We start from the raw sequence: 70,174 nt of genomic DNA on the forward strand, positions 1-70,174 counted from the left end.
AGGGGGAGGTTGCAGTGAGCCAAGATTGTGCCATTGCAGTCCAGCCTGGGTGCTAGAGTGAGACTCCATCTCCAAAAAATAAAAATAAAAGAACAAATAAAAAGGGTACAGAGGGTGCCTAGAAATGCTTTTACCTTATTGTTCAGAGAACGTTGCTCTGTGGTCTTAGAAAAATAAGCTCAGGAGTACTCGGTTGCTTTCCTCTGCTGTCTCTACCAGCTCTGAGCAGGCAGCATGGCCAGCCACCTTGATTATATGACCTCCAAGCTTCACAGACCTTCAAGGTAGGTGATATTATTGAAATCTTTCATTTAGTAAGCTCACCTAACCTGCTCAAAGCAAGGGTGACTAAGTTATTGTCAAATTGAATCACTTGTGAGAATAAAAGGCCGTGCTATTCTACTTATGCCAGCACAAACAGCATAAACCAGGACTGTTCTAGACCCAGCAAGCAGGAAGTATAAGCAGCTTTCCTCTGGTCAAAGAGTTGGCAGGTGGTGCTGAACGACTCCGGAACATGAACTGCCCTACAGCAGGCATCTTCTACAGTCAAGCTGAGGTCTCCTGGAGGTTACAAGCACCTGCAAAAGTGATTCCCCAACATCTTGTCCAAATAACTTCTCTTATCTTTTTATTAAAAAAAAATAAAACAGTCACCACCAACCACATGACAACTTGCCAGGCAAGGCCTCACTTCCCTCCCTCCTTCGTGTCCCATGTGCCTAGTCAGCAGGGTCAGGGAGGCAGTCAGCACTGAGGTTAGCTTCGCCCAAAGGGAGTATTACAGAGAGAGGCTTGGGAAAGTGAAGGAAACCTGGACAGGCTTTTCAGCATTGAGAAGTCACTTAAAACTGATTTGTTTTCAGTAACTGGTATGTCTAAAATGCAGGGAGGGAAGACCATGCGGTCAACAATCATAACCCACTTTTTACAGGTTGGCTCCAGGGAGAGGTTGGTTGGAACGGTGTTTAAAGGAAGGAGAATGGTTTCACGAGCTTGCTCAGCTCTCCTGGAACGAAGACTAAGGTGCTACATGTTGCTTGTTAGGCTTATACTACGGCGAGTCTGGGGCTGCAGGTCAGGAGTCCTTGTTAGTGCATTTAGTGCTGGTGAGAAGGGTAGGCCCCAGTCTTGGACGCTGAAGTCCTCTAAAGACAAGGCAGAGACACAGCCTCAGATCCCCCGTCACCTTCCACTGAATAAGGGGGATGGAGAGGAGGTCTCAGCAGTTGGCCTCCTGCAAGCCCAGATGCCTGCCAGCCTGGGCCTGCTTCCTTAGCGCTGTGAGAGCTTGTGTCTGATGGGCAGAGAGGAGCAAGTGCAGTCGCTGTCAGGTTGACTCCGCGCAGGGCTCCCCAGCTTCGGGCTTGCAGGGTGACCCTGCTCTGTGACCCAGCGGCGGCTTCAGCCCCAGAGAGGGCCGTGGCACAGGTGGTTTAGGCATAGCCGCCAGCCATTTGACTGGTGGCTGCATTGCTGCCTACTCCTCGCCAGGCCTGGTAGCTGAAGAAGGCACTCACTCCATAGGCGATCATCACCAAACATGCAAAGAACTGAAAGAGAGGCGAGAAGGGTGTAAGGACCAAGAGGGTAACAGTGACACAAGCTCCAACCAGATCTCAGGCCAGGCAGGAGGGGTTTTGGCAGCTGCACCATCTCACACTCAGCCAGATGCATTTCACAGCTGTTTATCATGGAGCTGATGAGCACCAGGGTCCTGGGATGCCAACATTACCTTCTAAGCACGGGAAACAGCTAAGAACCACAGGCGGGGCCTATCAGATTGTGATAAGGACAATGAAGGACAAGATAAGAGTGACAGAGGGGACATCTAGCAAGGATTTAGTTCTAAAAAGACAACATTCAAAGGCCAGCCTAGGAATTTTTCTAGAACCAGTTCACGCCTCTATACTAACACCTGCAGCCACATTCAGAAGCTCCCCGTCTCTGTCTCCATCACTGAATTTGCTGATTTCAAAACTGCCCTCATCAGGAAGAGTAAGGAACCAAATGAGTGCCCATCGAGGCCCTGCCCTCCCCTGGGCTTGGCCGTGGCTCCAGGCCCGGAGTCCAACCTCTCTGAGCGGGAGCCTCCTGTCTGTCAAAAAGGACTGGTAGTCCCTTCCTCTCCCTCACTGTGGGTGTCACAGGATCCTGGGAGGAGATGGTGTGCAGGGCCTGGTGGTGTGAAGGGTGACAGGCGTGGAGGGGACTGCAGCCACTTCACTGGCCACCTGACGTGGGCCTGGAGTCTGGGTTTCACGGGAGAGCCTATGAATCTCCCAGAATGGTTTAAACCACAAGGTTTCTGCACGTGCACTTGTCAGTGGGAGAGCATCCAGTTTTTCACATTCTCCAAGGGGGCACATGACCCTAAGTGAGTGTGGCAACAGTTGATTTACAAGGTTCCATAGTTAACCCAGGCGGGGTGTGGTAGCTCACACCTGTAATCCCAGCACTTTAAGAGGCCGAGGCGAGTGGATCACCTGAGGTCAGGAGTTCGAAAGACCAGCCTGGCCAACATGGTGAAACCCCATCTCTACTACAAATACAAAAATAAGCCGGGCGTGAGACTCCATCTCCATCTCAAAAAAAAAAAAAAATAGCTGGTGTGGCAGCACACACCTGTAGTCCCAGCTACTTGGGAGGCTGAGTCAGGAGAATCACTTAAACCCAAGAGGCAGAGGTTGCAATGAGCCAAGATTGCGTCACTGCACTCCAGCCTGGGCAACAGAGCGAGACTCCATCTCAAAAAAAAAAAATAGTTAACCCAAAACTTCCATTGCCCACCACACACCACTCCCCACTGTTAATTATGGAAGCCTGGAGGCAGCCCGGCTCCCCTCTGAGACCCACTGAGCATTCAGGTGACAACTCCTCAGGAGGTGGCAGGTGCCTGGCCTCAGACCAAGCAAGCAGCGTGAGTCCTGGGGCCGAGACCCTGCAGACCACCGAGGGAGCCTGGGAAGCAGACTCACCGAGGCAGCCGCACGCTGGTTATACGGCCGGGTGCCCCTCAGGGATGTCAGGTCAACTGCTGCAGAGCAGGCGATGAAGGCGGTGATGTAGAGAACGGTGGCGCTGATGTTAAAGATCATTAACTGCAGGACATGGGGGTAGGGAGTGGGGAGAGAAAAGGCTTAAGACACAAAGAGAGGCTGGGCATGGTGGAATCATACCTGTCATTCCAGCACTTTGGGGGGCTGAGCCCAGGAGTTAGAGACCAGCCTGGGGAACATAGGTAGGCCCCGTCTCTACAAAAAATAAAAAAGTTAGCCAGGCATGGTGGCGCATGCGTGTGATCTCAGCTACTTGGGAGGCTGAGATGGGAGGGTCACCTGGTGCCAGGATTTGGAGGCAGCAGTGAGCCATGATCACACCACTGCGCTCCAGCCTGAGCGACAGAGTGAGATCCTGTCTCAAAAAAAAGACACACAAGGAGACTAACAGTTGGGGCGTCTTTGTTCCCACTGGCACACCCCTTGAGTAGCCACTGGAAGGGGACGCAAACACCTGGGTTTTTCCCACCAACAGGGCCTCAAGAGGCCGTGGTTTCCAGGGGTCAGCCCATCAAGCCCTGGTCCCCAGGAGGCCTGCTGAGCAGGGAGCATGAACACACCTGAGGCTGGGGGAGGGGAATGACAGTGATGGGGTAGGGGCAGTGCCAAACCCATTCCTCACAGAAAGAGGCCAGTCCATGACCCATCTCTCTGTACCAGCTAAGGAAACACAGGCCACTCCTCCAAGTGTGGCCCAGGACCAAGCCCAGGCTATCCCTGGTACCACTGCAAGGTTTGGCTCTGTGGCCAGTCCTGGGGCTGGGCCTCACATCCCTCTCTGCCTCCAGCGGGGAAGAATCTTTGTCTCCCTTTTGGCCACATCCTAAGCTCGAGGCTCTAAGCAAATGCCAGGGTCAGGACCAGGAGGACCAGATATTCCCAGCTGGATACAGAACCAGACTGGCAGGAAGGGGCCCTCTGCTGACAACCAGGCCCCAATCCCTCATCTCAAACGCTTGGCCCCAGGAGCCCACTTACAGTCTTCAAACGCATGGCCCTCAAACATTCATTCGGTTTGTCCAATATATCTTTTAAAAATTACCAACATTATAAAATTAGATTTCATGAAAACCTGAAAACTTCATGTAAAAATTTCATATTAAAAAAAATCTTTGGCTCAAGCCTGTAATCCCAGCACTTAGGGAGGCCGAGACGGGCGGATCACGAGGTCAGGAGATCGAGACCATCCTGGCTAACACAGTGAAACCCCGTCTCTACTAAAAAAATACAAAAAACTAGCCGGGCGAGATGGCGGGCGCCTGTAGTCCCAGCTACTCGGGAGGCTGAGGCAGGAGAATGGCGTAACCCGGGAGGCAGAGCTTGCAGTGAGCCGAGATCCGGCCACTGCACTCCAGCCTGGACGACAGAGCGAGATTCCGTCTCAAAAAAATAAAAAATAATAAATAAATAAATAAATAAATAAATCTTGGCCAGGTGCAGTGCCTCATGCCCGTAATCCCAGCACTTTGGGAGGCAGGCAGATCACTTGAGGTCAGGAGTTAAGAGACCAGCCTGGCCAACATGGTGAAACCTCGTCTCCAATAAAAACACAAAAATTAGCCAAGAGTGGTGGTGAATGCCTGTAATCCCAGCAACACAGGAGGCTGAGGCGGGAGAATCACTTGAACCCAGGAGGCAGCGGTTGCAGTGAGCTAAGATTACGCCACTGTACTCCAGCCTGAGCGACAGAGTGAGGGAGACTCTGTCTAAAAAAGAAAAAGAAATCTTAAGATATCAAAAGATTCTGCGCCAAGGGGTTTGCACTCCCACTAGCAACAGATGAAGTGAGTATAGGCAGCTTACGATGGGCAGATGGATGCTGGCTTCTCCAGGGTCCCTCCTGACCCAATTCACTCACACATCTTGCCTGGATCCTGTAGGGGTCTGTAGCCCCCATGCCAGAAAATCCCAAGTTGGCCATGCTAATTCAGCCTTCTCTAGATGCAGTTAAGCCCTCTCTGCCCCATTCATTGAGGGTCCAGAAGCATAAGAAGCAATGCCCTGCCATTGTGGCAGAAGGGAGCCTCCTTCCATTAACAGCCACGGCTGGAGCCCCAGATCTGCACCTAAGAGACACACAGGCTTTTATCTCCAGAGATTTTTGTTAGAGGCTCCTGGGACATGAGGGAGGGGTGGACCCTGAGCCCGGAAATCAGGGTGCCGCCTCCTTGCCCCAAAATCTTCCCTGCAAGCCCAGCGACCCCTGCAAACGCTGCCTGTTTCTGCCAGGGATGTCAAGATCTAACAAACCCATTCTGTCTTGAGGATGACTCACGTTTCCTCGGTTTAAAAAGTCATTGAATTCCAAACAATGCTGCCTAGTCCCAGCCTTGCTTGTCTTACAATCATGTGCCTTTCTCGCCTCTCTTCTCACTGAAAGCCTCAGACCCCAGCTGCAGGGGTTTTCCGGGTCAGAGGAAAAAAAAAAACCAGCAGCTTTCTGTGTGTCTGGCCAGGGTACTTCCCATGTCCGCTCTCAGCCCTGTGTCCTGGGAAGACTGTCCTGGGGCAAACCTGGGGAGACCAGCCTCTCCCAGGCCTCAGAGCCTCACCTGCAAGCAGCCGGGTGCCCGAGCTTGTCCTGCACACTTGAGGCCCTGGCCTAGGCAACTTCTGACAGCTTGCCCCCAGCCTCCAGCCACAGGGCTGCCTGCCTGGGCCTGCTAGAATCTCACAAACCCACACAACACAGGCACAAATTCTGACCACCCAGAGAAGGAAAAAAAATTTTTTTTTTTTTTGGAGGTGGAGTCTCGCTCTGTCACCCAGGCACGATCTCAGCTCACTGCAACCTCTGCCTCCCAGGTTCAAGCAATTCTCCTGTCTCAGCCTCCCGAGTAGCTGGGACTAGAGGTGTGCACCACCACAGCTGGCTAATTTTTGTATTTTTTGTAGAGATGGGGTTTCACCATATTGGTCAGGCTGGTCTTAAACTCCTGACCTCAGGTGATCCACCCGCCTCAGCCTCCTAAAGTACTAGGATTACAGGTGTGAGCCACCACACCCAGCCGGGAAAAATACTTTTAAGATTCCAAATGGCCTCTTGTAAATCCACTCAACAGCCCCTCACTTCTACTCTCCTCCTGGGACAAAGTCAAGCCTGTGTCCTTCCTGGCTCATAGTTCCCCAAAAAACCGTACACCTAGGCTGGGCGTGGTGGCTCACTCCTGTACTCCCAGAACTTTGGGAGGCCAAAGTGGGAGACCTGCTTGAGCCCAGGAGTTCAAGACCAGCCTGGGCAATATAGTGAGACCCCCTCCTCTACAAAAAAAAAAAAAAAAAAAATGAGCAGGGCATGGTGGCACGTGCCTGTAGTCCTAGCTACTGGGGAGGGTGACATGGGAGGATCACCTGAGTTCAGGGCTTCAAGACTGCAGTGAGTCATTATCGAGCCACTGCACTCCAGTCTGTACATAGTGAGACACTGTTTTAAAGGAAAAATAGAACAACTGGACCCCTGAACCATCAGTCCTTACCTCCACCCCTGGCTCTGCAGACCAGCTTAGGTCAGCGAGGATGTCAGGAGACCCCCCATACCCTGCCACTTCTTTTAGGGAAAGTCACAGTGGTCCTGTCATAGCCACTTCCGGTACCCCCACCCAGACTCACCACCAGTGGCCAGGGCACCATGTACAACTTCATGTGCAGCTGAAACAGGTAGAGAATGAAGAGGATGATTGTCACCAGCCAGAGGAAGACAGCGACGAACATCACCCAGCCATAGGCCGGGTACAGGTGGTACGGGGTGTCCGCAATCAGCGCCCACACCAGCAGCCCCAGCACCTAGGAGGGTCAGACAGGGCAGGGTCGGCCAGAGATGCGGTTTCATTTCTCATCTAGCTAAGAAATATTGGCCAGGCACAGTGGCTCATGCCTGTAATGTCAGCACTTTGGGAGCCCAAGGTGTGATAATCGCTGGAGGCCAGGAGTTCAAGACCAGCCTGGGCAACAGAACAAGTCCCCATCTCTACAGAAAAATTAAGGCCGGGTGCAGTGGCTCATACCTGTAATCCCAGCATTTTGGGAGGCTGAGGTGGCCGGATCACCTGAGGTCAGGAGTTTGAGACCAGCCTGGCCAACATGGTGAAAGCCTGTCTCTACTAAAAATACAAAAATGAGCCGGGCGTGGTGGCGTGTGCCTGTTATCCCAGCTACTTGGGAGGCTGAGACAGGAGAATTGCTTGAACCTGGGAGGCAGAGGTTGCAGTGAGCTGAGATCACGCCACTGCACTCCAGCCTGGGTGACAAAAGCGAAAATCCATCTCAAATAAATAAATAAATAAATAATAATAGTTCGCCAGGTATGGTGGTGTGTACCTGTGCTCCCAACTGCTCAGGAGGCTGAAGCAGAGGATCACATGGGCCCAGGAGTTAGAAGCTGCAGTGAGCCATGATCGTGCCACCACAAGCCAACCTCAGAGACAGAGTGAAATTATCTCAAAAAACAGGAAAAATGTAAAAAAGGAATGCTGATTTGGCTCATGCGGTACACCACTGTACTGGGGCCCTGACCTGTACTCACACTCCTCTTCCAGGTCTCAGCTGAGATGTCAGGTGCTCCAGGACACCCCCACACCTCCAGCCTGCATCCCAGAGCCCTCGTCAGCGCTCACAGGGCCCCCCAGGCACCCGCCATCCAGGGTCATCATCGTTCCCTGCCCCAGACTGCGAGCTCCACGAGGGCACGGCCGTGGCTGTCTCACAGCTGCATCCCCACACCCAGCACAGGACCTAGGCCCTGCCAGGGGCTCAGTAAAAGCTGCTGAAAGAAAGTTCAAGTCACCACAGTCCCAGAGGCGGGAAGACAACAGCCCTGTGTCCTCCCTCCCAGCTGGGCCCAGCAGAGAACATCACCAGGGCCTCTGCCTGACACCCCACGTCTCTGGCTCTCCCAGATGCCCTTCTGTACTGGTGTTGCCACCTCACAGGTGAAACTGGGCCTCCAGGAAGCCAAGGGGCCTACTTGTCATGCCGTTCCCAAGTGGCAGGATGGGCCCGACCATCCCAGCAGAGCATGGGTAGTGGCTAACAGCATGGACTCTGGAGCCCAGCTGCCTGGCTTCGATCCCGGCTCTCCTTACCAGTTGTGTGGCCTTGGGCAAGTGTATAATCACCCTTGCTTATCAAATGAGTATAATGATCATTCCTACCTCGTAGAGCTACTGTGAGGACCCACAAGTTCATGCACATAAATGACTGCAACAGAAGTGTTTTTTTTTTTCATTGTTCCACAAGTCCAAGGTAGACTACACAGGCCCAGTCCTCATAGCCACAGAAAATTCTCTGTAGGCAGGTTTGTCGACTCACCATGCAGACTGTCTCGGGTGTGGGCCAGCAAAGGGCCTGCAGAGGCAGGGCCCAGGAAGCTCCTGGAGGCACCTCGGATGTGGCCATCCTGGGCCTCCCCAGTCCCTCCTACCCACCCCCACTTCTCCATGAGGGCACTCTCTGGAATCCCTGGCCACAGAGAGGACACAAGGGTCTAGCTTTGGAGAAAGGCTCCATTGCCAATCAAGACACACAGAAGCGCCCTCTTTTTCCCCTAGTCAGCACCCAGGTACATGGCACCAAGGCTGCGTAGTGACCTTGCCACCAGCCCAAGGACAAGTCAGTGGGATCAGAGAAGCGGTTCCGGAGCAGATCCCTCCTCTGGCTGCTAGGCTTTGGAGACAGAAAGTCGTGGCTGCTTCCAGCAGCTGAGGGCTGCCGCCAGCCCCTAGAGCACCTGAGGGCCCCGGGCCCAGAGCACAGCCAGAGCTGGGGTGCCTACCAGGCACCCCACCCAAAAGCACCCTCGCCGAGGACCAGAAGGGAAGCTCCTGTGTGGATCCCTACAGAAGCCAGGGACCAGACTGGGGGGCCTGTAGCTGAGCTGGCCCAGGGAGCCCTCAGCCCTCACAACCCTCCTTCCTCCACCTCCTCCCCATCCCCCAAGGGTCTGGCTCGGGAAGGGTGTGGCCCACTGGGGAAGTGGCAGGTGGGGTCTGGAGCTTGGAAGTCAAAAGCTGTGTGGCTGTGTGACGCTGACCAAGCACCTTCCCTGCTCTCCGAGGAAGACTCTGGGTTTTGTTCATTGCTATATCTTCAGTGCCCAACAGTGCCCGACACATAATATACGCTAAAAACACAACATGCTTAGGAGCTAACAATCCTATTTCTTCATCCGTGACAGAGATCAGAACCCTGCCCTGCACACGTGCTGTGTATTAAAAGAGGAAGCGGGATGGCCGGGTGCAGTGGCTCACGCCTGTAATCCCAGCACTTTGGGAGGCTGAGACAGGCGGATCACGAGGTCAGGAGATCGAGACCACCCTGGCTAACACGGTGAAACCCCGTCTCTACTAAAAATACAAAAAATTAGCCGGGCGTGGTGGTGGGCGCCTGTAGTCCCAGCTACTCAGGAGGCTGAACCAGGAGAATGGCGTGAACCCGGGAAGCGGAGCTTGCAGTGAGCCGAGATCGCACCACTGCACTCCAGCACTCCAGCCTGGGCGTCAAGCGAGACTCCATCTCAAAAAAAAAAAAAAAAAAAAAAAGAGGAAGCGGGGGCTGGGTGTGGTGGCTCATGCCTATAATCCCAGCATGTGGGGAGGCCAAGGTGGGAGGACTGCTTGAGCCCAGGTGTTCAAGACCCCATCCTGGGCAATATACAGGGAGCCCATCTCTACCAAATAATTTAAAAATTAGCCGGGTGTGGTGGTGGTGTGCCTGTGGTCTCGGCTACTCGGGAGGCTGAGGGGGGAGGACTGCTTGAACCTGGGAGGTTGAGGCTACAGTGAGCCAAGACTGTGCCACTGTACTCCAGCCTGAGCAACAGCAAGACCCTCAAAATAAACTAAAATAAAATTAAAATTAAGTAAAATTAAAATTAAAATAACAAAATAATAAGAAGCAAGTGTCTGCCGGGCGCGGTGGCTCACGCCTGTAATCCCAGCACTTTGGGAGGCCGAGGCGGGTGGATCACGAGGTCAGGAGATCGAGACCATCCTGGCTAACACGGTGAAACCCCGTCTCTACTACAAAATACAAAACATTTGCCGGGCGCAGTGGCGGGCGCCTGTAGTCCCAGCTACTCTGGAGGCTGAGGCAGGAGAATGGCGTGAACCCGGGAGGCGGAGCTTGCAGTGAGCGGAGATCGCGCCACTGCACTCCAGAATGGGCGACAGAGCCAGACTCCGTCTCAAAAAAAAAAAAAAAAAAAAAAAAAAAAAAAAAATGTTAGCCTAAAAAGGAACTAATAAATGCAAAATATCCTTCCTTTGTCGGCCGGGCGCGGTGGCTCAAGCCTGTAATCCCAGCACTTTGGGAGGCCGAGGCGGGCGGATCACAAGGTCAGGAGATCGAGACCACAGTGAAACCCCGTCTCTACTAAAAATACAAAAAATTAGCCGGGCGCGGTGGCGGGCGCCTGTAGTCCCAGCTACTCGGGAGGCTGAGGCAGGAGAATGGCGGGAACCCGGGAGGCGGAGCTTGCCGTGAGCCGAGATCGCGCCACTGCACTCCAGCCTGGGCAACAGCGTGAGACTCCGTCTCAAAAAAAAAAAAAAAAAAAAAAAGAAGCAAGTGTCCATCTGTGAATTGCCCCTGGCCTTGCCCCGCCCCCCAACCCAAGTAAGGGGCTCAGCCCAAAGGGGCCCAGGGAAAGTGTCCCTCTCTCCAGGGCTCAGCAACTGCTCCTCCCCACCCTGGGGTGAAGCTCCAGGGACCCATCCCCCCGACACACAGCACCCTGCCAGCCTCTGTTGCCCGTCAGCACCCTCCTTTCACCGCCACAAGCAGGCCAGGTAAGGGTAGGCAGGTGAGGAAGCCAGGGCGGAGCCGCACACCGCTGTCACACACCAAGCTGGGGGCAGAGCCCTTACGAGTGTGGACCCAGGGCAAGATGTCTCACAACAGCCACACCTGGAGAGGCCACGAACCCCCAGAGCCGGGGAGGAGGCCAGTGTTCTGAAGGAGAACAAACACTTCAGGCAGCACGCCTCTGTCCCTTCTCCAGGTGAGAACTGGGCGTGTCCTGGATAAACAATTATTTTTTCATTGAAAGCCAATTCTTTATGGGCCTCTGCTGCCACTGTGTTGCCTGCTTCCAACTAACTAAAGAAAAGTCAGAAAATGCAATGGACCAAAAATCAAGAAAAGACCAATTCAGGTTTCCACTGTCATACGCCTATCAATCACCTGTCCCATGACTCACAGCCTAGACCACAACAGCCCCTCACTGCCCTCCCACTCTGTGCCAGACACGTCTCATTGATTCCTCCATCACCAGACCCTCCTCAAATGTTCTGTTTGTTATCCCCATCTTCCAAAGGGAATCTCAGGAGGCGATGTGCCTGTGGTGACTGTGGGTAAAGGACAGGGCAGGAGGCCGGGTGCAGTGGCTCACACCTGGAATCCCAGCACTTTGGGAGGCTGAGGTGGGTGGATCACTTGAGCTCAGGAGTTCGAGACCAGCCTGGGCAACATGGGAAAACCCCATATCTACCAAAAATACAACATTTAGCTGGGCATAGTGGCATGTGCCTATGGTCCTAGATACGTGGGAGGATCAATGGAGCCCGGGAAGTCAAGGCTGCAGTGAGCCATGATCGCACCACTGCACTCCAGCCTGGGTGACAGAGACCCTATCTCAAAAAATAAATAAAAATTTTTAAAGGATAGGGAAGGGCGGGAACCCAGATCTTTGCGTCCTTGGAACCTGTGCTACTATGAGTTATTTAGTGAAGTGTAAAAAGTGAGGACACTTCAGCTGGCTCCAAGAGCCAGGCTGGGCTGGGCACCTAGGCTCCCCCCATCCCTGCCCTGCCCTGCCCTGCCCTGTGCTCCAGCCCCACCCCTGGTTTCCAGATCAGCGAACGCAGCGTCCAGATGAAGCTGGAGGATAAGCAGTGGGAATTGCTGGCGTTCTTCTGGCTGTGCTGCCTGGCTCTGTGCCTGGGGAGCCGCCTCGGTTTCTGCCCTAGAACAAGGAAGGTTCGTTCCTGTATTTGAACCAGACAGACTGGTTTCTCCTGGTCCCTGAGCCCCCAGCCCAGTCCCCCCAGAGAGACCCTGCTCAGGACAGGGCACCCAACACAGGCCTCACTGTGGGCATCTCTCTGGGTTCATACATTTAACCAATGTCTATGGAGAAGGGGAATGGGGGTAGCAACGGGGTCATGGTTGCAATTCTGGATAAGGGGCCAAGAAAGATCTCACTGGCAAGGTGATGATAGGCAAAAACCCAGGGAGGTGACGGAGGGGCAGGGAGGGTGCCATGTGAGTATCTGGGAACAGAACTCTATGCCTTCACCCCTGGGCCCTGTAGGTCTCTCTTGCTTACGTGTTCATCTGTCCCCGAGTTTCTCCCGAGGTGTCCACATCAACATCTAAGTGTCTCTCTCCTACACACACAGGCAAACCACATCCTCCCCTCCTTCCTAGCTCTCTGAGGTCCCTGCCATGCCTCCCCAGACAGGTCCTGCAGATAAACAAAGGGAACTGTCTGGAAATCTCAAGGGCACAGGGCCTTTTTTTTGCTTTTCTGAAAACCTGAAGAATTTGGATTAGGAACTTTTTTTCCTATATAAAGACTACAGTGTCAAAAAGGACCTTTGCATCTTCGAAGAATTTCCAAACAACTGGGTAACAAAGACATGTTTTTGTGAAAACCACCTGCAGGATCAGAGAGATGATTCATCACAAATGCCCGACCAAGAGGCACTCCTCGTTCCAGCGAAACCCTGTTATTACAGTGTCCCCAGAAGCTGCCAACACTGACAGCCAGACAGGCCAGGTTCCTGCAGGGCGCGTGCCCTTCAATGACTCTGAGGGAAGTTTTTCCTCATCTCTTGTTGTAGTTTGCAATGTGTTCCCCAAAATATGTTCAAGTTCTAACCCCTAGTACCTGGGAATGTGGCCTTATTTGAAAACAGGGTCTGGCCAGGCGCGGTGGCTCAAACTTGTAATCCCTGCACTTTGGGAGCCTGAGGCGCGTGGATCAGTTAAGGACAGGAGTTCGAAACCAGCTTGGCCAATATGGAGTAACCCAATTCTAGTAAAAATACAAAAATTAGCTGGGCCCATCCTGGCTAACATGGTGAAACCCCGTCTCTACTAAAAATACAAAAAAAAAAAAAAAAACTAGCCGGGCGAGGTGGCGGGCGCCTGTAGTCCCAGCTACTTGCGAGGCTGAGGCAGGAGAATGGCGTAAACCCGGGAAGCGGAGCTTGCAGTGAGCTGAGATCCAGCCACTGCACTCCAGCCTGGGCGACAGAGCGAGACTCCGTCTCAAAAAAAAAAAAAAAAAAAAATTAGCTGGGCATGGTGGCGGGTGTCTGTAGTCCCAGCTACTCAGGAGGCTGAGGCAGGAGAATCACTTGAACCCAGGAGGCAGAAGTTGCAGTGAACTGAGATCACACCACTGCACTCCAGCCTGGGGGACGGAGCGGGACTCTGTCTCAAAAACAAAACAAAACAAGGCCTGGCACAGTGGCTCACGCCTGTAATCTCAGCACTTTGGGAGGTTGACGCAGGCGGATCACCGGAGGTCAGGAGTTCAAGACCAGCCTGGCCAACATGGTGAAACCCCGCCTCTACCAAAAATACAAAAAATTAGCCAGGCATGGTGGCACGCACCTGTAATCCCAGCTACTTGAGAGGCTGAGGCAGAATTGCTTCAACCCAGGAGACAGAGGTTGCAGTGAGCCGAGATCGTGCCACTGCACTCCAGCCTGGGCGACAAGAGCAAAACTCCGTCTCAAAAAAAAAAAAAGAAAGAAAGAAAAGAAAACAGTGTTTGCAGACATGCTCAAATTAGGGGGGGTTATACTGGATTGGGGGCATCTCTAATCCAATGACCGGTGTCCTTATAAGAGAAATGTGGACACAGAGGCCACAGGGGTAGACCGCCATGTGAAGACAGAGGCAGAGATGAGAGTGATGCATTTGTAAGCCAAGGCACACCAAGGCTTGCCGGTCACCACCAGAAGCCAGGAGGGGGACATGGGACAGACTCTCCCTCAGAGCCCCAGAAGAAAGCAACCCTGCCAACACCTTGATTTCAGTAACTGAGACAATACATTTCTGCCTCCCTGTTTGTGGAACTTTGTTATGGCAGCCCCAGAAAATGAATAGGTTTTTCTCAGCTGCTCTCTGAATCTGTGGATGGGTGTCATAACCTTGTTCACCTGAGTGACACTGGCATCAGTTCACTGATGGAGGGGTAATGTATAGACTCCTTGAGTTCACGCTCTGACCCTGCCAACTTTACTAGCTGTGTGACCTCAGGCAAGTGGCTTAGCCTCTCTGTGCCTTAGTCTTCATCTTCCTTCATCTTCAAAATGTGTCTACCGCCTAGGGTGGTTTGGTTTGGTTTGGTTTTTGAGACAGGGTCTCACTTCGTCACCCAGGCTGGAGTGCAGTGGCACTACTGTAGCTCACTGCAGCCTCGACCTCCTGGGCTCAAGCGATCCTCCCACCTCATCCTCCCGAGTAGCTGGGACTACAGACATGCATCACCACACCTAGCTATTTTTAATTTTTGTAGAGGTGGGGTCTCCCTGTGTTGCCCAGGCTAGCCTAGAACTCCTAGGCTTAACCAATCCTCCTGCCTGGGCACTAGGGTAGTTTTGAGCAAGGTACTTAGACCGGCAACCAGCATAGGCTTAATATTCAACATGGCCAGGTGTCATGATCACCCTGAGGGGTTAAGAACATGGCTTTTCAAGTCAGCACCCTGGGCCTACTTTCCTGCATTCGCCATGGTGTGTGCGGCTCCTCAGGAGTGTGAGGCCTCGCTGAGAGAATGACGGTATCCACATTCAAGTACCAGGCACAGCCCGGGCACAGATAAGGACCCACGCCCGTGCCAGCCCCACCCACCTGACAGATAAGGCAGTGGTGCTCCCACAGGAGGCCTCAGAAATCCAACCCATCCTCAGATCTCCCTTGGAGCTGCACTCTCTCCGCTCCTCAGAGGCTGAGGGGCCTTGGGCAGATGCCTTTACCCCTTGGCACAGTGGAAGCAGGGAGGTTTGGCTCACTGATCTCTGAGATTCCCCACGGCCTGAGGTTAACACTCCTGAACACAGGCCTCCTCCAGGGGCCCCAAAGGGAGGGGTTCGACCAACCCTATGGGCACTGAGCTAACTGTCATGCAAAGACAGTCACCCCAACTCTTTTCACTCTCTTCACTTCCGGGGTAGCGTCAGACCTTTGTGGGCTCACTGTGTGGCCTTGGGGGAGTCACCTAACCTTTCTGGTCTGTTTCCTCATCTGACAAGTGAGGGAATTAGGGTATGGGGGCCCTAGGGGGACACCTGGTCACCTCACAGGTGTGTCATACATATGAAACTAGGTGAAAGAAAACGTTAAAAGCCATAGCAGTCGTGAGCAGTAGTGAAGGCTGTGAGACAGTCCGGGGCTGGGGGAGGGAAATCCCAGAGAGGGCAGCCATGAGGCAGGAAGGCAGCCGGGGCCTGGAGGACACCAGGGCTTAAGCTCAGCAGCTGCCAGGGCTGGCAGGTCACAGGAATGACCACAGTGGGCTGGGGAGTCCCTGGAGTGGCTGCTAGGAATGCAGGCCTGGGGTGACCAAAGTTTCTAATTTTTCAAGAGACACTAAAAGTCTGGATTTTATGTGCAAATCAGCTATTTATTTATTTATTTATTTATTTATTTATTTATTTGATGGAGTCTCACTTTGTTGCCCAGCCTGGAGTGCAGTGACGCAATCTTGGCTCACTGGAACCTCTGCCTCCTCGGTTCAAGTCATTCTCCTGCCTCAACCTCCTAAGTAGCGGGGACTACAGGTGCGTGCCACCACCATGCCCGGTTAATTTTTGTATTTTTGGTAGAGACAGGGTTTCACCATATTGGCCAGGCTGGTCTCAAACTCCTGACCTCAGGTGATCCACCTGCCTTGGCCTCCCAAAGTGCTGGGATTACAGGTGTGAGCCACTGCACCTGGCAAAAGTCAGCTTTTTAAATATGGGTGACTGAACCAAAGGTTTTAGAAACAATGTGACGGCCAAAGGGGCCAAGGCAGCGAATCTTTCCATGGCCCCCGAGTCCATCCACAGTCCCCAAGTCTATCCACAACCCCCTTTTCTAGCCCCCGAGTCCTTTACTGGCCCCTGAGTCCTTGCCTGGCCCCTGAGTCCTTCCCCGGCCCCCGAGTCCATCCCCAGCCCCTGAGTCCATCTCCAACCCCCGAGTCCATCCCCAGCCCAAGTCCTTCCACAGCCCCCGAGTCCTTCCACAGCCCCCGAGTCCTTCCCCCGCCCCCAAGTCCATCTATGGACCCCGAGTGCTTTCCAGACCCCCGAGTCCTTCTCCAGCTCCAGCCTCTCTCTCCCCACTGCTCCATCCAGGAAACGCACACCCAGGGTGGCAAAGTAAACCCTTTCTGGGGTCCCCCTCACTGGGGACACATCTGGGCAAGCCAAGAACACTCAGAACTCAGCCTGGCCAGGCTCAGCCCCCACCCCCGCTCTGGCCCTTCTCTCTACAGTGAAAGGGACTTTATGGGGACAAAAAGCCACCCATTGTATCACATGAGACAAAGGGGCAGGGGACAGAGGCTCCGGGCGCCTGAGCTGGCCACAACACAGCCACACACCACCCCCTGCCTGTGCGAAAGGGAGGGCACCTTGGAATTCCCGTGCCATGCACTCCAGCATTCGAGGATCCTGGAGTCATCCCTGCTCTCCAGGAAGGCGACAGCAGACTCGGAACCCAGCCCCAGATCCACTAGACCTGGGCAGTACCAAACAGCCCTGAGCTCTCTTTTGTCATAGGAAAAATGGGCATGTAAGTCACCAAACAGAGTCATTCAGTCATTAAACAAACTGTGCCAGGCGCTGTTCTAGGCCCTGGGAACACAGTGGGGAGCCCGGCAGCCAGGGCCCCCACCCCAGGCCACAACCACCCCACCCCCACCTCCCACAGGGGCCCTGCTTCCTGGGGCTATGGCAGGAGGACGATGCTGGAGGTGGGGGCTCAGACCTGGTCCTCCTCCAAGGCATTCATCATATCACCTGTTATTTCTGAGTCCTGGGTCTCAGAGCAGAGAGCATTTCAATGCCAAAGGCAGAAGAGGTTGCAGCACACCTACCCCAGTGGCTGAGCCACCCCTAGAACCCCAGCAAGGTCCTACAGCCCCCACGTGTACTTGTAGCCAAGGAGCCACTACCACTGCATCCTTGCTGTGAGGTCTCCCCTTAGGGCTTTAGAAAAGTCTTCCCAGCTGGGCATGGTGGCTCACACCTGTAATTCCAGCACTTTGGGAGGTCGAGGCAGGTGGATCACCTGAGGTCGGGAGTTCTAGACCAGCCTGGCTAACATGGTGAAACCCCATCTCTACTAAAAATACAAAAAAACATTAGATGGGCATGGTGGCGGGCACCTGTAATCCCAGCTACTTGGGAGGCTGAGGCAGGAGAATTGCTTGAACCTGGAAGGCAGAGGTTGCAGTGAGCCAAGATCGCGCCATTGCACTCTAGCCTGGGCAACAAGAACAAAACTCCGTCTCAAAAAAAAGAAAAGAAAAAGAGTCTTCCCAACTTGAACTCAAACTGCTCCCTACTTAATCCTACCCCATTCCCATTCTGCCCTCTGGTCAGACCAAGCAGGTCCTCCCTCCACAGGCAGCCCCCAGGTGTGTGAAGGCAGGTGGGGGCCTCTTGAGTGACACTCCAAGGCCCTCTCTGGCTCCCAGAGCAGGTGGCAGCACTCGCAGGTGGGATCTCAGAAACTCAGAGCTCCCTGCCTGCTGGTCCCCTTCTCTGTTTCCTCCCTCCTTCCCAGGGTCTCCTAGGCCTACCCCACAAAGCCTACCCGAGCCTCCCCAGCACCCAGGCCCCTCCAGCCACACAAAGCGTTCCCAGGAAGGCCTTACCCTCCTTGTAAAGTCCCAGGTGGAGCCCTGCATTCATTCCCTCCAATCCCCACCCCCGCAACTACCTTGCCAGGCCCCTGATGTTCATGTCACCCAGAACATCAGTGCCAGCATTGGGTGTAGAACCAGCATCGCAGGAAGTCCAGGGAGAGAGGAAGACCCTCACTTTAGCACCCCCCATTCCTCCAGCAGGCCAAGACCAGGGTACACGGGGCTGGTGAAGCTCTATATGCTCCCAACAGCAGCTGGTTCTTTCTCTGGAGGGGCTGATGGAAGGATGAGGTGGCCTTGGGGTGCTGAGACTATAAACTTCTTGTTATCCCAGTTGCCCTGGGTTCGAGTTCTGCCACTGCCCCCTCTCAGCTCTGGCCTCAAGAGCAGTAATGCTCTCTTCAAATAAAGTAGTCTCCAGGGGAGTGTCCCCACATCCTGGGTGACAGGGGAAGGGGAGCTCATACCTGCAAACCGAGCACTTTAGGAGGCTGAGGTAGGAGGAATGCTTGAGCCCAGGAATTTGAGACCAGCCTGAGCAACATAAGCAAGATCCCCATCTCTAAAACACAACAAAACAAAACAAAACAAAAAGTAGCCAATTAGCCAGGCATTGTGGCGCATGCCTGTGGTCCCAGCTACTTGGGAGGCAGGAGGATCATGTGAGCCCGGGAGGTCGAGGCTGCAGTGAGCCATGATCACACTACTGCACTCCAGCCTGGATGACAAAGTGAGACCCTGTCTCAAAAAAAAGTTGGGGGGTGGGCGCTGGACACGGTGGCTCACGCCTATAATCCCAGCACTTTGGGAGGCTGAGGCGGGTGGATCATGAGATCAGGAGATCAAGACCATCCTGGCTAACATGGTGAAACTCCATCTCTACTAAAAAATACAAAAAATTAGCAGGGCGTGGTGGCAGGCACCTGTAGTCCCAGCTACTCAGGAAGCTGAGAATTGCATGAACTCAGGAGGCGGAGCTTGCAGTGAGCTGAGATCGCACCACTGCACTCCAGCCTGGGGGACAGAGCGAGACTCCGTCTCAAAAAAAAAAAAAAAAAAAAAAAAGTTAGGGGTACAGTGCTCGCATCCTGCCACCCTCACACAGAGTGGCAGATGTGAAAAAGCTCATCTAGTATCTGACCCCAGCCCCAAATAAAAGCTGGAATATCCCAGAACAGGCCTGGGTCTGTTCCCTAGCAGCTCAGGCTTTGGGCCCTGCCTCACCTTTGACCTGTCTCCCTGCCCACAACTCCCTGTGAGACCCTGGGGTACCACCCTGGCCTCTCCCCATTGGACAAACAGGAGGGACCAACCCAGCACTTTGGAAGGCTGAGGCAGGCAGATCACCTGAGGTCAGGAGTTTGAGGCCAGTCTGGCCAACATGGCGAAACCCTGTCTCTACTAAAAATATGAAAATTAGCTGGGCATCGTGGCTCATGCCTGTAATCCCAGCACTTTGGAAGGCTGAGGCAGCAGGTCACCTGAGGTCAGGAGTTCAAGACCAGCTTGGCCAACATGGCAAAACCCCGTCTCTACTAAAATTACAAAAATTAGCCGGGCTTGGTGGTGGGCACCTGTAATCCAGCTACTCGGGAGCCTGAGGCCAGAGAATTGCTTGAACCCAGGAGGCAGAGGTTGTAGTGAGTCAAGATCATGCCACTACACTCCAGGCTGGGTGACAGAGTGAGACTCTGTCTCAAAAAAAAAAAAAAGAAAGAGAAATGAAAATGATACTACATTGACCTATCATTTTGGTCTATTAGATTGGGGCACACCCAGAAGTGTGTTAAATCACCATGTTGGGAGGCTGTGGGAACAGGAACCTTCCAGGAGGCATGCTGTTGCAGGCAGGAAGGGTGTGACCTCTCCGGAAGGCATTTGGCAATCTACATCACAATCCCAAATGCACATACCCTCCCACCCAGCAGTCCCACTTCTGGAAACGTATCATACAGATGCACTTGGTGGCATTTCTTGCAGCAGGGTGTGCAACAGCAAAGGAATGGAAAACCCAAAGTGTCAGTCAACAAAGGGACTGACCACCCAGTCACACCACAGCTGCATGATGGAACACTACAGAAGCCATAAAGGAAGAAGCAATTGCACTCCACACACTGAGACAAAAGGACCCCCAAGATTCATTTTTTAAGTGTAAAAGAAAAAGTGCAGAAGGATGTGGCTAGACTATATATCTTGGGGAGAGTATATAACTGAGGACAGACAGGAATCTAGAGCCACATTTGCATAGATCTCCTTAAAGAAAGTCTTAAAATGGGATATAGGAAACTGAGAGTGGGCCTGAAGGAGTCAACTTTAACCAAAAAGGAACAGAGATTTTTCACTGTACTCTTTCCCAGTTTATTTTATTCTTGAGCATTGTAAATACATTACCCATTAAAAAAATTAGGGGCTGGGTGCGGTGGCTCACGCCTATAATCCCAGTACTTTGGGAGGCCGAGGCGGGCGGATCACATGAGGTCAGGAGTTTGAGACCAGCCTGGCCAACATGGTGAAACCCCATCTCCACTAAAGATACAAAAATTAGCCAGGCCATGGTGGCATGTGCCTGTAATCCCAGCTCCTTAAGAGGCTGAGACAGGAGAATCACCTGAACCCGGGAGGCAGAGCCCTTGCAGTGAGCCGAGATCACATCACTGCACTCCAGGCTGGGTGACAGAGCAAGACCTTGTCTCAAACAAAAAAATGAAGAAAAAGAAAAAGAAAATTAGGTAAATAAAGGTATGAAAAAAATGGATACAGCTTGCTGTGCGCTCATACAATATCCCTAGGTGTATTGCCGTGGGGGAAAAGCATGGCTTGGCGCATGCACAGAGAGCACCCATCTGTGGTTAAGTGAGGATATGGGTTTTATGTAGAAATATGCATCCACTCATCCTGGAATGAGACACATGGCATGTGGTTGCCTGGGGTGAGGGCAGCTGTGGGGCGTGGTCAGTCAGGGATGAGAGAAATTGCATTTTCATGATTACCCTTTCTACCATTGGAGTGCTTTGTATTATGTCTCTGTAATTTTTTTCAAAGAATAAAACAATTCCATCAGTAGAGAAACAGCTAAGTGAGCAGAGGCTACCGGGACACTATGGGTTACTCCACAACAGTTTACAGGGAAGGAAGACAAGTCTCAGAACATGAAGAGTGGCGGGGCGCAGTGGCTCATGCCTGTAATCCCAGCACTTTGAGAGGCCAAGACAGGCAGATCACCTGAGGTCAGGAGTTCAAGACCAGCCTGGCCAACATGATGAAACCCCGTCTCTACTAAAAATACAAAAATTAGTTGGGTGTGGTGGCAGGGACCTGTAGTCCCAGCTACTCGGGAGGCTGAGGCAGGAGAATCTCTTGAACCCGGGAGGCAGAGGTTGCAGTGAGCGGAGATTACACCACTGCACTCCAGCCTGGACGACAGAGCGCATGAAGAGCTCTCAGATGCACTGAATATGAGAAAAGCAATTTGCTGAACAAAGGATACAGAATAAAACCATCAATGTTTTCAAAAATGCACAGGAAAAAAGACTAGAAACACCCCAAATAGTTGTCCCCTTAGGGACAGAGGTGGGTAACCCAACTACAGCTTTGGCGTAATCTGTACAGGTTTTTATTTTGTGAGGAGAATGTATTCATATATTCAAAATGTAATTACAAATTAATTCCCAAACACTCAATACTTCCCCAGTGGCAGTAAGTGGGGAGTGTCGGGGGAATTAACAATACAAGGCATTTATTGCTCTGTGCAGCGGAGCGGGGTTGGATGAAGATACTGGGCATGCGGAGCCTGGAATGCTGTACTAAAAAGACTGAACCACCCACAAATCTCAGTGCTAAGGGAGGCCCCGCGAGTCTCCAACATTGCAATCCCAGTGTGACCAAGCCCTGCTCACACCTCTCTCAGACTCCAACAATCTCATCTAGGCAGCCCCTTCCTGGAGACCAGAGCTGACTTTCAGTCCCTGCCCTGCCCTCCATCTGCAGAGGAGCTGGTCTGCCTCCTGGGGCTGGAGACAGAGCCGGTATCACCATAAGGAAGAACTTTCCAACACTCTCAAGTGCCCAAGGATGGAGCAGGGAGCCTTAAGAAGAACTGAGCTCTCTGCCTCTGGAAGCATGCAAGTTCATGTTGGAGATGCTGCAAAGGGACCTCTTATGCTTGCATAAGAACCCACGGATCCTGTAACCCTGTGAATCCAAACTGTCCTTCATTCCCACATACAGTGCTAGGCTAGCTCTTCGCAGGCATGATCTAGATCCTGCCACCACCATCTGACAGACAAGGAAGTGAGGCTCAGGGAAATTCGGAATTTCCCCCACGATCACGCAGCCAGAAAGGAACGGAGTCCGTTGAACCCAAGGCTCTCAGCATCCAGGCCTGTGTTCCCATCAACACTCTCCATGCCACCCCATAGATCATGGAGATCTAGGGAGATCTAGGGAGATGGAAGATCAGGGAGATCTAGGGAGATGGAATTGTTTTATTCTTTGAAAAAAATTACAGAGACATGATACAAAGCACTCCAATGGTAGAAAGGGTAATCATGAAAATACAATCTCTCTCATCCCTGACTGACCACGCCCCACAGCTGCCCTCACCCCCAGGCAACCACATGCCGTGTGTCTCATTCCAGGGTGAGTGGATGCATATTTCTACATAAAACCCATATCCTCACTTAACCACAGATGGGTGCTCTCTGTGCATGCGCCAAGCCATGCTTTTCCCCCACGGCAATACACCTAGGGATATTCTGTATGAGCGCACGGCAAGCTGTGTCCATTTTTTTCATACCTTTATTTACCTAATTTCTTTTTCTTTATTTTTATTTTTTTGTTTGAGACAAGGTCTTGCTCTGTCACCCAGCCTGGAGTGCAGTGATGTGATCTCGGCTCACTGCAAGGGCTCTGCCTCCCGAGTTCAAGCGATTCTCCTGCCTCAGCCTTCTCTTCTGTTTTTTGTTGTTGTTAAGAGTAGAGAGCTGGGTGCAGTGGCTCACACCTGTGAGCACTTTGGGAGGCCAAGGCAGATGGATTGCTGGAGCCCAGGAGTTATAGACCAGTCTGGGCACCATGATGAAATCCCGTATTTACAAAAAATATAAAAACTTAGCCAAGCATTGTGGCATGTACCTGTAGTCCCAGATACTCAGGAGGCCTGAGGTGGCAGGATCGCCTGAGGCTGGGAGGTTGAGGTTGCAGTGAGCTGTGATCACACTACTACACTCCAGCCTGGGTGACAGAGCAAGACCTTGTCTTGAGGAAAAAAAAAAAGTAGGGGTCTTACTCTGTCACCCAGGCTAGAGTGCAGTGACGTGATCAAGTCTTACTGCAGCCTCAAACTCCGAGGCTCAAGCAATCTTCCTGCCTCAGCCTCCCAAGTAACTGGAACTACAGGCATGTGCCACCCTGCCACCTGCCCAGCTAGGTGAAGTTTTGATCTGTTATTCACCTAAGTGGGAATTGTGTGGCCACCCCCAATCCCAGGAGGTGGGGCAAAATGGAAGGACAGAAGGTACCAAACCAAATGGCCTTACTGCCATAGGGCATTCACACAGCTTCCACGTCCTGGGCCTCAAGGGCGCCTACTGACTGACAGGTCTCTGTACAAGCTCTGGTCTGTCCTGATCCTCCTTCTCCCTTCCTATGGCAGGAAGCCGTCTCTGATGGCCTTGGCCCCTGATGAGTCTCCCTTCCTGAAGTCCCCCTTTTACCCCTCCAAAGCACTCTAGAACTTCATACCCCCAAAATAAACAAGATGAGGAAGCATAGCTAGAGTCAGGTTTTGGATTTCCAGATCAAAGTGCAAAGCCAAGCTGTCACTCTATCCTGTGTGACCTTGGACAAGTTCCTCACCCTCTCTGAGCCTATTTACTTATTAATAAATCCAGATAAGATCATCCTTCTCCCCACGGCTTGGGGAGGCTTGAAAAAATAAGAGATGGGCACCTAATAGCACTACTTTATACTTATTGTAAAAAGGCTTTGGGGCCGGGCGCGGTGGCTCACGCCTGTAATCCCTGCACTTTGGGAGGCCGAGGCGGGCGGATCACGAGGTCAGGAGATCGAGACCATCCTGGCTAACACGGTGAAACCCCGTCTCTACTAAAATACAAAAAATTAGCTGGGCGCGGTAGCGGGCGCCTGTAGTCCCAGCTACTCGGGAGGCTGAGGCAGGAGAATGGCGCGAACCTGGGAGGCGGAGCTTGCAGTGAGCCGAGATGGTGCCACTGCACTCCAGCCTGGGCGACAGAGTGAAGACTCCGCCTCAAAAAAAAAAAAAAAAAAAAAAAAAAAGGCTTTGGGAGCTCCCCTTAAACAAATAACCACGTCTTCTGCATTGTGTGACCTGAGTCACACAAAAATGTATAGCACTGAGGCCTTTTTTTTTTTAACCAAAAGAGTTGTCTGTAAATCAAACTTGCATGCCTTTGTGACATGAATCCACTGGTCAGAAAAAATAAATTAAAAAAAACAAAGACCTGCCTTCTTTTTTAGAGGCTATCTGCATAGATTCTTCGTTTCCCTTTTTGCCTAGGCTGCTAGGAAGTTCAACAAAGAATCAACAGCCTCAAACTTGCTGCAAGTCAATTCTCCCCTCCACACTACCAGCTTTTAAAGACACATTGCTTTAACTCTTCTGTCTTATGTGATTTAATATCATATTCCATTTGGTGTTCTTTCTGAATCTACAAGGAATAAGGATAGTGATAAATCAATGACCACCACCAGACATCTGTGAAGAATACTGAGGCTGGTTCTTCAGGACACATTCTGATGCTGAATGAAAAGTGTATCTCCTTCTCCAGGAGCTGGAGGCTTTTCTACCCACTTCTCCTTCCTCCCAGCACACCAGGAACATTCATCAAATCCTGGGAAACAGAGGGGTCTGATGGGGAATTAGCTTTCATCTTCTCATTTATTTCCTGCTCCATGCAGCCTTCTCCGATCCCTCTGGGAGAAGCACATCCTCTGGGCACCTCTCTCACTGACCAAGAGCTCCTGGAAAGTGGGCACTGGGCCCGGGGTCCCCACCACTCCCTCTATGACAAACCCTGGGAAGGTAGCAGCAAAGCCACATGTGGTCATTAAGACCATGGGCCAGAAAAGTCAGAAAAATCACTCCTGTGAGGAGGGCTGTGAGATCTTGGGCAAAGAACTGACCTCTGAGCCTTAGTTTCCTCATCTGTAAAATGGGGCCGACTAAGAGGATCTAAAGCCCTTGGCAAAGGGCCTGAGCCTAGTGCTGGCCTGATAGATGGGAGCTACGATGGCTTCCCAGCAGATGGCGGTGCCTGTTGGATGAACGCCCACATACCCCATTTCAGACCCAGTAGAACTATCTGTTGCCAGAGAAACAGCTCAGGATGCAGCTTCTCCAACAAGCAGATTTCTCCTTTTTTATTGAGACAGTCTCACTCTGTCGCCCAGGCTGGAGTGCAGTAGCGTGATCTCAGCTCACTGCAAGCTCCACCTCCCGGGTTCACACCATTCTCCTGCCTCAGCCTCCCCAGTAGCTGGGACTACAAGTGCCCGCCACCACACCCGGCTAATTTTTTGTATTTTTAGTAGAGATGGGGTTTCACCGTGTTAGCCAGGATGGTTTCGATCTCCTGCATTGTGATCCGCCCGCCTCGGCCTCCCAAAGTGCTGGGATTACAGGCGTGAGCCACCACACCTGGCCCCAACAAGCAGATTTCTAAGGCACTAAAATGTGCAGGTCATTTTCAGAACTCTAATGGGAGACCCTCATCCTCCCAAAGGCACTGCAGGTAGGGAGCAAAAGGAGCCCACTTCCCCTCACACCCAGTCCCTGAGAGTCAAGAGACCCAAGTGCCAAGCTCTATTACAGGACTCCTGGTGAGTCCTTCTACCTAGACCTCAATGTCTACATTTATGTAATGGGACCCAGATGCTCAGGGCTGGATTGCTGAGCCCACAAGGGATGCGCCCCCACCCCCCAATCAGGAACACAAGCCTTCTCTAGAAGAAGCTACCAAGACCCTTGCAGCCCACAGCAACATCCTCCTCTTACTCCAATGTCTTCCATTCTCCCTATTGTTAGTCTCTTTCTTTCTTTTCTTTTTTTTTGAGACAAAGTCTCATCCACCTAGGCTGGAGTGCAGTGGTGCGATCAAAGTCACGGTAGCCTCGAACTCCCAGGCACAAGCCTCCCAAGTAGCTGAGACCACAGGTACATGCCACCATGCCTGGCTTTTTTTTTTTTTTTTCCTTTTTTTGTAAAGACAGGGTCTCAATATGTTGCCCAGGCTGGTCTTGAACTTCTGGCCACAAGCAATCCTCCTGTCCGTCAGGGGCCAGCCTCAGGATCCCCCTCACCAGGCATGCTGAGGGATCCCTCACAGGGATCTTGCTGGTCATCATCCTCCACCCAGCAAGATCCCTCTTCTGTTCCAAAACCTCTTAAGGTCACCAACAGACCCTAGACCCTGTGGCTTGCAGAGATTACACAAGGCCCTTGGCTTCTGTCCACATCAGAAACAAGTGCTTCAACTCCAGCACCACCAACCTGTTGGTTACTCCCTGCAAATTAATTCAACTTTCTCATCACTACATCTTCGCTCACACTGTTCCCTGCCCTTGGAACACCCTTTCCCTGCCTCTGCCTCAGATTTCAGTGAAGTCTCTGCTCAAAAAACACCTCCTCCAAGAAGCCTTCCTGGTCGTGGAATTGCTCTCCTCCTCCTCTGCCCTTTTGCACCACTTCTCACACCCACCTGGCTCTCCCCTGGGCAGCCTGGCAGCTGCTCATGGCTGTGCCCCTCACCACCATCTCAGAGCCCAGCACTCCAGCAGTGGCGGGGTCAGTGGCTCTCCCCATCTGCAGAATTAAATCATTCCAGGAACTAGACCTCTTCCCTCAGAAGATAGAATCTTCTCCCCCACCCAACAAAAGAGAAACAAACAAAACTCTGGGAGAAGTGTTAAAAATGTAGATTTCTGGCTATACTTCCTGAGATTCAAATTCCAATTGCACATTTTTTCCGGGGGTGGAGTCCAATAATCTAAATTTTAAACAAACCCGCCAGGATGATTAAGAGGCTGCGGAGGGGGCCCACAGAGACCTGAGAAATCCTGAAATGAGATAGCACTGACCCAGGTGGAGGTGGGCCCGCACCTGGAGAGGTCAGCGGAGGGAGACTGGACCTCAGCCCAGCGTCTGGCACCAAAGCGACCACCCTGCCCTCCAGCTCGGGCCTGGCAGCCCTGCTAGCACCCAGCAGTAGGAGACAGTGGTAAATGTCCACTTGCTGGATTGCAAAGGAAAATAGGTCCCGGCCCAACTCCAAATCCACCCGAGTCCTCTGAAAATGTATCAGGCCCTCACCCACCCAGGGTACCCACCCAGCTTCCAGACCCTCACGAAAGGGTGGCAGAAGCAGCAGCTAACATCCGGGCCTGTGGCTGGGAGTGGAGGATGTTCCCATGGGTCCGCCTCAGTTGGGGTCTGTACAGGGCTCTGGGAGAGAGTAGAAGTCTTGCCCCTGGCTACCCACAAACCCCTCCCTCCGGCGCAGGGGGCGATATCTAGGCCTCGTGGGGCTAGCCAAACCGGCTGAAACCTGGCGGGTCACCCAGAGAAAGCTAGAAGAGCCTGGCTCCTGCGCGGGCGCCCACAGTTTAGTGCCTGAGTGTGCGTGTTGGGGGGCCGGATGTGCCCTCTAGATTAGATGAGGAATGTTCTGGGGTGCGGCCACGCGGAGCCGCTGGGAGCAGAAGGTGGTTAGAGAGTGGACTTTGCCTCAGACTGGGTTCCCTGGAGGGCTGGGGGCACTGTCAGGGCAGAAAGAGGGGTGAAAAAGAGAAAGGAGGGAAGGGAGGGGTGGGAAGGGTTGGGGGATTGTGCGCAGTGACTGTGGCTCCAGTGGGGGCTTCTCTGTGGCCGCTGGTAACCACCTTGGAGGGGGCACGATGGGGCACGGGCAGTGGGCACTCTGTACACGGTGCACAGAGTAGGGACGGCCCTACTCTGTAGTGTCACTCGCAGGGACGGCCACGGGGGAGTCTCGTGGTGAGAGGGTTGCAGGGCCATCTTGAGGGCGTCCGTGCGGGAAGCGTCCTAGGGGTACGCGCAGCGCTTCGGTGAGCTTGTGAGCCCGGGTGGGGAGCGCAAGGTTCGCGAAGAATGAACGCAGCGCCGGAGTCCCTCACCCATTCCGGCCAGACCAGGAGCCCCCGGCCAGACCCGTGGGCCCGCGCGCGCTCTCACCAGCTGCAGCAGCATGAGCGCCCCGAGGCTGGAGCGCACGAAGCCCAGGTCCGGGCGCAGCGCCGACACCGAGGCCCCGGCGCCCTGCGCAGGACTGCTGGTCCGCGTGCTCACTTTCGACGGGAACTCGGCCATGGCGGCTCCGCTTGCCTCCCTAGGTCGCTCCGGCCGCCGTCGCCGCCCCTCCAGCGGTGGGTGCCGGCTCCCGCGCCGCTCTTCCCCAAGGCTCCCGATCCCGGTGCTGCTCCCGGAGCTGCAGGAGGCGTCGGGGCTGGGAGCCTGGGGCGCCAGGTGCAGCCGAGATCCCAGCCCCGCCCCCGCCACCAGGGCCGCCCCCTTAACCCTTTGCTCGCCGCCGCCGCTCCAGCCGCGACAGGTTCGTGGGCAGCCGCGTCCACTCCCGGGACCAGTAAACAACCCCGGGTCCGTGAATCTGCTCCGCCAGCACCAACCCAGACCGCTTCGCCGGCCTCGCCCGGGGCAAACCGCCTGCTGGGAATTTCCTGGCACTCGCCCAAGCCGTGGTGGCTTCGGCGCCTAGGGATAAACTGGTGATGGCTCGCGGGGGGCACCGCTCTCCCAGGCGCTTCCTGCGCGCTGTGCACCCTCGGCCTAGGCCCTGCGCAGCGACTCTTGGAGAGTCCCGGGGGGGGCCGGATGCAGTGGCTCCTGCCTCTGATCCGAGCACTTTGGGAGGCTAAGGTGAAAGGATAACTTCAGGCCAAGAGTTCGAGACCAGCCTGGGTAACACAGTGAGACCCTGTGTGTATTTTTTTTTTTTTTTTTCTTTTGAGACAGAGTCTCACTCTGTCGCACAGGCTAGAGTGCAGTGGCGCAATCACGGCTCACTGCAACCTCCACTTCCCAGGTTCAAGTGATTCTCCTGCCTTAGCCTCCCGAGTAGCTGGGACTACAGGCGCGCGCCACCACGATTGGCTAATTTTTTTTTTTTTTTTTTTTTTGTATTTTTAGTAGAGACAGGGTTTCACCATATTGGCCAGGCTGTTCTCGAATTTCTGACCTCATGATCCGCCTACCTCGGCCTCCCAAAGTGCTGGGTTTACAGGCGTGAGCCACCGCGCCCGGTCGCCTTTCTGTATTTTATAGAAGAGTGTCCCAGGAGACCCCGCTCCCAGGGGTGGGTGCGCAGGAGAAGGGGGAGGTCCTTTTCTGCCTATTAATGCAGTTTTCACTTCTGAACATATTTTATATAACCTAGATGATCGCGGAGCCTCAGTTTCCTCGTCTGTAATATAGATTTGAAGGAAACTTAACCTCACAGAGCGTTGTAGAGAGTAAATGAAATATTCCGTAGAAAGTTCCTGACAGCATGAGGGAGGAGGGGTCACTCAGAAGGTGGGAGGTCATATCGAGGTTACAGTTTCATTGCCACACATGCACCCTAAAATCCTTAGACATATACTCACACACACACACACCCCTTGAGCCTACAGGTTTGCACAGATAGGTCATTCATGCATTCATCAACCAATGTTTGCTGAACACCTACTACATGCCAGGCCCTGTGGAAACGAACTAGACAAGACCTTCTTGGCTCCCACATTTTTTTTCCCCAAATACCTACACTTCAAGGAGAGCCACTTAAAAAATTGTTTTTAATTGACATGTAATATTAGGTTGGTGGAAAAGTTATTTTGGTTTTTTGCATTTAAAAGTAATAGCAAAAACCGCAATTACTTTTGCAGCAACCTATTATTGTACCTAGATGTGGAGTACCATGTGATGTTTTGGTACCTGTGTACATTGTGTAAAAAATCAAATCAAGGTACTTAGCATATCCATCACCTCATACATTTATGGCTTCTTTGGGGTGAGAACATTCAAAATCCCCACTTCTAGCTACTGTATTTTGAAATATACAATACTAGGGCCAGGTGCGGTGGCTCACTCCTATAATCCCATCACTTTGGGAAGCCAAAGCGGGGAGATCACCAAAGGTCATGAGTTCGAGACCATCCTGGTCAACATGGTGAAACCCTGCGTCTACAAAAATATAAAAAAATTAGCCAGGCATGATGGCGGGTGCCTGTAGTCCCAGCTACTCGGGAGGCTGAGGCAGGAGAATCACTTGAACCCAGGGAGGTTGCAGTGAGCCGAGATCGTGCCACTGCACTCCAGAGCCTGGGTGACAGAGCAGGACTCCATGTAAAAAAAAAAAAAAAAAAAAAAAAAAGAAATGTGCAATATTGGTAGTTTTTACTTTTTCCTTTTATTTATTTTGAGGTGAGGTCTCACTCTGTCACCCAGGCTGGAGGGCAGTGGCATGATTATAGCTTACTGCAGCCTCCAACCCCCAGGCTCAAGCGATCTTCTCACCTCAGCCTCCCTAGTAGCTAAGACTACTGATGCATGCCACCAAGCCCAGCTAATTTTTTTTTTTTTTTTGAGATGGAGTCTTGCTGGAATTACAGGCTTGAGCCACCACGCCCGGCTAACTTTTTGTATCTGTAGTAGAGACTGGGTTTCAACATGTTGGCAAGGCTGGTCTTAAACTCCTGACCTGGTGATCTGCCCATCTCGGCCTCCCAAAGTGGTGGGATTACAGGCATAAGCCACCGAACCCAGTCCCAACTAAGTTTTAAAAAATTTTTTGTAGAGATGGGGTCTCACTATGTTGCCCAGACTGGTTTCACACTCCTGGCCTCAAGTGATCCACCCGCCTTGACCTTCCAAAGTGCTGGAATTACAGGTGTGAACTACCATGCCCAGCCCTAACTGTAATTTTGTACCTGTTAACCAATCTGTCTCTATCCTCCCACTACACCCCAGCCTCCTGTAACCACTATTCTACTCTACTATGAGATCGATTTATTTATTTATTTATTTATTTATTTATTTATTTGAGGTGGCGTTTTGCTCTTGTTGCCCAGGCTCGAGTGCAGTGGCATGACCTCGGCTCACTGCAACCTCTGCCTCCCAGGTTCAAGCGATTCTCTTGCCTCGGCCTTCTGAGTAGCTGGGATAACAGGCGCCCGCCAGCACACCCAGCTAATTTTTTTGTAATTTTAGTAGAGACGGGGTTTCACCATGTTCACCAGACTGGTCTCAAACTCCTGAAATCAGGTGATCCGCCCGCCTCGGCCTCCCAAAGTGCTGGGATTGATTATAGGCGTGAGCCACTGCACCTGGCCGAGATCAACTTCTTTATTTCATTCCACATATATGAGAGACTATGTGGTGTTTGTCTTTCTATGCATGGCTTATTTTACTCTCATGATGTCCTCCAGGTTCATCTGTGTTGCCACAAATGACAGGATTTCAGTCGTTGGATCCCACTGTCTGATGGGGATGAGAAGTAATAAACCAGGGAGGAATAATACTTTCAGATAGTGACAAATGCTGTGACTAAAGTAAAATGGGGGAATGTGACACAGAGTCACCCACAGGTGATTTCTGGGTTAAGGTGGTCAAGAAAGACCTGTGGGAAGAGGTGACATTTATGCAGAGACCCAAATCATGAGTAGGGGCTAGCCTTGGGAAATCTGGGGGAAGAATTTAATAAGTGCAGGAGCCCTGAGGCTGGACCAGTTTTGAGGACAGAAAAAGGTCCTTGGTGGGGCTACAGCCAAGTGAGTAAGGGTGAGATCGGCAACATGGGCCAGGGCCAGATCACACAGGGCTATTTAGAGGGTTGTATTAGTGCCCTGTGGCTGCTATAAGTTGCCATGAACTTGGTGACTTAAAACAACAGAAATGTGGCCAGGCATGGTGGCTCATGCCTGTAATCCCAGCACTTTGGGAGGCTGAGGCAGGCGGATCACCTGAGGTCAGGAGTTAGAGACCAGCCTGGCCAACATGGCGAAACCCTGTTTCTACTAAAAATACAAAAAATTAGCCAGACATGGTGGTGCACGCCTGTAATCCCAGCTACTCGGGGGGAGGCTGAGGCAGGAGAATCACTTGAACCTGGGAGGCAGAGGTTGCAGTGAGCCGAGATGGAGCCATTGCACTCCAGCTTGGGCAACAAGAGTGAAACTGTCTCAAAAAAAAAAAAAAAAAAAAAAGAAAGAAAGAAAAGAAAAGAAAAGAAAAGAAAAGAAGAACCAGAAATTTACTCTCCCATAGTTCTGAGGCCAGAAGTCTGAAATCAGTTTCACTGAGCCAAAATCTTCCAAAACTTGGGAAAAGCCAAAATCAGGTGTCCCAAGGGTCATGCTCCCTTTGCAGGGTCTAGAGGAGAATCCTATCCTTGTTCTTCCAACCCTGGTGGGTGCTGCTGGCACTCCTCAACCTATGACTGCATCGACCCTGTCTCTGCCTCCTACTTCACATGGCCTCCTCCTCTTCTGTATGTATAACATCTTTGTCTGCCTCTCTTATAAGGACACTTATGATTGGGTTAGGGCCACCCAGATACTCCAGGATAGTCTTCCCCAAATACAGAATCTTAATTTGAGACTGGGCGTGGTGGCTCATGCCTGTAAACCTAGCACTTTGGGAAGCCAAGGCAGGAGGATGGGTTTGGCTCAGGAGTTCGAGACCAGCCTGGGCAACATAGCAAAGACCCCTGTCTCTAAAAAAAAAAAAAAAAAAAATTGACAGGGTATGGTGGTGCACACCTGTGGTCCCAGCTACTCAGGAGGCTGAGGTAGGAGGATTGCTTAAGCCCCAGGAGATTGAGGCTACAGTGAGTCATGTTTTTGCCTCTGCATGTTTTTGCGCTCTGCAAGGTGACAGAGCAAGACCCTGTTTCAAAAGGAAAAAAAAAAGAAAAGGAATCTTAATTTAGTCACTTAATCTGTAAAGACCTTATTACTTTATAAGGTGAGATGGACTGGTTCCAAGAATTAGGATCTGTTTTGTTCATTTGTTTGTTTGAGACAGAGTCTTACTCTGTTGCCCAGGCTGGAGTGCAATGGTGCCATCTCGGCTCACTACAACTTCCGCCTCCAGGGTTCAAGCAATCCTCCTGCCTCAGCCTCCTGAGTAGCTGGGACCACAGGTCCTTGAGCCACCATGACTGGCTATTTTTTGTATTTTTTGTAAAGACTGGGTTTCACCATGATGCGCAGCTGGTCTCGAACTTGAGCTCAGGCAATCCTCCTGCCTTGACCTCCCAAAGTGCATGAGCCACTTATATCTTTTAGTGGCTATTATACAGCCTACCACAATGATGGAGAAGGGCTAACATTTTATTTTAAGGCCTGGAGTGTTTTGTTGTTGTTGTTGTTTTTTAGATGGAGTCTCGCTCTGTCGCCCTTGCTGGAGTGCAGTGGCGCGATCTTGGCTCACTGCAAGCTCCGCCTTCTGAGTTCACGCCATTCTCCTGCCTCAGCCTCAGCCTCAGCCTCCGGAGTAGCTGGGACCACAGGCGCCCGCCACCACGCCTGGCTAATTTTTTTGTATTTTTAGTAGAGATGGGGTTTCCATGTTAGCCAGGATGGTCTCAATCTCCTGATCTCGTGATCTGCCTGCTTTGGGCTCCCAAAGTGCTGGGATTACAGGCGTGAGCCACCGTGCCCGGCCAAGGCCTGGAGTGTTTTAATCAGGTGAGAGACAAGCTCTGATGAACACTTTAAAAATATCACTGGTTGATGCTGACTTAACCCTTTACTCACTCAACAGGATGTTCAACCCCCTCCCCTCAATGCACCTGAGACCCTGCCTCTGTCCCAGCACCCTACTTGCAGTAGGTACTCTGGAAATGAGAAGTGCTTCTTGGTAGCTGCAAAATTGTTACTCAGAGACCAGCCTCTCTGCAGACCAGTCCAAGTGCAGAACAAAGCTCGGGTGAGCCCTTAATTTTATTATGACACAGAAAACAAAAAGATTATTGTTTCTGAGGCAGATTCTAAAACAGTAGGGTGTTTTTGTTTTGGTTTTGGTTTGGATTTTGTGTGTGGTGTGTGTGTGTGTGTGTGGTTTTTTTTGTTGTTGTTGTTAATCCCACTTTCATTCCTTTCAAATGGCAGCAAGCAAGACTGAATCACTCCACTGTTTTTCACTTTGACATTTTCTTCCAAACAAACTTCAGTCGACCCCTCGTCAGAAATAGTGGGAAGGAACCTGTCCCCAGACTGGAACCAGCTGCCCACCCACAGTCTCCGCTGGCGCCATGGGGTCCTGGATTCTTAGGATGGGGTTGGGGGACAGACAGCCTGTCTACGGCCAGGACTGGCCTCCCCTTCCCGGGCTCTGAGTAGCCATCTCCACACAGGATACGTGCAGTACATGTCTTGCCTCAGTTTTCTTCAGTTCTACAAAAGTTCCCTATTCTGACCAAATCCCCACTGTGTACTGGGCCTGCCCAGCTGTGGTCCCAGCTACTCAGCTACTCGGCAGTAGGGGTTCAGGCACGAAGCAGATGTTTAGTGTGTGCCTCGGGAGTGCCAGGCCCTGGGTACAGAGCTGTGAGCTGTGATGAGGGCCCCCACCTTCAAGGAGTCTAGTGGGGGAGACAGACAGTCTAGATGTACAAACCCACCAAGAAATAGCAACTCACCAATAGTGATGATGCCACCACAGAAAAAGAGCAGGATGCCAGGGGAGAGAGTAATTCTGAGGATTGGGGGTTATCATTTAGATAACTGGGTCAAGGAAGGTCTAAACATTTTAGGAGAGACATGGAGGATGAAAAGAATCAGACAGAAGAACATTGCAGGCAGGGAAAACTACCTTCTGTGCAAAGGCCCTGAGTCAGGGAAGACTTTGAGATCTTTGAAGAAGGACAGAAGACTAAGAGTTGGGAAGACAGGGAGAGATGAGGTTCAAGAGGAAGCCAAGGGTCAGATCACCTGGGTCTTAAACCACTGACGGATTTACACTATTAGATTTACAGTTGTTATTGTAGCCGGGTGTGGTGACTCACACCTGTAATCCCAGCACTTTGGGAGGCTGAGGCGGTGGGGAATTGCTTTGAGCTCAGGAGTTCGAGACCAGCCTGGCCAACATGGTGAAACCCTGTCTCTACTAATACAAAAAAATTAGCCGGGTGTTGTGGTGCACACCTGTAATCCCAGCTACTTGGGAGGCTGAGGCAGGAGAATCACTTGAACCCGGGAGGGGGAGGTTGCAGTGAGCTGAGACTGTACCATTGCACGCCAGCCTGGGCAACAAGAACGAAACTCCATCTCAAAAAAACCAAAAACAAAAAAAAGACAATTGTTGTTGAGACAGGGTCTCACTCTGATGTCTAGGCTGGAGTGCAATCGTGTGATCATGTCTCACTGCAGTCTTGACCTCCTGGGCTCAAGCGATCCTCCCAGTTTAACTTCCCCAGTAGCTGGGACTATAGGCATGCACCACCACACCCAGTTAATTATTTTATTTTATTTTTATTTTTAATTTATTTTTACTATTTGTTTTTGAGAGGGAGTCTTGCTCTGTCGCCCAGGCTGGAGTGCAATGGCGTGATCTCAGCTCACTGCAACCTCCGCCTCCCAGGTTCAAGCGATTCTCCTGCCTCAGCCTCTGGAGTAGTTGGGACTATAGGCGCCCACCACCATGCCTGGCTAATTTTTTGTATTTTTAGTAGACACAGGGTTTCACCGTGTTAGCCAGGATGGTCTTGATCTCCTGACCTCGAGATCCGCCCGCCTTGGAGCCCTAATTTTTTTATTTTTTGTAGAGACGGGGTCTCGCTGTATTGCCCAGGATGGTCTCGAACTCCTGGCGTCAGGGAATCATCCTGCCTTGGCCTCCCAAAGAGCTGAGAGCACAGGCATGAGCCATCACGCCGTGCCTGATTTACAATTTTAAGAAATTCACAGAAAGGTTCCCATGGGGGTTCATCTAACAGCTTCCAGAAGCCAACTTCAACCAGTTGCTGATTGCAGTCAACGAATATTGATTGAGTACTTTTCCAACTGGCCCTATGCTTGGTGCTGTGGGAGTGGCTCTTTTTTTTTTTTTTTTTTAATGCATTTTATTGTGTATATATAAGAGATACAATATGTTATATGATACATATACAGTAAAATGGTTACTGTAGTGAAACAAACTAACATATCCATCATCTCATATGGGTACCCATTTTCCTCCCCGTGGCAAGAGCAGCTATAATCTACTCATTTAGCAAAGATCCTGAATACAACACAATGTTATTAACTATAACCCTCAGCCGGGCACGATGGCTCACGCCTGTAATCCCAGCACTTTAGGAGGCCAAGGTAGGCGGATCATGAGGTCAGGAGATCGAGACCATCCTGGCTAACACGGTGAAACCCTGTCTCTACTAAAAAACTAGCCGGGCGTGGTGGCGGGTGCCTGTAGTCCCAGCTACTCAGGAGGCTGAGGCAGGAGAATGGCGTAAACCCGGGAAGCGGAGCTTGCAGTGAGCCGAGATCGTGCCACTGCACTCCAGCTTGGGCGACAGAGGGAAACTCAAAAAAGAAAAAAAAAAAAAAAAAAAAAAAACTATAAGCCTCATACTGTGCATTAGATCTTTCCACTTCTTCATCCTACATGTTTGCCATTCTGTACCCTTTGACCTACATCTCCCCATTTCCTAGTTAGTTTTGAGGGCTTTTTTTTTTTGTTTTTTTTTGTTTTTTTTTCTGAGACGGAGTCGCCCAGGCTCGAGGCTTGAGTGCAGTGGTACGATCTTGGCTTACTGCAAGCTCCGCCTCCCGGGTTCAAGCCTTTCTCCTGCCTGGGACTATAGGCACCTGTCACCACGCCTGGCTAATTTTTTGTATTTTTAGTAGAGACGGGTTTTCACCGTGTTAGCCAGGATCATCTCAATCTCCTGACCTCGTGATCTGCCTGCCATGGCTTTCCAAAGTGCTGGGATTACAGGCGTGAACCACCCACCCCGCAAGATCTAGCTTTTGTGCTCAGCATCTGGGTGTTGACCTCTAAACCCTTGGAATGTCATATCTGATAGCCATTGTTTAGGGTGGAGCTGGCCACACCCGATAGTCTAACAATGTGGTTTAGCATGGGATCTGGCTGCAGCAGGTCACCAAACAGTGTGGCTTAGGGTGGAGGCTTTGGGATACAAGATATGGACCCACATAGCTGGACGTTAGGAGAAGCTGGAGTCTGAGATTTGCTGCCCGGGCAGTCAACCCAGCCTGCATGATGGGACCTCAATGAAGACTCTAGAAACCAAGACAGTGAGTTTACTAGGGTGGCAATAGTCTGTGCGTATTGTCACACATTGATGCTGGGAAAGTAATGCTGTCCCTGATTCCACAGGGAGAGGATAATGGAGGTTCCAGGTTTGGAACTTTCCTGGCCCCTCCCTATACACCATTTCCCTTGGCTGGTTTTAATTCGTATCCTTCAGCTGTCATAAACTGCAGCTGTGGTTATACAGCTTTCAGTGAGTTCTGTGAGTCCTGGCTGATTATGGAACCTAAGGATGGTTTGGGGAAACCCCTGAACTCTGTCGTTGTGTGAGCAGTGTCACTCAGCCACCTTGTTTATGCTTTTCTTTCTTTTCTTTCTTTTTTTTTTTTTTCTGAGATGGAGACTGTCCCCTAGGCTGGAGTGCAGTGGTGCGATCTCAGCTCACTGCAACCTTCGCCCCCTCTGCGGTTCAATCGTTTCTCCTGCCTTGGCTTCCTGAGTATTTGGGACTACAGGGCTGCACCACCACAACCAGCTAATTTTTGTATTTTTAGTAGAGACAGGGTCTCCCTATGTTGCCCAGATTGGTCTTGAACTCCAGGGCTCAGTGATTTGCTCACCTCGGCCTCCTAAAGTGCTGGGATTATAGGTGTGATCCACCGAGCTTAGCCCGGTCAACTTGTTTTACTTGAAACAGGCTGGGTGTGATGGTTTGTGCCTATAATCCCAATCCCAACACTCTGGGAGGCGGAGGCCAGTGATGGTGAGGGCATCATTTGAGGCTAGAAGTTCGACACAGCCTGGGCAACAGAGTGAGACCCTGTCTCTATTTTTTAAAAAGCAAAATAAAATAATTATATATATATATATAATTTCTCAAATATATATATATATATATTTGAGATGGAGTCTCTATCGCCCAGGCTGGAGTGTAGTGGCGCGGTCCCAGCTCACTGCATCCTCTGCCTCCTGGATTCAAGGGATTCTCCCACCTCAGCTTCCCAAGTAGCTGGGACTACAGGTGTGCGCCACCACGCCTGGCTAATTTTTATATTTTTAGGAAAGACGGGGTTTCACCATGTTGGCCAGGCTGGTCTTGAACTCCTGACCTCAGGTGATCCACCCACCTTGACCTCCCAAAGTGCTGGGATTACAGGCATGAGCCACCTTGCCCAGCCAAATAATATTTTTAAAAAGATATTGCATTTTCCAGTGGCTGGGCACGGTGGCTCACGCCTATAATTCAGCACTTTAGGAGGCTGAGGCAGGTGGATCATGACGCCACGAGATCGAGACCATCCTGGCTAACACAGTGAAACCACGTCTCTACTAAAAATACAAAAATCAGCCGGGTGTGGTGGCGGGCACCTGTAGTCCCAGCTACTTGAGAGGCTGAGGCAGGAAAATGGCATGAACCCAGGAGGCGGAGCTTGCAATGAGCCAAGATCATGCCACTGCACTCCAACCTGGGTAACAGAGCAAGACTCTGTCTCAAAAAAAAAAAAAAAAAGAAAAAGAATCAATGTTTGGGCAGGTGTGGTGGCTCACACCTATAATACTAGCACTTTGGTAGGCCAAGGTAGGTGGATCACTTGAGGTCAGGAGTTTGAGACCAGCCTGGCCAACATGGCAAAACCCCGTTTCTACTAAAAATACAAAAATTCGCTGGGCATGGTGGCGGGTGCCTGTAATCTCAGCTACTCAGGAGGCTGAGGCAGGAGGGTCACTTGAACCTGGGAGGCAGAGGGTACAGTGAGGCGGGAGTGTACCACTGCACTCCAGCCTGGGCAACAGAAGGAGACCCTGTTTCAAAAAAAAAAAAAAAAAAAAAAAATTTTCCAAAGTGGCCTCACCATTTTACATCCCTATTGGCAATATGAGAGACTTCTAGCAGTAGCCTCTCATCCTTGCTAATACTTAGTATTGCCAGTTTTTAAAAAAAGCCATTCTAATAGGTGTGCAGTAGTGTCTCATTGTGGCTTTACTGTTTATTTCCATAATAACTAACAATGTTGGGCATCTTTTCATGTGGTGGTTAGCCATTCATATATCTTCTTTGCTGAAGTGTCTGTTTAAAGCTTTTGCCCATTTTAATATTGGGTTGTCTCCTTATAATTGAGATATAACTGGATGCAAGTGTTTTATCAGATATATCTGATTTTTAAAAAACTTGCAAATATTTTCTCCCAGTCTGTGGCTTGTCTTTTATTTTTTAACAGTGCTTCTGACTGGGTGGTGGCTCACACCTATAATCCCAGCACTTTGGGAGGCCCGGGTGGGCTGATCGCTTGAGCCCAGGAGTCTGAGATCAGTGTGGCCAACATGGTGAAACCCTGTCTCTACCAAAAAAATATAAAAATTAGCCAGTCATGGTGGCGTGCCTGTAATCCTCGCTACTTGGGAGGCCGAAGTGGGAGGATCACTTGAGCCCATGAGGTGGAGGTTGCAGTGAACCGAGATCGCGCCACTGCACTCCAACCTGGGTGACAAAGCCACGCTAATTTTGAAGAGCAAAATTGTTATTCTTTTTTTTTATTTTAAAGATAGGGCTTCTTTCTGTCACCCAGGCTGGAGTCCGGTGGCATGACCATAACTCACTGCAACCTCAAACTCCTGGGCTCAAATGGCCTCAGCTTCCCAAGTAACTGAGACCCCAGGTGTAAGCCACCTTGCCTGGCTATTTTTGTTTTTTTTTTTTAGAGTCGGGTGTCACTATGTTGCCCAGGCTACATTTATGTCACAACTAATGAGCCAATATTGCTACATTGTTATTAAATACTTATTCAGAGTTCTTCAGTTTTCCCCTAATGTGCTTTTTCTGTTTCCAGGATCCCAACTGGGTTACCACAGTACATTTAGTCATCCTGTGCCTGTAGACTCTGCTTGGCTGTGACAGTTTCTCAGAACTTCCTTGTTTTGGATGACCTTGATCATTTTGAGGAGTACTGGTCAGGGTTTTGTTTTTTTTTTTTAATTTGTTTGTTTTGTTTTGTTTTGAGACAGAGTCTCACTCTGTCACCCAGGCTGGAGTGCAGTGGCGTGATCTCAGCTCACTGCAACCTCTGCCTCTCGGGTTCAAGTCATTCTCCTGCCTCAGCCTCCCAAGTAGCTGGGATTACAGGCACGCGCCACCATGCCCAGCTAATTTTTGTATTTTTAGTAGAGACAGGGTTTCACCATGTTGGTCAGGCTGGTCTCAAACTCCTGACCTTGTCGTGATCCACCCGCCTCAGCCTCCCAAAGTGCTGGGATTACAGATGTGAGCCACTGTACGCGGTCCTGGTCAGGGGTTTTGTAGGATGTTCCTCAATTGAGATTTGTCTGATATTATTTTCTCCTGATTAGACTTAGAGTAATGCATTTTTGGAAGGAAGGCTACAGAGGTAAAGTGCCACTCAAGGATACCTACTATCAATGGAACCTATCACTGTTGATGTTGACCTTGATCACCTGGTAAGATTGTATTTATGTATTTATTTTTTACTTTTTGAGATGGAGTCTTACTCTGTTGCCCAGGCTGGAGTTCAGTGGCACGATCTTTGTTCATTGCAACCTCTGCCTTCTGGGTTCAAGCAATTCTCCTGCCTCAGCCTCCTGAGTAGCTGGGATTACAGGCATGCGCCACCATGCCTGGCTAATTTTTGTATTTTTAGTTGAGAGGGGATTTCACCATGTTAGCCAGACTGGTCTCAAACTCCTGACCTCAAGTGATCCACCCGCCTCAGCCTCCCAAAGTGCTGGGATTACAGTTGTAAGCCACCGTGCCCAGCCCATTTCTGGTTTCTACTTAGCTTTTTTCACTTAACTCTTTGTCTTGAGATTTCTCCATGGTATGAACCCGTTTTTTTTCTTTCTTTCTTTTTTTTTTTTTTTTTTTGGGTAAATTAGGATTGTGTTATTTATTTCTTTCATTACACAGCAAATATGGACCAAGCCCTATTATGTGCCAGGCCCTAGCCCCAGGGCTCCAGCTAATCACCAAGCCACAGAGTGACCAGAGTTTGGTTTTGGGGGGTGTTAGGGAGAGCCATTAAACAAAGGATTACCCAGATAATGTGCTTGGATGGAGACCCAGGCAGCTGGGGGACACTGTGCCAGACAACTCGATTTATGGTAGTGAGCAGGGAAGGTTTCCAGAAAGATCTGGAGTGTGAGGGTGGCCCTCTTGGTGTTGAACGGAGAGACAAGGCCCTGGCCGGAGCTGCCTCCAGAGAAGCAGAGAGGGGCACAGGTGGGAGAAGTTCTAGTCCCTCACTTCTTGGGGCCCCTGAGATCCAGCAGCCTGCCTGCCTACCCCACCTTCTGTCTCATGAGCCAACAAATCTCCCTTTTTTGCCAAAACGAGGGCAAGCTGGGTTTCTGTCTTTTACACCCAAAGAAATCGATGAATGGCATTACAGTCCCCCTAACTCAGCGGTCCCCAGCATTTTTGGTGCCAGGAACTGGCGCTGGTTCTGTGGAAGACTATTTTTCCCGGGGAGGTAGGGGTGGGTTAGGAGGGTGGTTTTGGGATGATTCAAGCACATTACGTTCATAATGCACTTTATTTCTGTTATTATAACATTATAATATATAATGAAATAATTATAGAACTCACCATATTGTAGAATCAGTGGGAGGCCTGAGTTTGTTTTCCTGCAACTCAATGGTCCTTTCTGGAGGTGATGGGAGATCATCAGACGTTAGATTCTCATAAAGAGTGCACAACCTAATCCCTTGCATGCAGAGTTCACAATAGGGTTCACGCTGCTATGAGAATCTAATGCTGCCCCTGATCTGACAGGAGGCAGACCTCAGGCAATAATGCAAGCGATGGGGAGTGGCTGTAAATACAGATGCAGCTTCCTTAGCTTGCCTGTGGCTCACCTCCTGCTATGCCACTGGTTCCTAACAGGTCACGGACCAGTATAGGGGTTAGAGACCCCTGCCTCTACTCCTCTCTTCTTCCTATATGGCTCAGAGAGGTGATGTGATCTACCCAAAGTCACACAGCAGGAATTCAAACGCAGTACTTCTCAACCTGTTCAAGGTTTAGCAGGGGCCTCTGGGATCCACCAGCCAGGTTTGTGATGGAGGGAGAGGTGAACTCAGAGCAGTTTTTGGGAGACTGAACAGCGAAGTGGTAGGGAAAGTTGGTCTCAGACCAAAGATATTACAGAAAATTACCCCTGGATGGAATCTTCCAAATCGAATTGTGCTTTAGGGCACTGTTAGAATAATGAGTCTCCTCACCATATCCTAATCCCTGGAACCTGTGGCTCTGTTACTTTAAATGCTTAAAAGAGAGTTTGCAGCTGTGGTTAAATTAAGGATTTGGGCTGGGCGTAGTGGCTCCACCTGGGATCCACCAGCCAGGTTTGTGATGGAGGGAGAGGTGAACTCAGAGCAGTTTTTGGGAGACTGAACAGCGAAGTGGTAGGGAAAGTTGGTCTCAGACCAAAGATATTACAGAAAATTACCCCTGGATGGAATCTTCCAAATCGAATTGTGCTTTAGGGCACTGTTAGAATAATGAGTCTCCTCACCATATCCTAATCCCTGGAACCTGTGGCTCTGTTACTTTAAATGCTTAAAAGAGAGTTTGCAGCTGTGGTTAAATTAACGATTTGGGCTGGGCGTAGTGGCCTGTAATCCCAGCACTTTGGGAAGCGGGTAGATCACTTGAGGTCACGAGTTCAAAACCAGTCTGGTCAACATGGCGAAACCCTGTCTCTACTAAAAATACAAAAATTAGCCGGGCGTGGTGGTGTGTGCCTGTAGTCCCAGCTACTCGGGAGACTGAGGCTGAGGCAGGAGAATTGCTTGAACCCAAGGAGTCGGAGGTTGCAGTGAGCCGAGTTCGTGCCACTACACTCCATCCTGGGCAACAGAGTGAGACTACGTCTCAAAATAACAACAACAATAATAATAATGGGCTTGGAGATGGGGTGATGACCCTGGTTTATCAGACGGGCCCAGTGTAATCACAAGGGCTGTTATAAGAGGTTAGGCAGGAAAGTCAGAGTCAGAGAAGGTGATGTGAAGACACAGCAAAGGTTGGAGTGGTGTGGACTGAGGAGCCAAAGAATGTGGGTGGTCTCCAGCAGCTGGAAGAGGAAAGGAAATGGATTCTCCCTTCTGGCCTCCAGAAGGAATGTAACCCTGTGGTCCATTTTAGACTTCTGACCTCCAGAACTGTAAGATAAATAAATGAGATGGTTTTAAGCTACCAAATTTGTAGTTACGTGTTACGGCAGCAATAGAAATTCTTGAATCTCCTTGGCAGCATTTCCACCAAGTTACCATCCATCCTCGTCTTGAATGCCTCCAGCGACGGGGATATCACTACCAATACAGTCACCCTGTTTCCTTTCCAGCAAACTCTTTCTTCTCCCAAACCCATCCTCTGTAACTATCCACCCACTGCACCCCTACCTCAGGCCCCAGTTCTTGGAGCAAAGAGGACAGGCGGACACAATCCCAACCCCTTGTGTATCCGGCTTTTGTAGACAGATAATAATTCTCTTCCCCAAGCTTAACAATCTCCAATTTTTTCCCTCGATCAGCTTGTTATAAAGGTCTAAAAGCCAACTGTTTCTGGATGAGGCCCTAGGTAATCATTTGCAGAGTGGGATCTCCCAACCCAAGGCCTCCGGTCCTGAGGAGCGGATGACAAAAACCTTACAGAGTATCCTCTTTCCAACAATAATTCTCCAAACCCCGCCCCCTACTCCTCCAGTGCCCCATTCACAACCCGAAACATCCGACCGGTGTTAGTAATAGTTCATAATAATACCACCACTTGAGGCTCAGAGCCTGGCCAGGCGGCTAGAATTTAGCAACGTTTTTTCGTTTTCATTGTGTTTAATTCTGTTGAAGGTAAGGGAAACTGATTTTCCATTTAAATTATCTGTGTATTCAGTAGAAAGCGCCAGTTTGAGAGCAGCAGTGAGTCTCGGCTGCACCGGGTGGGTTTGGTTGTGGGTAACCTAAGCTGTCAGCCGGACTCAGAACTGCCCCGGACCCCGCTTCTGGGTTCTGGGTCCCGAGCGTCGTTGAAGCATGAGAAGAACTACATCAGATCCCAAAGAGTCGTCTTTTTCCGGGAAGTCAGGATGGCCGAGCGGTCTAAGGCGCTGCGTTCAGGTCGCAGTCTCCCCTGGAGGCGTGGGTTCGAATCCCACTTCTGACAAGTGTTATTTTCCCGGTATTTTAAAAGAGAAATCTCAGACGACCCCCCCAACTCCAACAGGGGACGTACGTTTTACAATCCAAAGTCAAATGAAAGTCTGTCAGGAAGAAAAAGTCCGATAGGACGTGGTGGTGCGATTCTGAGCTCCCTACTTCTGAAGAGGTTGAGGCGGGAGGATCTCGCCACTGCACTTCAACCTGGGCGACAGAGCGTGATTCTTTTTCAAAAAAGAAAATGCTCGTTAATAAGAAAAAACTCGTTTTGTGAAAGAATAAAAAGATTATGAGAAGATACACGCAAGCCATCATAACCTCATTAATCTGCGTTCTTGGTGAGAAAAGTAACGAAGCTCTGTCAGAAGTGGGATTCGAACCCACGCCTCCAGGGGAGACTGCGACCTGAACGCAGCGCCTTAGACCGCTCGGCCATCCTGACTGCTTGATACACGTTTTGCAACAAGCTTCTTCACAAGCGCCGCAATGTGCGCATGCGCAGCGGACAGCAAAGACCCAAGCCTCGTTCTCCGCCCGGCGTTGGGTAGAGCGAGATACACTCACTTGCTCCAAGGGGCGTGGAGAGATGGGACGAGGGGGGTCAGCGCGATGCACCTAGGCAACGCCAGAGGGTGCGCAAGGTCTACTAGAGAAGGCCGAGACCGAAGACTATTACTTTAATACACATGCATTCGTGCCTCCAGAATGTATTCATTCTGCATGCATACATGTACTATTCATGTCAGCTTTGATTCCTGAAATCTGCAAGCAACCTTGCATTTCCCTTGTGCATAATGCAATCAAGTCCGTATATCTGCACTGATTTGTAGACATTTCCGTGGGCTGGCGCCCAATCTGGGTAAAGCCTGGTTATTGCAAGGCCGCCTGGCACTCTTACCGCGCCCTCCTTCCGAATACTCGCCCCAGCTGCAGCTTCACATTTGTATGTGTGTTTAACTCATTTACTCAGGCTCCGGAGTAGAACGAGGCCTGCAGCGGCACAGCCAGACCCGCCCTATTCCTATGTCCACAGCGCCCAAACCGTGCCCGGCACACAGTATGTACGCAGGGAAGATCCCGTGGATTCATTCTTCCCTCACTTCCTCTTTCTTGCATCCCCTCATTTCGTGACTCATCTCTTTTCCTGGCCCTTGCAGCATCTTCCTCTCTTCCCTTCCGCCCACTCTAGGCTTACGCACGCCGCGCACAGGCTGTTTCCAGGGGCCAGAAGATCTCCGTACCGAGAGGGTGCCCTTCACCACGAGATTTCTAGGATCTCAGGGTGCTGGGTCGCTGACCTGGTGTGTAACAATTACACATTAATTAATGAATTCCCTCATTAATGACTCATGTTCCTACAATGGCAGCTGCTGCCCCTCTCTGTACACAGGCACTAACAGAGAGGGTCCGAGACCCTCGGACATCTGTGAGCCGACTCTGGAGTCCCCAGGGATCAGGCCCAGACGGTGTGAGCTGTGGGGTCACATTAACCTCTTAGTGCCCTCGGACTTGTCTGAGATGGTATCACAGAGCGGCCTCAGCCAGAGAACAGCAGCCCTTACCACCCTTGGATCAGATTCCCTTTAGATCCTTGGAGCTTGGGATGCAGCCCCTTGCGGGTGAGCAGAGGTCCTGGTTATTTGAAAGACGATGAAACCCTCCTCTTTCCCCGTCCCAAATGTCCTCCCCTCATTGACTGCCAGAATTCTTTCCTTTAGGTTTAGCACTAACCTCTTTTGTGTCCTCTTCTAAAATACAGATTGCCCTGGAAGCTGGAAAGAAAGTCAACAAACATTTATTAAGCACGTGCTATGTGCCACTCTTCTAGATGCTGTGAACGAAACAGAATTTCCACTCTCAAGATACATTCAGGCATGGAGCGAAAGGAGAAGGATAAGAAACAGGCGAACAGTTACGTCCAGGTGTTAAATGCTGGGTAGAGGATGCATCAAGAAACTCATGAGAGACTTTAAAACAGGCAAAAAAGAGAGCTGGATGTTCTGTCTGGAGCACCCATCAAGCTGTCTGATTCCATAAGGGCTTGCACCTTTCATTACTTTTATGTCCAAATAATTCTTGTTCACAGAAATGCAGGTGAATTTTGTTAGGGTAAAATGCAATTGATCATTGTCCTGTGGATATTGACCAATTTTGCAATCTACTTATAAATTCATTTCAGCATTCCTGATTGCCAATATATGTGTGTCTTTGAATTCTCTTTTGAATTGGCTGTAACATTGAACAGGTCCTCCCATTAATTAATGACTAAAATAAAATCTTTGACATGTTCATTTTATATTTATATCAGAATTATGATTTTATATTAAAAATTATCCTTTTGGCCAGGCGAGGTGGCTCATGCCTGTAATCCCAGCATGTTGGGAGGCTGAGGTGGGCAGATCACGAGGTCAGAAGTTCAAGACCAGCCTGGCCAACATGGTGAAACCCCGTCTCTACTAAAAATACAAAAATTAGCCAAACGTCGTGGCACGTGCCTGTAATCCCAGCTACTCAGGAGACTGAGGAAGGAGAATTGCTTGAACCCAATAGGCGGAGGTTGCAGTGAGCTGAGATCACACCATTGCACTCCAGCCTGGGTAACAGAGTGAGACTCCGTCTCAAAAAAAAAAAAAAAAAAAAAAAAAAAAAAACCCTTTTAACAGTGATCAAGAGTGATTGGGGCTCTCCTAGGCAGGGTGGTTAGGGAGGGCCTCTGTGAGGAGCTGACACTGAGTTCAAAAGGAGAAAGACAAGCACTATCAAAGCTGCAGGTGGCAGCATTGCAGATGAAAGACATAACCGGTGCAAAGGCTCTGAGGCAGAGAGGAATATAGTCTGTTGCAGGGACAGCAAGGCCAGTGTGGCAGGGGTAAGGTTATGGGAAGGTTCAGACCATATCACACAGGGCTGGAGTGCCAGGGAAAGGAGTTTGGATTTTCTTCTGTGATGGAGTAACTGGTGTGTTTTTGTTTGTTGTTGTTGTTGTTGTTGTTTTGAGACAGGGTCCAACCCTGTCACCCAGGTTGGAGTCCAGTGGCACAATCTTGGCTTACTGCAGCCTTAACCTCCTGGGCTCAAGCAATCCCTGCCTCAACCTCCCAAGTAGCTGGGACTACAGGTATGCACCACCACACTTGGCTAATTTTTGTACTTTTTGTAGAGACAGGATCTTGACATGTTGCCCAGGCTGGTCTCGAGCTCTCGAGCTCAAGAGATCCTTCAGCCTTGGCCTCCCAAAATGCTGAGATTATAGGTGTGAGCCACTGTGCCCTGCCTGGAGTGTTTTAAACAGGGGAGTGGCATGGTCTTGAGGGCCCTTCAAAGACTATCGCTTTGGCTGCTGTGTGGAGGATGGACGGGAGGCCAAGGGAAGAATTGGAAGTCCAGGGAGAAGGCCAGGGCAGGGAGGGTAAGAGATGATGGTGGCTGGACCAGGGAAGTGGAGATTGCAAAAGGTGGTAGAATTCAAGATTCAGGATGTGTTTCGGGGTAAAACAGACGAGCCCTGCTGGCTGGCTAGTGGGTGTGTGGGGTGTCAGGGTGGAGAGAGAGGATGCAGGGATGCAACAGGAGGTCACCAAGGCCATAGAGGAGCCAGGTTACTAGATGCTTGGTTTCCCTTGGAGGCAAGGGCTTTGAAGTAGGGGCTGCTAGCTTCCCACTTGCACCCCATTTTGCAGACCAGGGAGGTAAGGCTCAGGTGGGCTGAGTGACTTGCCCAAGGTCCTCTTTGGGGCAGAAGTCCTGCACTCTCCACCACTGGAACCCTCCCATCATTTCTTCCATCACCAATCTCTCTGAGTGCACATCATTTTAGAGAGGAGGAAACAGAGGTAAGGCCAGAGCTGGAGCCCACACCAGCCCCGCCCTGCCTGCTGCCCTCCTGGCCTGCCTGGGAGAAAGTGCTCCCTTGATGGGGCTCAGCACCAGGTACTACATAGCCCTGTCTCCTGGGTTTGCGTGGATGATCAGCGGTCCTCCCTTGACACCTTTCATGTGACAGCCTCCTGGCCTGGAGGAAGCCTTGCACCCCTAGGTCCCTGAGACCAAAATTGGGAAGGGAGGCCACTATTTCTGTTCACGTCCTGTTTCCACCTTATCAGCAGCCCAGACACGAAAGAAGAGCCCTGTGGGACAGGCCTCACCCATTCCCTGCTCTGGGCATTTGTCCAGCTTGGGAGAAAAAAGTCCCCTGAGTGGAGCCTGAAAAGCCCACAAGCAGCTGGGGAAGCCCCGAAGTGGCTCTTCCTGTGCTTTGCCCTATTTTGCACAGATGAAGTCAGATGGCCAAATGAGGACCTAGTGTTTGTCCACCCAAGGTGCCTGAAAGGGATAATTCCTAGCATTCCTGGGACTTCGGCACACATCACCAGCCCTGCCAGGGACACGTGTGGCAGGAAGCTGAGTATTAGAGAATATTTCCTTTCCATCCATTATCTCACTTAATGTTCATCACAGCACCATAAACACAGGTCATCATTTCATTACCCCCATTTTACAGGAAAGTGAGAATCAGAGAGACCACCTGAATTGCCCAGAGTCACACAGCTGATAAATGGAACTTGATTTCTCTGGCTCAAAACTCCTTGAGGCCAGGTATGGTGGCTCACACCTGTGATCCTAACACTTTGGGAGGCTGGGGTGGGAGGATCGTTTGAGCCCAGGAGGTCAAGGCTGCAGTGAGCTGTGATCATGCCACCTCACTCCAGCCTGGGCAACAGAGTGAGATGCTGTCTCAAGAACAAAACAAAACAAAACAAAACAAAACCCCTTCTTGAAAACTGTGTGCCTAGCATTGTGCCGAGCACTTTCTTTATATTGTCTCCTTAAAAAAAAAAAAAAGGCCATGAGGGCCAGGCACAATGGCTCACACCTGTAATCCCAAGTGTGACTTTGGGAGGCCTAGGCGGGCGGATCACCTGAGGTCAGGAGTTCGAGACCAACCTGACCAACATGGTGAAACCCCTGTCTCTACTAAAAATACAAAAAATTAGCTGGGCATGGTGGCAGATGCCTGTAATCCCGGCTACTCAGAAGGCTGAGGCAGGAAAATCGCTTGAACCCAGGAGGCAGAGGTTGCAGTGAGCTGAGATTGTGCCACTGCACTGCAGCCTGGGCTTGACAGAGCGAGACTTCATCTCAAAAAAAAAAAAAAAGAAAAAAAAAAAAAGAAAGAAAAGCCACGAGAGCTTGCCAATTCACATGGCAGGATGGACTTTGAGATGCTGTTTTTAGTCCTGTTTTCATTATCGAGGAGATTTAAAAGAAAGGGTAGGATTTTCCCACTAAGGCAGTCCAAGTAGCATGGCCAAGCTTTTGTTGTTCAGGCTCTGGTTTCCTTGGCTGAGGGTGGAGGGCAGAAGCCACTGGATGCCAGGAGCGAATGCCTGTCAAGGTCCTGGTTTGGATATCTTGACCAGTGAGGGGAAAAGCCAGGCCAGCCCCAGGAAAATGGGGGAATCTGAAGGTGAAGTGGATGAGGCAGGTAACAGGATGGGGTGGGGAAAGTTTGGTCCCTCGGGAGCCGGAGCCAGAGACCCCAAGGTCCACCCTTGGCATGGAGGGAGACAGACGGCTCAATTTCTTGGTTATGAGTAGATCACGTGGACAGTGAGCATTTCAGTGACAACCAGAATAGACCAAGGGCCAGGAGCTCACTTCCAAGTTCTCTGGACTGCTTCTCCCCATGCCCCCTAGGTCTTTGGCCATCCTAGAAGGAGAACCCCAGGAATGGACGAGACGACAGCTTACCACCCTGATAGGCAAGGAGTAAAGGGCTATTTTTTAAAAAAAAATTTTTGAGATGGAGTTTCACTCTTGTTGCCCAGGCTGCAGTGCAACAGTACGACCTTGGCTCACTGCAACCTCCACCTTCCAGGTTCAGGTGATTATCCTGCCTCAGCCTCCCGAGTAGCTGGGATTACAGGCGCCCACCACTACGCCCAGATAATTTTTGGGTTTTTTTGGTATTTTTAGTAGAGACAGGGTTTCACCATGTTGGCCAGGCTGGTCTTGAACTCCTGACCTCAGGCGATCCACCTGCCTCAGCCTCCCAAAATGCTGGGATTACAGGTGTGAGCCACCACGCTCCATCGGCCAATTTTAATTCGAGCCCTCATGGCCGAGTGTGTGGACTCTGGGACCACCTGAGTTCAAATCCTGCTTCTGCCATTTGCTAGCTCTGTGACCTCAGGGTAGTTACTTAGCCTCTCAGTTCCCCAGTTCCCCCGTCTGTAAAATGGGCTTAGTACTGGTATCTATCTTAGAGGATTGTTGAGAAGATCAAATAAGTTAATACACGCTGAGCACTTAGAATGCCTGGAACAGAGTAAAAGCTTTATGTGTTAGTGCCACAAAATAAAACAATGTGACTTTTTTTTTTTTTTTTTTTTTTGAGACAAGCTCTTACTCTGTCACCCAGGCTGGAGTGCAGTAGTGCAAACACAACTAACTCCAGCCTCGACTTCCTGGGCTCAAATGATCCTTCCACCTCAGCCTAACGAGTAGGTAGCACTACAGCCACATGCCACCACTCCTAGCTAATTTTTGCAAAAAAAAAAAAAAATTTCTGTAGAGATGGGGTCTCAATATATTGCCTAGTCTGGACTTGAACTCCTGTTCTTAAGCATACCTCCCACCTCAGCCTCCCAAAGTGCTGGGATTATAGGCATGAGCCACTGAGCCCAGCCCAGTGAGATAGTTCTTGTGCCTGGTGAATACTATGGGGCCAGTTTGACCTGCCAATCTGACTTTGTGGAGAGAATCTCTAGCCTGCCCTCTCCACAACCACAGTGCAGCCTGACTGCCTCACCTGAGTCAGCCGTGACCAGCTCTGCAATCTCTTCCCCCACCTTCATCTCCCACCTCCATTTTTTCTGGTTTTCCCATACAAAACGTACTCCCTCCGCAGGGCCTTTGCACTGGCCGTTTCCTCTGTCTAGAGCCATCTTTTTCAAATGACTCTTCCTCAGCACATGGCTAAAGCAGCCCCCACCTCTCCTCCTGCTCACTTGCTATCTGGCCCCCTATATGAGATCCAAAGTCACTGTGCTCATTGGCTGGCTTATCTGTTTTTTTTTTTTTTTTTTTAAATGTTGAAAAGATATATATATATATATTTAGAATTAGGCAGCTGGACTCAGTTTAGATGATCCCAATTTTGTTGGCAACATCCAAAGCGTCGTAATCAGGAGCCAGTCGAACATACGCCTTTTTCTCTCTGAATCAGGGTGTTGACCTTGGCCACATCAATGTCACAGAGCTTCTTCACAGCCTGTTTAATCTGGTGCTTGTTGGCTTTAACATCCACAATGAACACAAGTGTGTTGTTGTCTTCTATCTTCTTCATGGCAGACTCAGTGGTCAGCGGAAACTTGATGATAGCATAGTGGTCAAGCTTGTTTCTCCTGGGGGCGCTCTTCCGAGGATATTTGGGCTGCCTCCGGAGTCGCAGTGTCTTGGGCCGCCGGAAGGTGGGTGACGTGCGGATCTTCTTTTTTCTGTGGTTGTGGACACCTTTCAACACTGCCTTCTTGGCCTTTAAAGCCTTCGCTTTGGCTTCGGCTTTAGGAGGGGCAGGAGCTTCCTTCTTCGCTTTCGGCGCCATCTTGTGAAAAGCCTGGCTTATCTGTTGATCGTGTTTCTCCCTGACTAGGCTCTGCGCTCTGCAAAGGCAGGGACCTTGGCCATCTAGTTCACCAGGGTATTCCTGGCAGGTAGGGCATTCCTGTCACATAATAGGAGCTTGGTAAATAAATAGTACATGAGTGGGTGAACGGACAAAGGAATGCATGGATGGATGGATGGATGGATGGATGGACGGACGGACGGACGGACGGACGGACAGACAGACGACTGAGACAATTCTCTGGGCTCTTCAAGTCAACTTTTTGTGCCTCTCCAGGTGGAGCTTAAGAAGCCTGGGGCTCCCCCCGCTGGGAAGGCCATTCATGACCCTTGCCTTCCCCAGGAGTCTTCATCTCTGAGTCCTGTGCCCAGCCCTCCCCATTGGGATAACAGCCCTTTTGCCTGCCTGGGCTCGGGGACCTCCAGACCCTCTGGAAGGTCCATCTGCTCTGTCTTTTGGGGCTAAAAGGTTTCTGTGTTTTCCTTAGAGCTGCACCAGAGCAGAGCTTTCTCAGAGTGGGCTGCATCCTCAGTGTGGGGTGTGGGATGCAGTGTCTGAGGTCGAGGCCTCTGGATGGTCTCCTGATGTGCTTCCTATGGCCATATCAGTGGCGACAGGTGGAAATGCTGCTGTTCTCCTTGGTAAGCGGGGCTGCAATGAGCCTCCCATAGTCCCCATGACCATCCCGGCCCGTCCCCTCTCCGGGATTCCCCACAACCCCAAAAACTCCTGGGCACCCAGCACTAAGGGTATTATCTGCTCTCATTGGCATGTGCCCTACCAGCCATCTTTTGAACACTTCCGCCAGCCATCTTTTGAACATTTCTGCCAGACTAAGATCATGTCTTTCCTGTTCAATCTCATACTCCAGTCCTCTTGGGAGCCTCTATTTATTCAATCCAACCCGCATTCTGAATGCACCTCACATCCCTCTCCCTCCCCACCCTGTGTGGCCCCCTTAGTCTTCGGGTGCCAAGTCTCCTGATTCTCCTTTGGGAAACCCCTCCATGGCCACTCTCGTCCCAGCAGGTAAGCTGAGGCTGACTCTCCTCTCCTGTCATGCTGGGAACGGTCAGACGACTCACGTCTGACTAGTCAGCCATTCCGCCCATCTTGCCACAACGCTGATTGGTTCAGAAATGAGTGCAGAATTCTAGTTGGTCCAGTGGGAGGCCGGCTTGGGGGAACGCTTGTAATAGAGAAGCTGGATGCGGGGTCAGGTGGCTGAGCTGGTGGTGGCTGTCTTTGCTATGCCATCCAGAACCTACTTGAGAAGGAAAGCTGGAAAATATACAATGTGAACTCTCTGATGACATTGACATCATTGGAACACCTGCGTCTAGCTATCCCTCAATTTATCTCTTTTGGTCTTGTCAGTTTCATGAGTCACTGCCCTTTTCCACTTATGCCAGTTTAATGTGAACCTCTGTCACATGTAACCCAAAGACAAATACAACCTGGACCTGCACCTGCCCACACAGTAGTCACTCACTGGCTCTTGAGCTTTTGAAATGTGGCCAGTCCAGACCAGGTGTAGTGGCTCACACCTGTAATCCTACCACTTTGGGAGGCCAAGGCAGGCAGATCACTTGAGGTCAGGAGTTCGAGACCAGCTTGGCCAACATGACAAAACCCCATCTCCACTAAAAATACAAAAATTAGCTGGGCACGGTGGTGTGCACCTGTAATCCCAGCTACTCAGGAGGGTGAGGCAGAAGAATCGCTTGAACCCGGAAGGAAGAGTTTTCAGTGAGCTTAGATCACACCCCTGGACTCCAGCCTGGGCGATACAGCAAGACTCTGTCTCAAAAAAAAGTAAATAAAATAAAATAAAATAAAATAAAAAAAGAAATGTGGCCAGTCTGAATTGAGAGGGATCGTAAGTGTAAAACACAAAGTAGACTTCAAAGACAGTATAAAAACAAAAATGTAAGCTATTTTATTATTAATTTTCAATGTGATTATACTTTGGCCATGTTGGGTTGAATAAAAATATATTATTAAAATTAATGTCCACTGTTTCTATTTACTTTTTCAATGCTGCTACTAGAAAAATTTAATTTCTGGCCGGATGTGGTGGCTCATGCCTGTAACCCTAGCACTTTGGGAGGCTGACGCAGGTGGATCACTTGAGGTCAGGAGTTCAAGACCAGCCTGGCCAACACGGTGAAACCCCATCTCTACCAAAAATACAAAAAAATGAGCCGAGCGTGGTAGTGCACGCTTGTAATCCCAGCTACTCGGGAAGCAGAGACAGGAGAATCTCTTGAACCCGGGAGGTGGAGACTGCAGCGAGCCGAGGTCATACCACAAGATCAAGATTGCAGTGGTGCAATCTTGGCTCGCTGCAGCCTCAAACTCCTGGGCTCAAGAGATTCTGCTGCCTCACCTTCGTGAGTAGCTGGGGCTACAGGTGTTTGGCCACCATGTCCCGCTAATTAAAACAACAACAACGACAACTTTTTTTTTTTTTTTCTTGTAGAGACAAGGTCTACGTTGCCCAGGCTGGTCTTAAACTCCTGGCCTCAAGCAATGCTCCTGCCTTGGCTTCCCAAAGTGTTGAGATTACAAGCATGAGCCACTGCTCCTGGCCCTGTGTGCATTGTGAGAGCCCAGAGCCCGTACAGTCATGTCTCCAGCCTTCCAGAGTCAGAGCCAGCCCCTAAACTGCTTGGACCCAGTGTTGCAGGCCATATCCAGGACGCAAACCCATCCAAGTGGGGCTTCCAAGGAGGGAAATGGGAACCACAACCCTGGGGAGGGGCAGGAACCGGTAGCTGCAGCCCTTTTCCACCTGTGTGGAGCCACTCAGAGTTTCGACATTTCCTCTGGAAATTCTTTTATCTTCAAAGAGCTCCCCGTTTCCCTCTGGATTTTGATATGCCTAACGCTGTTTTCTCTAGGACTGCTTGTTGCAGTCTTTCTCTATGGTTGCTGGGACTCAGATCCTAGAAGACCAACCTATGTCCTTTGTCCTGGGGACCTTAACAGAGGGTGTGCCAGCAGGGGCACAGGTGGGTCTGCCCAGGGGAGGTGCCTGGACAGGCAACAGGTGGACTCTCAGAGTCCCAGGAGGTCATCACAGGGTGGTACAAGTCAGGTGCCCTGTTCCCCAGCCAGAGACACGTTGTGTGTTGGGTGGGGGAACTGGGGGAGTCATGTTTCCCAAAATGCACTGCTTTTGCAATGTGAAAGGAAAAAGAGCCATGAAAATTACTTTTCATTCTAAAAAAAGAACATTACTGATGCCTCCTTTGTTCTCCAAAGGTTTCAGCAGATATATAGAGCAAGTTTCTTCGTTTATCAAGTTCCTCATAAAAATGACGAAGTCTGATGCAATATTTTTCTAAGTGAGGTGGTCTGAAAAAGGTTCTGAGTTGCTGAAGGAGCCCAACGCCATCACCTGCCCTGGGCTCTCCTCTGGTCCCTTCCCCGGGGAGCCTTTCCTGACCTCCAGCCTGGGTCAGCTCCCCTGTCTGCACCAGAACCCTTGGCATGGTGTGTGTGTGTGTGTGTGTGTGTGTGTGTGTGTGTGTGTGTGTGTGTGTGAAAGAGAGACAAACAGAGAGAGAGAGAGAGAGAGAGAGAGAGAGAGTCTTAGGCTATATGTGTCCCCACCAGAACCCACACTCGTGTGGGCTGGGACTCTTCAGTCTCCACAGATTTCAGTGCCTGCTACCTTGTAGGAGCTTTTTTTGTTTTTGAGACAGGGTCTTGCTCTGTCACCCAGGCTGGAGTGCAGTGGCTGTATAATGGCTCAATGCAGCCTCGACCTTCTAGGCTCAAATGATCCTCCCACCTCAGCCTCCCGAGTAGCTGGGACTTCAGGCATACACCACCACGCCTGGATAACTTTTGTATTTTTTGTAGAGACAGGGTCTCACTATGTTGCCCAGGCTGGTCTTGAATTTCTGGGCTCAAGTGATCCTCCTGCCTTGGCCTCCAAAACTGCTGGGATTACAGTCACTGAGGCCAGCCTCCTTGTAGGAAGTATTTATTAATTGAAAGAATAATTGAATAAATATCCCAATAAATCCCCAATTCAGGATATTTCCCCCATATATTCATAGCACCCCAACTAGGGCCCTCAGTACTTGTGCTCAAGTCCTCAAGATTACATTTTGGGGATCCAGTTCTCTCCTGGTTAATGTCTGACTATGGAAGAGAAAGGTGTTCCTCTCTCCACCTACCCAGCTCTTCAATTGACCTCTTGGCCATCAGATTGAGTGGCCACCCTGTGCCAGCCCCAGAGACCCCACGTGGGTCTGGGGGCAGGACTGTGTGTTTTCATGAAGTTCCTAGTTGTCTCTGGAGTGTTCAGGAACCACATTTACAGGTGAGACAAATGGAGCCACGACTGAATGTTAAGGTCCGCATCCTCTGAGAACTGTTGGGAGAAAACTGAGGTAAGGGATTTGGAAACGTTCAGAGAAAATGAAGAGGGTCTGGAGTGAGGGTGAGTGCAGATTCTCAGGAACAGATGGTCCCTTTCAAGCTATGTGTGCACACCTCAGGAGGCAGGAGTGGTGAACTCTGAGGTTCTTCATCAGATCTCTTCAAGGCACTGGTGCCATGTGGGTGGGAGAGGCGAGGACAGGAAGCCCTGGAATTCTGCTAGCTTGGCTGGGCGCGGTGGCTCCTGCCTGTAATCCCAGCGCTTTGGGAGGCCAAGGCGGGCAGATCAGCCGAGGTCAGGAGTTCAAGATTAGCTTAACCAACATGGGGAAACCCTGTCTCTACCAAAGATACAAAAAATTAGCTGGGCATGGTGGCACGCACCTGTAATCCCACCTACTCAGAAGGCTTAGGCAGGAGAATGGCTTGAACCCAGGAAGCGGAGGTTGCAGTGAGCCGAAATCGCGCCATTGCACTCCAGCCTGGGCAACAAGAGTGAAACTCCATCTCAAAAAAAAAAAAAAAATTCTGCTAGCTTACAGGCAGATCACCTGAGGTTAGGAGTTCAAGACCAGCTTGGCCAACATGGTGAAACCTCGTCTCCATGAAAAAATACAAAGATTAGCTGGGCATGGTGGCACATGTCTGTAGTCCCAGTTACTCGGGAGGCTGAAGCAGGAGGATCGCTTGAGCCCTGGAGGTGGAGGTTGCAGTGAGCCGAAATCATGCCGCTGCACTCCGGCCTGGGCGACAGAGTAAAACTCTTTCTCAAAAATAAATACATAAAATAAAAAATTCTGCTGCCTTGGAATCTTGGGCAAAAGGGCAAGGGCATTGAGAGAGGGGCCCAGCTTTGGCTGGTGGACAGGTGGCATCTGGTTGGCACAATAGTGTGCCTAGGAGACCACAACTAGGGCTTGATTGGGTAGAAGAGGACAGGACTTTGGCGGTGATGGCTTGGCCACGAGATGGATGTGGGGTCTCTAAGGGGTGCGCTCTGACAGAGGGTATGAGGGGAGGCTGGTGGGGATGGGTGTGTGCCAGCGTCTATGGGTGTGTAGAAGTGTGTGTTTGTGTCTCTGAAAGTGAGAACACGTGTGAGTGTCTGAAGTGTGTTTTTGTACATTGCACATGTGTAAAATTAAGTGTGTGCAAATGTATATTTTGGTTCAGAAATTATCTATGGGGATGAGGGCACTGGGCTGGGTTTGTGTATGTGTGTGTGGGTATTTTCATGCAGCTGGGTTAGTCACTGTGGGGTTTTGTGTGTATGTGTGTGTGTATGTGGGTGCATATGTGTATATATGTATGTATATATGTATATGTGTGTGTGTAATGTGTGTATGTGTGTATATATGTGTGTATGTGTGTATGTCTGTGTATGTGCGTGTATATGTGTGTATGCAGGCATGTATATGTGTGTGCGTGTATGTGTTGCATATATGTATGTGTGTGTATGCATGTACATGTATATGCATGTGTGTATGTGTGCATATGTGTGTGTGTGTATATGTGTATGCGTGCGTGTATGTGTGTATATGTGTGTGCATGTATGTGTGCGTATGTGTGCATATGTGTGTATGCGTGTGTATGCGTGCGTATGCGTGTATATGTGTATGCATGTATGTGTGTGTGGTCGGGATGAGGAGCTGATGTGGTTGGGACTGAGCTGATCAGAGCTGTATCCCTGGTAGACTTGTGGAAAGTTCTAGACTTGGGGGCAGAAGAGCCATATTCAAATCCCACCTTTGCCACTTTTCAGCACATGGCCTCAATGGTTTCTCCCCCTCTCCATGCCTCAGTTTCCTCATCTATAAAATGGGCATCATTACCCTTACGATCTCCTGGGGCTGACCGGGACGCCAAAAACCCTGGTGGCTCAGTTCACCCTGGAGAAAGGGAATGAGAAGGGGGCTCCTGCTCTTCCGTGCTCTTGGAATTTCTTACCGTGAGCATGTGTTATTTTTATAATAAAAAAGAAGCTGGAAAAAGGTGTCGGTGTCCCAGAACCCCTGGACACATTTCTCAGCCCAGCTGGGGAGATGCCTGTGGTTCTGAAGAGAGAGGACCACAGTCAGGGCTTGAGGTTGTTTGCCAGGGGATAGGGTGTGAGGCTAGGTAGGTTCTGGATGGCCTCCCCCTCCCTAGGAGCAGGCTCTGAATGTCACTGCCTAACTTTGAGAAGATAGAGATGATGCTTCCAGGAGGCCTCTCGGCTTCTATACCTGACCAAGGAGAATGGAATCCCACCCAGTGCCTGGACAAACAGGACAAAATCACCTGCAGAAACAGCTCCTACCAGACATGAGATTCAATCCAGTGGAAACTTGGCAATGTCAGTTTCTTTTTCTTTTTATTTATTGACTTTTAATTCTCCCATGTCCCCGATGAATCACAAAACGCTGGCATCAGAGATTTCCTCTGATTACCTTGCCTCCGGGGAGGGAGGCAAAGGCTTTCACTTTCCTTTTTTGTACCTTTCATAATAAGGTTTGAATTTTCCAACCTTGTGTATCTCTTTTCCCTGTTTCTGCCCCCACTTCCTCCTCCTGCAGGCATTAGGTCTCCGACCAGAGATCCTGCCTTTTGGGGGTTTTCTTCTTGGAATCTCAGTGTATTAAAAGGAAACCAAAACTGCAGTCAATGTTATATAATTTTTTAAAAATACCAAAGTGCTGGATTTCAATACTTTTCTATTTTTTACAGTCCATGTATATATAAATATATATGTATATATGTGTGTGTATATATATCCCCCCCCACAGGGATTACATTTGCATAATTTGACTTTCAAAAGGTGCAAAGTAAGAATAAACAGATAAAAACTTTCCTTCCACCCCTGACTCCTGCTTCCTTCCCCAGAGGCAAGCCCTGTGGTGCTGGTTCCTCATGTAGCCCTCCAGGAAATTTTCTGCATATACAAGCTGATGTATACAGGCATTCCCACCTCCCCACACCCTTCTCCTTAAACTATCATCTTCTGTGCATACTGGCCTTGTTCTTTTTCCTCCTCCACTTAACAGTGTATCTTGGTGGCTGTTTGCAAGAGCACAGGAATGCCCATAAAATCTGTCATTTTACAGAAGGGGAAACTGAGGCCCAGAGGCGTCTAGAACCCGGTCTTGAATTCAGGGCTCCTTCTTCAAGTCAAAGGTGAAATCGGTAGGGATAAACTTTTCCTGCTCAGATACATTGTTTTACAAGGCTCCTTCATTGAGTGAAATGGAACTTAGGCCAAGATTTGTTTGTTTGTCTTAGGTGCCTTGGATTCTCAGAAGGGAGACAGGAAACCAGCTCCCTCAGAGACAGCTCCCTCAGAGATGGCTCCCTCAGAGATGGCTGCCTTCCAGCCCAAAGAGGGGTCTGGTCTGTGGAGCTCCCTCCAGCTCTGCCACAATAACTGTGTGGCCTCGGGTGGGTTGCCTCCCCTCTCTATATCTCCCCAGCTGGAATTTGTTGCTCTCTCTTCTGGGTTCCCACAACATGATTTATAACCATTTCTACCGACTCCCCAGCTTCCTCTTCTCATCCTTAAATTATCTTTACTTAATTGAGCATTTACGATGTTCCGGGGCTGTGTCCAGCACTTTTCATGTGTTGAAGTCTCAAAACAATACTGAGAGGTAGGGGGAATATTTTTTTTTTTTTTTTTTTTTTTTTTTTTTTTTTTTTTTTATGAATAAGGAAACCGAGGCTGGCTCATGCCTGTAATTCCAGCACTTTGGGAGGCTAATCACTTGAAGTCAAGAATTTGAGACCGGCCTGGGCAACATGGTGAGATCTTGTCTCTAAAAACAAAACAAAACAAAACAAAAAAACCACACACACACACACACACACAAAATCCTGAGGCTTAAAGAGGTAAAAGAGCTTCCCTTCTTCCCTTATATCACACAGTTAGTGTTGAAGGCAGAAATCATACCAGGCCAGCTCTGCCAACTGCAGAGTTCCTAATGTAACCCATTGCTCCCTTGCACCTAGATATTAGAGTGTGAGCTTAGGCATCCCAAAAAGGCTGGGCCCAGAGAAGGAAGGCAGATTGCCCAAAGACACACAGCTACTGGGGCTGAGTGGGAAGTGGAACATTTCTTAGGCTTTTTGGATATTTATCATGTGCTGGATGCTGGTGACATGGAGATGAATAGAACACCTTCTGTTTGCTCCCAAGTTGCTCAGGGGATCTTCTCATCTGTACAATGGTCGGAGTCAGGTGTTGGCCAGTACCTACCTGGCTTAGACCACTGGTCCCTCCAGAGTGTTGAGCAACAGCTAGGCACCAGGCACTATGCAGTTTGCACGTGTATTCTTCATAGCGACCTAAGAAAACAGGTGCCCTTGTCCCATTTTACAGATGAGGAAACCGAAGCGTGGAGAGGCGAAGAAGCAGCAGCCCTGGCACCAGAGCTCTGGTCTGGCCCAGCCTAGTCCTAGCTATCCCACAGCTCTATCTCCTTGGCTTGAGAACTGCAGGGCACTGTGAATGAGTATGGGGGAAGGTAGTGTATAAATAATACTTCCGATTATTATGATCAGTGGGGTATTGGCACTGGAGGGTCATCTTCAGGTCTGGGTGGGAAGAGTAGATGTTTGGACAGAGGCCCTTTCCTGGCCTTTCATCATTCGAAACAGAGCAGGCAAACTCCTTCCTCAGACAGGAAGGTGACTCAGATGTTCCTTTAGGAAAGTCCAAGTCCAGCCTAGGATCCCAGAAAGTCCCACTGGCCCTCCCAGCAGCTCCTTGGTTTCTCTCCACCGCGTGGTCTGAGAGGAAAGTTCCCAGGTGATTTCTCTGGCAGGAAGACATAGCGCTTTCAGCAGCTGAGGAACAATCAGAAAAAAATTTTTAAAAATCTCAATCCTGGGATCCCTAGATATGGGGAAACTGAGGCCACAGAGAGGCAGGGGTTTACCCAAAGTCCCACAGAAAGTCAGAGGTGGAGGCCAGTCCTATTTGGAATGCAGAATGGCACTGACCAAGGCTGCTGTGTGCTGGAAGCTGAGGACACTGTGATGGGCCAAGCCCAGGGAAGTGCTCCTGGCTCAGCAGGGGGCGAGGCCCTGGCTGGGCAAAGGCTGCATGACATGTCCACTCTGTGCTGGAGGGAAGTGGCTGCCCAGTGGCCCAGAGGAGGACACCATGAAATTCTGTCTGGTGTGTGTGCACGTGCTGGGGACGTATCAGGGCTCTCAGATTGGGGTCTGGAAAAATGCATTTTGCCACGTGGAGAAGGGAGGAAGGGCATTCCTGTAGGAGGGAACAGCATGAGCAGAGGTGGGCGCTTTGCTCAGGGACTGTGAGGAGCAGTGGAATGTATGAGTTGAGAACATGGATGTTGGAATCACACTACTTAAGTTTGAATCCTGGTTCCATCACCTACACCTGTGCACCTTGGTAAGCATTCTAACCTCTTGGTGCCTCAGTTTCCTTCCCTGCTTTTGTTTGTTTTTCAGATGGAGTCTCACTCAGTCACCCAGGTTGGAGTGCAGTGGCGCAGTCTCGGCTCACTGCAACCTCCACCTCCCAGGCTCAAGCAATTCTCGTGCGTCAGCCTCTCGAGTAGCTGAGGCTACAGGCATGCACCACCATGCCCTGTTAAATTTTTTGTATGTTTTGTAGAGACAGGGTTTCACCATATTGACCAGGCTGGTCTTGAACTCCTGACCTCAAGCAATCCACCAGCCTTGGTCTCCCAAAGTGCTGGGATTACAGGCATGAGCCACTGCACCCAGCCTCAGTTTCCTTCTCTGTAAAATGGAGAGAAAACTAGTACCTACCTCAAAAGATTTTTGTGATAAATAAATTAATCCACATAAAAGGCCTAAAAAGAGATAGGCACATAGTTATTACTTGCTATTTCGAACACTGTATTCGAGTTCAGCGTGGTCTGGAACTAGATCTGGATTCTCCTTCCGTGCCCTTACCTCTGTGCTCAGTTCCATCTTGCTATTTTGGGGCTCCAAGAAACCCTTCTCATAACCTCACCCACTGTTGAAGACTCCATCTCAAAAAAAAAAAAAAAAAAAAAGAAAGAAAGAAAAGGGAAAAGTCAAACCAAAGAGTGGAAAAAAATCATTTCATTTCATTTTCTTTTTTTGTAGACAGGGTCTTGCTATGTTGCTCAGGGTGGTCTTGAACTCCTGGCCTCACACGATTCTTTCACCTCAGCCTCCCAAAGGGATTACAGGCACGAGCCACTGCGACTGGCTTGGAAAAAATAATTTCGTATCCAGAAAAAAAAAAATTCTACAAAAATCAATAAGAAAACAACAGACTACTTAAGGGGAAAAAAGGGCAAAAATACTTGAATCAGCATTTCACAAAGAGGATTCCCAAACAGCCAAAAACCAAAAGAGAAAAACTTAAAATAGTGTTTACTTTCACAACCGTAATAAGGAACCACTACACACCCAGCAGAATGGCCGAACAGTTGCCAAATGTCAGCAAGGAAGTAGAGTACCTTAGTCCATTTCATGCTGCCATAACAAAATACCCAAGACTTGGCAATTTACAAAGATCAGAGATTTATTTCACACAGTTCTGGAGACAGGGAAGTCCAAGGTCAAGGAAATTGCATCTGACCAGGGCTTTCTTGCTGCATCATCCCATCGCGGAAAGCGAAAGGGCAAGAGTGCTCATGTGAGAGAAAGGGGAAGCAGGCAGAATGCACCCTTTTACCATGAGCCAGCTCCAGCGATAACTAAATCACTCCTACCATAATGACATTAATCTATTCATGAAGACAGAGCCCTCATGATCTCTAATCACCTCTTAAATGACCCACCTCTCAACACTGTTGCTTTGGGGATTAATTTTCCAAGACATGAACTTTGGGGGACACATTCAAACCATAGCATAAATAAGTAGAAATTTCATATACTGCCAAAGGACATGTAAATTGGTAGCGAACCTGGAAAAGTCTTTGGCAGTATCTGCTAAAGCAGAATATATGCATACTCATGACTCAGATGTTCTACTCCTAGATATACACTCAACATAAATGTATTCATATGGGCTAGGCATGGTGGCTCATGCCTGTAATCTCACCGCTTTGGGAGGCTGAGGCGAAAGCATCCTTTGAAGCTAGGAGTTAGAGATCAGCTTGGGCAACACAGCAAGACCTCATCTCTGCAAATTTTTTTTTTTTTTTTTTAAGTTAGCCTGGTGGCATGTGCCTGTAGTCCTGGCAACTCAGGACTTTGTAATTACAATGAGCTATGATTGCACCACTGCATTCCAGCCTGGGTGAGAGAGCAAGACCCCATCTCTAAAAGACAATGGAAAAGTTTACAGATGTTTACTGCGTGACATAAACAAGAATGTCCACAGTAACAGTATTTATAATAGTTCCACAATGGAAACTACTCAAATATCTATCAACAGTAGAATGAATAAACAAACTGGTTTATTTACATATTTGTGGTTTATGGTTTTGTTTTGTTTTTGTTTTTGTTTTTTGAGATGGAGTCTCGCTTTGTTGCCCTGGCTGGAGTGCAGTGGCACGATCTCGGCTCACTGTAACCTCCGCCTCCCCAGGGTTCAAGCCATTCTCCTGCCTCTGCCTCCCGAGTAGCTGGGACTACAGGTGCGTGCCACTACGCCCACCTAAGTTTTTGTATTTTTAGTAGAGATGGGGTTTCACCATGTTTGAGGTCAGGATGGTCTCAATCTCCTGACCTTGTGATCCGCCCACCTCAGCCTCCCAAAGTGTTGGGATTACAGGTGTAAGCCACCGTGCCCAACCAGTTGATCTTTTTAAACTATTTTTGTCTTAGGTCTTTTTATTTTATTTCATTTATTTTCAAGTGTACAATTCAATGATTTTTAGTAAATTTACAGAGTTGTGCAATCATCACCGTAATTCAATTTTAAAACGTTTCATTACTCAAGAAAGATCCCTCATGACTATTAGCAGTCACTCCCTTTTCTAACCAGCGCTAGTCAACTGTTGTTAATCTAATTGCTATCTCTGTAGATTTGCCTTTTCTGGACATTTCAAATAAATTGAATTATCCAATATGTGGCCTTTTATGTGTGGCTACTTTCACTAAGTATAGTGTTTTTGATGTTCATCCATGTTTTAGCATGTACCAGCCCTTCATTCTTTTTAATGGCTGAATAGTATTCCATTATTCATTGCCACACTCTCTTGACTACTGTAGATTTATAGTAAGTATTGAAATTGGGAAATTATATCTTCTAGCTTTGTTACTCTTTTTCAAAATTGTTTTTGCTATTCTAGGCTCTTTGCCTTTTAAAATAAATTTTAGAAATAGCTAGTCATTTTTTGGAAAAAAAAAAAAAAGCCTGCTTGGATTTTGAGAAGAATTGAATTGGATCTATAGATGAAATTGAGGAGAAATTCCTTATTAATAATGTAATAATGAGCATTCTGATTCATAGAGAATGTCTATTTATTTAGACCTTCTTTAATTTCTCCCAGCAAAGATTTGTAATTTTCAGTGTAATAATATTGCATGTCTGTTAAATTTATTCCGAAGTTTTTTTTTTGAGACAGAGTCTTGCTCTGTCACCCAGGCTGGAGTGCAATGGCACGATCTCAGCTCACTTCAACCTCTGCCTCATGGGTTCAAGCAATGCTTATACCTCTGTCTCCTGAGTAGCTGGGATTACAGGTACGTGCCACCACATGTGGATAATTTTTGTATTTTTAGTAGAGGTGGGGTTTCACCATGTTGGCCAGGCTGGTCTTGAACTCCTGACCTCAGGTGATCCTCCTGCCTTGGCCTCCCAAAGTGCTGGGATTACCGGCATGAGCCACTGCCCCCGGCCCCAAAGTATTTTATACTTATCGATATTATTGTGAATAGAATTATTTTCCTAATTGTATTTTTGATTGTTCGTGAGTAGTATATATAAATACAATTGATTTTTTTTTTTTTTTTTTTGAGACAGAGTCTTGCTCTGTCGCCCAGGCTGGAGTGTGATGGCACAATCTCAGCTCACTGCAAACTCTACCTCTTGAGTTCAAGTAATTCTCCTGCCTCAGCCTCCCGAGTAGCTGGGATTACAGGCGCCCACCACCATGCCTGGCTAATTTTTGTATTTTTAGTATAGATGAGGTTTCACCATATTGGCCAGGATGCTCTTGAACTCCTGACCTTGTGATCCACCGACCTCAGCCTCCCAAAGTGCTGTGATTACAGGCGTGAGCCACCGCGCCCAGCCGCATTGATCTTTTAATATTGTTGTTCTATCCTGCAACCTTGTTCTACGCCTTCGTTGTTTTTTTGTTTCCTTTTTTCTTTTTTTTTTTTTTTTTTTTTTTTTTTTGAGACCCTTGTCACCCAGGCTGGAGTGCAGTGGCGCAATCTCGGCTCACTGCAACCTCTGCCTCTGGGGTTAGTTAAAGTGATTCTCTTTCCTCAGCCTCCCGAGTAACTGGGATTACAGGTGCCGTCACCATGCCCGGTTAATTTTTGTATTTTTAGTAGAGACGGGGCTTCACCGTGTTGGCTGGGCTGGTCTCGAACTCCTGACCTCAAGTGATTTGCCTGCCTTGGCCTCCCAACGTGCTGGGATTACAGGCATGAGCCATCGCGCCCGGCCTGCCTTCATTGTTTAGTAGGCTTTGATTGTAGTTCTTTTAGGATTTTCTTTGTATAAGATGATATCATCTGTAAATGGGAATAGCTCTTCCTTTCTGACCTGCATGCCTTTTTTGTTGCCTAATTGCCTGGTTAGAACCTCCAATAACATGTTGAATAGAAATGGCCAAAGCAGACATTCTTGTTTTACTCCCGATCTTAGGGGGAAATCACTCAGTCTTTTACCACTAAGACTGATGTTAGTAGTTTTTCACAGATGCCTTTTATCAGCTTGAGATCCCTTCTAGTCCTAGTTTTTGAGTTTGTTTTTTTTAAATCATGAAAGGTGTTGGACTTTGTCATTTTTTTTCTTTTTAATTTTCCTCTTTTTTTTTTTTTTTTTTTTTTCTTTTTGAGACAGAATCTTGCTCTGTCTCTCAGGCTGGAGTGCAGTGGTACGATCTTGGCTCACTGAAACTTCTGCCTCCCAGGTTCAAGTGATTCTCCTGCCTCAGCCTCCCGAGTAGCTGGGACTACAGGTGCATGCCACCATGCCCAGCTAATTTTTGTAGTTTTAATGCAGATGGGGTTTCTCCATGTTGGCCAGACCGGTCTTGAACTGCTGACCTCAAGCGATCCCCACCCGACTCGGCCTCCCAAAGTGCTGGGATTACAGGCATGAACCGCCATACCCAACCTGTCAATTTTTTTTCTGTGTTTATTGAGGATCATGTGGTTTTTGTCCTTTATTTTACAGATATGGTGTATTGCATTGATTGATTTTTGTATGTTAAACCAACTGTATATTCTTGAGACAAATTCCACTTGGTCTTGGAGGATATTTGTTTTTGGAGAAATTTTGCATTTATATTTATAAGAGACACTGGTTTTAGTTTTCTTTTTGTGTGTATGTGTGATGTCTTTTTCTAGTTTTGGTATCAGCGTAACATTGACCTCACAGAATGAGTTAGGAAGTATTCCTTCCTCTTCTATTTTTGGAAGGTTTTGAGAAAGACTGGTGTTAAATCGGGGCCTGGGCTCTTCTTTGTGGGAAACTTTTTGTTTTGTTTTGCTTTGTTTGAGACAGGGTCTCACTCTGTCTGTGCAGTGGTGTGGTCATGGCTCACCATAGCCTTGACCTCCTGGGCTCAGGTGATCACCCACCTAAGCCTCCCTAGTAGCTAGGACTGCAGGCACATGCCACCACGTCAGGCTAATTTTCGTATTATTTGTAGAGATGAACTTTTGCCATGTTGCCCAGGCTGGTCTTGAAACCCTGGGCTCAAGAGATCCACTTGCCTCAGCTCCCCAAAGTGCTGGGATTACAGGCATGAGCTACCACATCTGGCTGGAAACTTTTTGATTATTAATCCAATCTCTTTACTTGTAAATAGATCTATTCAGATTTTCTAAGTCTTCTTTAGTGAGTTTGTGTCTTTCTGTGAGTGTATACATTTTATCTGCATTATCTAATTTGTTGTCATAGAATTGTTCATAGTATTCCATTATAGTCTTTTTTTCTTTCTGTAATGTGGGTATTAATGCCTCCTCTCTCATTCCTGATTTTTTTTTTTTTTTTTTTTTTTTTTAGACGAAGTTTCACTCTTGTTGCCCAGGCTGGAGTGCAGTGGCGGGATCTCGGCTCACCACAACCTCCACCTCCCGGGTTCAAGCGATTCTCCTGCCTCAGCCTCCCGAGTAGCTGGGATTACAGGCATGCGCCACCACGCCCAGTTAATTTTGTATTTTTAGTAGAGACAGCGTTTCTCCATGTTGGTCAGGCTGGTCTTGAACGTCCGACCTCATGTGATCCACCCGCCTCGGCCTCCCAAAGTGCTGGGATTACAGGTGTGAGCCACCACACCTGGCCCTGATTTTGTTAATTTGTGTCTTCTCTCTTTTATTTGTAGTAAGTCTAGCTAAAGGGTGTCAGTTTTGTTGATATTTTCAGAGAACCAACATTTGGTTTCATCAATTTTCCCTATTGTTTTTCCACTCTCTATTTCATTTATTTCGACTTTAATCTAAATGATTTCATTCCTTCAGCTTGCTTTAGGTTTATTTTGCTCTTTTAAAAAATTAATTTCTTAAGGTAGAATGTTGGGTTACTGATTTGAAGTCTTTCTCTTAATATAGACATTTATGAGGAAGCTGTAGCTGTATCCTATAAGTTGTGGTGTGTTGTGTTTTGTTTCATTTGTCTCAAGTCTCTAATTTTCCTTATGATTTCTTTTTACCCACTGGCTATTTAGGATGTTATAGTTTATTTTTCACATATTTCTGGATTTCTGAAATTTCTTTCTGTTATGTTTTTCAACTGTGGTTGGAAAACATGCTTTGGATGATTTCAATCCTTTAAGATTTATTGAGGCTTGTTTTATGGTTTAACATATGGTATATCCTAAATAATTTTTCATGCACCTTTCAGTAGAATGTGGATTCTGCTTATTGTTGGGTGGAGTGTTTTATAGATGTCTGTAAGATATACATTTTTTTGGAGACAGGATCTTGCTCTGTTGCCCAGGCTCGAGTGTGGAGTGCAGTGGCAAGATCATAGCTCACTGCAGCTTCAACCTCTTGGGCTCAAGCAATCCTCCCACCTCAGCACCCTGAGTAGCTGTGACTAGAGGCACACACCACCACGTCTGGCTAATTTTTAAACTTTTTGCAGAGATAGGGTCTCACTGTATTGTCCAGGTTGGTCTCAAACTCCTGGGCTCAAGCAATCCTCTGGCCTTGACCTCCCAAAGTATTGGGCTTATAGGTGTGAACCACTGAGCCCAGCAGATCTAGTTGTTAACGTTGTTCAAGTCTTCTACTATTAATCTTCTAGCTAGTTCTGTTCATTATTGGGTATTGAGTTCTCCAACAATTATTGTTTCTTTTTTTTTTTTGAGATGAATTCTTGCTCTGTCACCCAGGCTGGAGTGCAGTGGCATGATCTCGGTTCACTGTAACATCTGCCTCCCAGGTTCAAGCAATTCTCCTGCCTCAGCCTCTTGACTAGATGGAATTATAGGCACCCGTGTTAGCCAGGCTGGTCTCAAACTCCTGACCTCAGGTGACCCACCTGCCTCAGCGTCCCAAAGTGCTGGGATTACAAGCATGAGCCACCGAGCTGGGCCTATTGTTTCATTTCTATTTGTCCATTCAATGCTGTCAATTTCTGATTCATATATTTTGGGGGTACTCCTGCTAGATGCATATATGTTTATAATTGTTACATCTTCTTTTAACTCAAGTAAACGATTTTGCCTTAAAATCTATTTTGTCTGATATTAGTATAGGTACTCTAGCTCTCTGTTGATATATTTTCATGGCATATCTTTTTCTATCTTTTTTTCTTTTTTTTAAAAACCAGGCTTAATTCATTTTATTTTTGTTTGTTTGTTTAAAAACCTTATATTGTAGCCACAGTTGGAGCCTGGGTCCTCTATACAGAGACTCTGGTTTGAGTCTTGACAAGATGGTCAGTGAATTCCTAATAGGAAGAGTTGGTGATACTATCTCTTTCCAGATGTTGAGGGTCAGATAGCTATAGGTCTTGGCATCAAATGTGGGCTTGGCAAAGTTGCCTAGGGTGACAGTGCAGCCTCTGGCTGAAGTGTAGCAGCCCTGGATACCACTGTGGAAGCCTCCGGGTCCTTCCACTGTGCCGGAGTCACCTGGTATTTGATCTTTTCTTGGAGAAGAAGCTCTTTTTTATCATGTAACTTTCAATCTATATGTGTTTTTGACAAGAAAGTGTGTCTCCTGTAGACAGAATATAGTTGAATCATGTTTCTTAAGAAATCCATCCTACCAAACTCTGTTTTTAATTGGGGAATTTAATACATTTACATTCAATGTAATTACTGAAAAGATAATACTTACAACTGCCATTTTTCTATTTGTTTTATATGTATATATTATATCTATATTTATAGTCTTTTTTTCTTTTGAGTACATTCATGTGTAATCTTTTTCTTCTGAGTCTTTTTTTGTTCCTCTATGCCTCCATTATTACCTTCTTTTATGTTGAATATAGTATTTTATTTCCTCTGTGTGTGTATGGTTTTAAAAATAGTTTTAAACCAGGCTGAGGCATATTTTTAGTTATCTTCTTAGCATTTCCCCTGGGGAGTACAATTAAGAACTTAATTTAAAAGAATCAAATTAGGATTAATGCCAACTTAATTTCAACAGTATAAAAAACCTTTGCCCCAATGTAGCTCCAATGCCTTTCTTCTCCTTGTGTTACTATTTTCATA

General features: G+C 49.3%; 1 protein-coding gene, 1 long non-coding RNA gene, 2 other non-coding genes and 1 pseudogene across 9 annotated transcripts; 2 read left to right on the forward strand and 3 right to left on the reverse strand.

The window, feature by feature from the left end:
• Positions 1-614: 614 nt before the first annotated feature.
• On the reverse strand, positions 615-28,426 carry PLLP (plasmolipin). 3 transcript variants are annotated; one of them, XM_074027043.1, is made up of 4 exons: positions 28,160-28,426; positions 6,669-6,707; positions 2,979-3,101; positions 615-1,553 (listed from the first exon to the last, which is right to left on the reverse strand). In XM_074027043.1, exons 1-4 carry the CDS (start codon positions 28,292-28,294, stop codon positions 1,437-1,439), a joined length of 414 nt encoding a protein of 137 aa, XP_073883144.1. In that variant the 5' UTR covers positions 28,295-28,426; the 3' UTR covers positions 615-1,436. The 3 variants fall into 3 exon arrangements, with proteins under 3 accessions (XP_073883144.1, XP_005592086.1, XP_073883145.1); XM_005592029.4 differs by having other exon boundaries at positions 6,669-6,842; XM_074027044.1 differs by lacking the exon at positions 6,669-6,707.
• A 12,084-nt stretch (positions 28,427-40,510) lies between these two features.
• On the forward strand, positions 40,511-46,647 carry LOC135968782 (uncharacterized). Of its 3 annotated transcripts, none has more exons than XR_012428866.1 (2): positions 40,511-40,645; positions 46,116-46,647. It is a non-coding gene; the product is annotated as an uncharacterized lncRNA (long non-coding RNA). The 3 variants fall into 3 exon arrangements; XR_010583750.1 differs by lacking the exon at positions 40,511-40,645 and adding an exon at positions 45,244-45,413; XR_010583749.1 differs by lacking the exon at positions 40,511-40,645 and adding an exon at positions 45,576-45,657.
• TRNAL-CAG (transfer RNA leucine (anticodon CAG)) lies at positions 44,281-44,363 on the forward strand. Its single transcript has one exon. It is a non-coding gene; the product is annotated as a tRNA-Leu (tRNA).
• On the reverse strand, positions 44,716-44,798 carry TRNAL-CAG (transfer RNA leucine (anticodon CAG)). Its single transcript has one exon. It is a non-coding gene; the product is annotated as a tRNA-Leu (tRNA).
• Positions 46,648-51,418: 4,771 nt separating the features above from the next.
• Positions 51,419-51,974, reverse strand: LOC102123779 (large ribosomal subunit protein uL23 pseudogene; annotated as a pseudogene). Its single transcript, XR_012429371.1, has one exon. The product of XR_012429371.1 is annotated as a large ribosomal subunit protein uL23 pseudogene (transcript).
• Positions 51,975-70,174: the final 18,200 nt, after the last annotated feature.

The sequence above is a fragment of the Macaca fascicularis genome, chromosome 20, assembly GCF_037993035.2.
Source record: "Macaca fascicularis isolate 582-1 chromosome 20, T2T-MFA8v1.1".
NCBI classification, from domain to species: domain Eukaryota; kingdom Metazoa; phylum Chordata; class Mammalia; order Primates; family Cercopithecidae; genus Macaca; species Macaca fascicularis.

Bases quoted from the DNA above. Each gene is read 5' to 3' on its own strand.
- PLLP (XM_005592029.4), bottom strand. From the start codon at position 28,294: ATGGCCGAGTTCCCGTCGAAAGTGAGCACGCGGACCAGCAGTCCTGCG. The intron at 6,843-28,159 runs GTGAGAGCGCGC...TGACCCTCCTAG, and splicing joins CGCTCATGCTGCTGCAGCTG to GTGCTGGGGCTGCTGGTGTG. The intron at 1,554-2,978 runs GTGAGTCTGCTT...CCTCTCTTTCAG, and splicing joins ACCAGCGTGCGGCTGCCTCG to TTCTTTGCATGTTTGGTGAT.